General features: G+C 44.9%; 1 protein-coding gene and 1 long non-coding RNA gene across 2 annotated transcripts; one reads left to right on the forward strand and one right to left on the reverse strand.

Annotated features, from left to right (window-relative positions):
- Positions 1-50,143: 50,143 nt before the first annotated feature.
- Positions 50,144-50,923, forward strand: LOC123404709. Its single transcript, XR_006611899.1, has 2 exons — positions 50,144-50,464; positions 50,545-50,923. It is a non-coding gene; the product is annotated as an uncharacterized LOC123404709 (long non-coding RNA).
- LOC123404707 (DEAD-box ATP-dependent RNA helicase 10-like) lies at positions 50,815-56,692 on the reverse strand. The gene is made up of 14 exons (XM_045098654.1): positions 56,423-56,692; positions 55,787-55,997; positions 55,578-55,701; positions 55,395-55,464; positions 54,791-54,853; positions 53,959-54,033; positions 53,233-53,352; positions 52,657-52,698; positions 52,460-52,534; positions 51,936-52,082; positions 51,648-51,785; positions 51,439-51,550; positions 51,270-51,358; positions 50,815-51,164 (listed from the first exon to the last, which is right to left on the reverse strand). The coding sequence occupies exons 1-14, from the start codon at positions 56,675-56,677 to the stop codon at positions 51,039-51,041; spliced, it is 1,647 nt and encodes a 548-aa protein (XP_044954589.1). The 5' UTR covers positions 56,678-56,692; the 3' UTR covers positions 50,815-51,038.
- Positions 56,693-72,089: the final 15,397 nt, after the last annotated feature.

Raw genomic sequence — 72,089 nt, forward strand, 5'->3', positions numbered from 1 at the left:
GTATCTGTCTCTCTCACTTTAGTCGGATCGGATTCGATGAAGAGGGTCCTTACGAAGAGTAAATAGCAATTGGCATATCATCGTTGTGGCTGTAACCATTAGTAGAAAACAGGTCTTTCGTTTGACCCTTTAGTCCCGGTTTGGTTTTGAACCGGGACTAGTGTAACCATTAGTCCCGGTTCGAGTGGCTGGAGACCTGATACGTCCCAAATGTATCTATAATTTCTGTTTGTTACATGCTCTTTTAGGTGACATTATTATGTGTTTTGCTACATTTTCATACCTTTTTACTAACTCAGTGCACCTAGTGCCAGTTTCTGTCTGCTGATGTCTTTTAATTGCAAGGACTTTACCCTAATTTTCAGAGCCCGAAAAATTTCAAGAAAAATATATATAAATCAGCATGACGGAAGCTTCAAGAAGCACCAAGATGGGCCATAGGGGCGCCAGGCCTCGCCCAGGCGGCCACCTGGCGTGGGCCCCCTCCTGGCCGCGCCACCAGGTCGCCTGGGTGGCGGATCTGCCCCTGGCGCCCTCCTTTGGCCTATATTTACTTCCCGAAGCGAAAACCCTAAAGAGATACCCCGCATCGCGAATTTCACCACCGTTCCGCCGCCGTAACGCTTCCGAGATCGGGAGCGCCAGGAGACCTCTTCCCGGCACCCTGCCGGAGGGAGGATTGACTTCCGGGAGCTTCCCCACCATCATGGACGCTTCCCGGACGTGCCGTGAGTAGTCCTCCTTGGACCATGGGTCCATGACCAACAGCTATGTGATGTCTTCTCTCCAATCTTGTGCTTCAATGCTTAGCCCTTGTGAGCTGCCCTAAATGATCAAGGCATCTATGTAATTCGGCTGCTCTTATTATGCTGAGTTTGCTGGGATCTGATGGATTATGAGATTATGTTTAGATTGTGATGAGTTATATATTTGGTTCTCCTTTTATATTTTGTTCTTGAGTAATTCATGCATGTTCTCCGTTGCTTTATATTGCTTTGGCCAAGTAGTAGATTGTAACTCCAAGAGGGAGCGTTATGCATGATTGTGGGTTCATGCCCCCTGAGGTCTAGCTTGAGTGACAGAAACATGAGACTAGGGGATGTGATGTTGCCACCAGGGAGAAAACAACGGTGCTTGTAACCACGGTTGCAAGGATTGTTTACCTTACGCAAAGTTTGTTAATGTAGTTGTCCGTTGCTTTGAGTTTACACTTTGGGTGGGGCTCGCAACTTAATACCAGCGAGATGTTCTGGATAGATATCTCAACGTGGATAATTAGTGAGTAGATGCTGATGGATAAACGGTCTACTTGTCTTGGCGTACTGCCCATACTTATGAGCCTCTAACTTTCTTGTAGCATGATTAGCATTGCGGTGCGTTTAAAAATCTGTCAATTGTCTAGCTGTAATTTGTTTACCCAGCATAGTTGTTTATCGTCTTTTGGGAGAGGGACATCACTAGTGAACATCATGGGACTCTGGTCCATATTTCCATCATTGTTTACACCTACACCATTTACTGCTTTTATTTCCTTTTCCGTTGCAATCACCATCGCTATTCTCGCTTGTGTTTGATCCTTTGCAAACAACAAGGCCGGAGAGATTGACAACCTCTCCGAACTCGTTGGGAGCAAAGTTATTTGTTGTGTGTGCATGTCCACGTCTTTTGCTAGCGCCAGAGTAGCAGACACCTACTTGTTGATCCTTGGAGTCCTCCTGGTTCGAACCTTACAGTCCCCGTCTAAGCGAAATCTGCTGCTGACTACATCTCAACCTTCCAGTTGGGGTAACCAACGAGGGGCGAGGAGTATAGTTCCATCAACTCATCATCAAGGCCAAACGGCTTTAGTCCCGGTTCGTTAAGGGCCTTTAGTCCCGAGTGAGACACGAACTGGGACTAAAGGGTTGGTGGAAACCGTTCGCCTGGCGCGAGCCCCTTTAGTCCCGGTTGGTGTCTCAAACCGGGACTTAAGGTCCAAACCGTTCGCATCCCGCGTCATTTCGTGCGATGAAAAACGGGATAAGTGGTACAGACCGCGAGGGCTACAGTAACTGCGGCCATTCTCTATTCGTCTCCTCTTCTCTCTCCTCTCTTCCACCATGGATGATCCAATCACTCGCAACGGGGAGGTGCTCGCACATGGCACGACCAAACCCAATGTCGTCTACACAAACGACAACGCCATGATGCCGTGTTTTCTTTCCTATTTCGAGGAACGACTTGAAGTGGCGGAGGAGAAAGACAAGTTCATGGGGCTTGATCTCGATTACACGGCCAATCAAGAAGGTGTTGTCGTTATCCAACTTTGTTTCAAGAGAAATGCCATGGTGTTCCAATGGGCGAGGTAAGTTTTGAGGTTTTCTTTGATCAAAGATTATGGAAATTGCATAGCACAGCAATATGTTCCATTTGAATCCTAAAGATCAATTTCTCTTTAGTTGTAGTGAAACAATCTTCCTTGTTGCATATTGGCAAAACCGTGGGAGAATATATATGTGATAGTTAATTTACGGTTTCTTGATCAATTCATAGGATAGCAATATGCTCCATTAGAATCCTATGGGAAATATCTATTCCTCTTTAGTTGTAGTAAAAGAATTTTCCTTGTTGCATATATTTATTCTTTTGATTCATATATGAAAATTGCATAGGATAGCAACATCTAGGGATTCTTTTGATTCCTCTTTTGTTGAAGTGAACGAATTTTCCTTTATAGTTGCATATTATACTTGTGCCAATATATACTTGTTATGATTCTTAATTATTATACTTCTGCCGAAATATACTTGTTTTGCAGTAGCATGTAACATTTGTTTCATTTCAATTTGTTACTGTTGCAGTAGTGACAAGCAATGTCCAGTACTCATGGACTTCCTTCGTAGCGGCAAATGTTTTGCTAGCGTTGATATAAGGATTGACAAGCTCAAGATGAGGCACAACTTCGGTATTGAGATATCAGCTCACTACCACATTGATATCCAAGACATATTCAGGCTTGAACATATGAGGACTTCGATGGCTAATATGGCAGTCGCCATGATCGATGAGGAGTATGCCGATATGAACACCAAATTCCCCTCGGATCAGCACAAAGAGTGGGAGACGACCCCACTTGATGGTATCAACATTGAGTATGCAACAAAAAATGCATACGTTGCATACGAGTTGTACTGCAGGATTCAAATCATGAACTATGGCCAACGTCACCTCGTACATCAAGCACCACCATCACCAATTTGGGGATATTATGATTCAGACGAGTAGTGTTCACAACGGCGAACACTTCTATTTATAGATATTATATATTATGTACTGCTTGGGCATCACTAGCTTGGACGAGTATTTTTATTTATGTCCTTGTTTAAATATGATGTGAGCAAGATTTCTGGAGTATTGTGAAGTATGATACCATGTCAAGTTTTAACCTTTTTAGAGTTCATTTGTAGTGATTTTTAATTTAAGGGTCATTTACCTAAAAAATCAGTAAATGCATGAAAAATAGCAACTCAAGTTAGAAACTGTTGAAATTTGAGGATGTGGCTTGGAATTGTGCATATTAAATGCACAAAAATTCTGGAGTTGAAACAAGTTAACAAAAATGAAATGCCCGTGTAACATATGAGTTTTCATCTCAAACCCTCATACTTTGAAGTAGATGGCCAAGTATGTACACGAAGTGCATTCAATTTTTTGTCGTAATCCTCTCAACTTTTTAGCATGTGCTATATGTGTGAAATGATGATACCATGCCAAGTTTCAACCCATTTAGAATTCGTTTGTAGTGCTTTTTAATTTCAAGGTCATTTACATAAAAAACATTAAATGCATAAAATAGCAACTGAAGTTAGAAACTATTGAAATTTGAGGATGTGGCTTCGATGGGTATGGTGTGATTTATTTACCTAAATAAAAATCATTAAATGCATGATTTTTTTGAGCTAAATGATCGTGAAATTGAAAAGCACTACAAATCAACTCTAAAAAGGCTGAAACTTGGTATGGTTTCATCATTTCACCCACATGGCATGTGCTAAAAAGTTGGAAGGGTTACGACAAAAACAGGATGCACTTCGTGTACAAACTGGACTATCTCTTCCGAAATATCACGGTTTTGAACGAATACTCATCTCTTAGAAAACCATTTCATTTATAATCTTATTTCAACTCCACACTTTTTGTGCCCTCAATATGCATCATTCAAAGCCACCTCATACATTTTCAACACTTTCTCACCTCATTTGCTATTTTCCATGCATTAAATGATTTTTATTGAGCTAAATGACCCTGAAATTGAAAAGCGCTACAAATCAACTCAGAAAGGGTTGAAACTTGGCACGGTATAATTATTTCACCGACATGGCATATGCTAAAAAGTTGGAAGGGTTACGAAAAAAACAGGATGCACTTCGTGTACAAACTGGACTATCTCTTTCGAAGTATCCGGGTTCTGGACGAATACTCATCTCTTACAAAACCATTTCTTTTTTAATCTTATTTCAACACGAGACTTTTTGTGTCATCAATATGCATCATTCAAAGCCACCTTATAAATTTTCAACCCTTTCACATCTCATTTGCTATTTTCCATGCATTAAATGATTTTTTTGAGCTAAATGACTCTGAAATCGAAAAGTGCTACAAATCAACTCGGAAAAGGCTGAAACTTGGCATGGTATCATCATTTTACCCACATGCCATACGCTAAAAAATTGGAAGGGTTACGGCAAAAACAGGATGCACTTCATGTACAAAGTGGACTATCTCTTTCGAAGTATCACGGTTCTCGACGAATACTCATCTCTTACAAAGCCATTTCATTTCTTTAATGTTATTTCAACTCCAGACTTTTTGTTCCCTCAATATGCATCATTCAAAGCCACCTCATAAATTTTCGACCCTTTCTCACCTCATTTGCTATTTTTCATGCATTAAATGATTTTTTAGCTATATGACCCTGAAATTGAAAAACGCTACAAATCAACTCGGAAAAGTCTAAAACTTGGCATGGTATCATCATTTCACCCACATGGCATGTGCTAACAAGTTAGAAGGATTATGACAAAAACAAGATACACTTCGTGTACAAACTGGACTATCTCTTTCGAAGTATCAGGGTTCTCGACGAATACTCATCTCTTACAAAGCCATTTCATTTTTTTTATCTTATTTCAACTCCGGACTTTTTGTGTTCTCAATATGCATCATTCAAAGCCACCTCATAAATTTTCAACCCTTTCTCACCTCATTTTCTATTTTCCATGCATTAAATGATTTTATTTTGAGCTAAATGACCCTAAGAGTGAAAAACACTACAAATCAACTCGGAAAAGGCTGAAAGTTGGCATGGTATCATCATTTCGCCCACATGGCATGTGCTAAAAAATTGGAAGGGTTACGACAAAAACAGGATGCACTTAGTGTACAAACTGGACTATCTCTTTCGAAGTATCACGGTTGTGGACGAATACCCATCTCTTACAAAGCCATTTCATTTTTTTATATTATTTCAACTCCACACTTTTTGTGCCCTAATTATGCATCATTCAAAGCCAAGTCATAAATTTTTAACCCATTCTCACCTCATTTGCTATTTTCCATGCATTAAATGATTTTTTGAGCTAAATGACCCTGAAATTGAAAAGCCCTACAAATCAACTCGGAAAAGGCTGAAACTTGGCATGGTATCATCATTTCACACACATGGCACGTGCTAAAAAATTAGAGGGGTTACGGCAAAAACAGAATGCACTTCATGTACAAACTAGACTATCGTTTCACCCACATGAAAAAAATAAAAAATACAAAAATATTAAAAGGCCCACCTATTTGCCACAACAGCCTGCATACGACTAGAAATCCTAGAAATGGGCAGGATGCAGGCCCGCAGTGCAAGCAGGACCAACATGGCGACTAATAGGCATGTAGTGCCTGTAGTTGAGAGGAGCTCGAGTGGTTGGCGACAGTATTGCTTATATACCACTCTGAGCCTCTCTCAACTAGCGAGGTGGAACTAAACTTGTGGATGCGCGAGGAACAGGGCTTTAGTCCCGGTTGGTGACTCCAACCGGGACTAAAGCCATTTGCTTCTCGCCCTGTCGGTTGCCGAAAATGACCTTTAGTCCCGGTTGGTGGCTGATACCGGGACTATAGAGGGACCTTTAGTCCCGGTTGAAGCCACCAACCAGGACTGAAGGTGGGGCTATATAAGAGGCAGTTTGGAAATTTCGATCTCCACCCCTCTCTCCGTTCGATCCCGACGTCGCCGTCGCCCTGCCCCCGATGCCGCTACGCTGCCGGAGTCGCTGCCGCCCCCGAAGGCGTCCTCGTCGTCGCCGCCACCTATGTCGGCCGCCTGCGCTTCCTCCCTCTGCCCACCAACGAGCAGCTGTTGTGCCTCCGCCCTCCTCTACTTCCCACGATGAGCTCCGTCGCCGTTCCTCCCTCTCCTCCCGTAGCTCGGGCCTCCTCCCGTCGGGCTACGCTCCGGCGCCCCCTCCCCCCTCCCCACGCCGCGCTCAGGTGCCCCCGTTCTCTCCCCTCGCCGGCGCCGTGCACCCTCATGTCAACTGTTCTTCCCCTTTGCAACGGCACCAGAAGAATGCTGTTAGCACTCTTCGGTAATCGAAACTAGAAGAATGTTGTTGACGCCCACCGGCGCGTGGGATCATAGCAGTTTTCGAGGGTAGAGTATTCGACCCAAATTTGTTGATTCCTACGATGGTAGGTGAGAGAATACTCTCAAGTATTAGAAGCTGAATTTATCAGATTCAACCACACCTGAAAGATTAGTATCTCCAACCAAGGTAGTAACAACAAAGTAGTATGATAACAACGGTGTCAAAAACGATCTGTTGACACGGCAGACTATTTCTAACGATTGTATCAATGGCGCCAAGTTGCCTCGTTGACGGAAATTCTCAGTTCCCGTCAAACTATGAACACATGAACTTGGTGAACACATGAACTCCTCAAAACTATGGTCATCACCGGGAGTGGTTCCGGTTATTATCACTTTGGGGTTTCCGGATCATAACACATAGTAGGTAACTACAACTTGCAAGATCGGATCTAAAACACACATATATTGGTGACAACATAATAATTTCAGATCTGAAATCATGGCACTCAGGCCCTAGTGACAAGCATTAAGCATGGCAAAGTAGTAGCAACATCAATCTCAGAACATAGTGGATACTAGGGATCGATCTCCATAAAAACTAACTCGATTACATGATAGATCTCATCCTACTCATCACCGCCCAGCGAGCCTACGAATAGATTACTCACGAACGACGAAGAGCTTCATGGAATTGGAGAGGGAAGAAGGTTGATGATGATGATGGCGACGATTTCCCCTCTCCGGAGCCCAAGACGGACTCCAGATCTGCCCTCCAGATGAAGAACAGGTGGTGGCGGCGGCTTCGTATCGTAAACGCGGTGAAAACTTCTCTTTTTATTTTTTCTGGGACGAAAGTGAACTTATAGAGCTGGAATTGGGGGCGGCAGAGCCGTGTGGGCCCCACAAGCCCGCCCACCGCCACCAGGGGGTGGTGGCGGAGCCAGGGCTTGTGGCCCACTGGCCCACCCCCTCAGGTGGAACTGAGCACAGATATTTTTCTTATTTTCCAAAACTGTTCCCCGTAAATTTTTAGGACGTTTGGAGAACTTTGACTTCTGCACAAAAATAACACCAAGGCAATTCTGCTGAAAACAGCGTCAGTCCAGGTTAGTTCCATTCAAATCATGCAAATTTGAGTCCAAAACAAGGGCAAAAGAGTTTGGAAAAGTAGATACGATGGAGACGTATCAACTCCCCCAAGCTTAAAACCTTGCTTATCCTCAAGCAACTCAGTTGACAAACTGAGAGAGAAAGAAAACTTTGACAAACTCTGTTTGATCTTGTTGTTGCAACTATGTCTAACTCATAACCAGAATTTCAGCAAGATCACAAGTTAACCACATAAGCAAATGGCACAAAGGTCTCACGGTAAACGAATATCAATGGCATAATCAGCTAACGAGCAGATAATAATGAGTTTCAAATACCAACACTTCAATCAAAAGAAGCATGAAGCAATATGAATAGGTGGTATCTCGCTAGCTCTTTCTGAGACCGCAAAACATAAATGCAGAGCACTTTCAAAGATCAAGGGATGACTAAACATTGTAATTCATAGCAATGAAGATCCAGTCATAGTCATACTCAATATCAATCAAAAGCAAAGCATAAAAATGGCAAAGGTGCTCTCTAATTGGTGCTTATATAAGAGGAGGATGATTCAACAGGAAAATAAATAGACAGGCCCTTCGCAGAGGGAAGCATTGATTTGCAGAGGTGCCAGAGCTCAAGCTTTGAAAATAGAGATAATAATTTTGGGTGGCATGCTTTCATTGTCAACGCAATGACCAAGAGTTCTCAATATCTTCCATGCTACTCATGCTATAGGCGGTTCCCAAATAGAAAAGTAAAGTTTTAACTCCCCCACCACCAATCAATCACACTCCACGGCTAGCCGAATCCTCGGGTACCGTCCATAGTAAAATCAATCCGGGGGGAGTCTTCTTTTACACTTATGTTTTCGATTTAAGCGTGGAACTGGGCATTCCAATTGCCGGCCCCTTTCTCGTGAGTGACAGTGAATAAACACCCACATGAGCGGTTCGGGCATGCAAAATAGATTATTTCTTGAAGGTTTAGAGAGTGGCACATGCAAATTTACTTGGAACGGCAGGTAGATACCGCAAATAGGTAGGTATGGTGGACTCTCATGGAAAAACTTTTGGGTTTATGGAAGTGGATGCACAAGCAGTATTCCGCTCAGTACAAGTGAAGGCTAGCAAAAGACTAGGAAGCGACCAACTAGAGAGCGAAAATAGTCATCAAGATGCAATGAGTTTGACTAACATTGAATGCAAGCATGAACATGATATAGATCACCATGAACACGAACATCATAGAGGCTATGTTGATTTTGTTTCAACTACATGCATGAACATGCGCCAAGTCAAGCCACTTGAAACATTCAAAGGAGAATACCATCCTATCATACTACATCATAGTCATTTCAAAATCTATATTGGCATTCAAGACAAACCATTATACGCTCTCAGCTAAATAAGCATGGCATTAGAAACTATGATCTCTAAGTTGTCATTGGAAACATGGTTCTCTCACAACAAAGCTAAATCTGGGTCGACAAGCTAGTCATATTTACAAAAACAAAATAGATAGAGTTCATACCAGCTTTTCAGTCTCAATCACTTCATCATATATCATCATTATTGCCTTTCATTTGCACGATCGAATGATGTGAACAATAATAAGCGCATTGGACTAAGCTGAATCTGCACGCAAACACAAAGGAGAAGACAAAGTAATATGGCTCTTTGAAAGCTAAACAGGTAAGCATGTAAGAACCACTAAACATTGTAACCAATATCTTCTACCTTGACACAAAGAAAAATAAAGCTATTTACACGGGAGAGCTCCCAACAATCAAAAGAAGAAAGAAAAATCTTTTTGGGTTTTCTCAAAAGGACACAAAACAAGAAAACAAGAAAACGAAATAAATTAGCATGGAAAATACAGTGGCAAAGTGTAAACACCGGCTAACAAAGTGAAAGCATAAGCATAAATGTAAAGTCAGTGAGAACACGTACTCCGCCAAGCTTAGGCTTTTGGCCTAGCTTGGTCTACTCCCATGGATGATCCTGGCGAAACCCAAAATCATAATGGGTGTTATACGGGATCGCTGCAGCCACTGCCTGAATAGCCGCCTCACGAAGTCGAGCAGCAGTCGCCTCCCTATCATACTCCTCTGCCTCTCCTATGGTTATGTAGTATCTTCGTTTTACCTGAAAGTCAAAGAAAGCAGGAGCAGGAATAGTAATATGGAAAACACGCTGTCGGTTAAATATCAAGCGGTATAGGAGGGATCCATGATCTCTCTCAAGGAACTGGTAGCTTGTTAGAGCGACACGATCAAGGTAGGTTGTACAGAGAGGAGGGTCTTCTGGACGGATGGATACTCCAAGAAAATTTGCTAAGCGTGTAGCATAAACTCCACCAAAGAAATCCCCCTCACTCGCATTTTTATTCAGCCTCCTTGTTATTATAGCTCCCATATTGAAGCTCCTGTCACCTGTTACTGCGCTCTTAAGGTGTGACAGCCCGAGACCGACGTTCCAGAAGATTCCCCTTTATTTCCGTTTCCGTCGTGTGGTTACTTTATTTTGTGGCCTCTTCATTTAGTTTGCATCGTCGCATCATGCATGGCATCTTGCATCGTCTGTCACGTGTGGTGTATTGAGTGTTGTGCTTCGAGTGATCACCGAGTCGTAGAGCGATAGTAGTTCCCCCTCTCTCCCCTCTTATTTCCTTTTTGTGGTTTGGCCAAAGACTTTAGTTTTAACCCCTATTTAAAAAAATAAAGATTCATCTTCTTTTAAAGAAAGATCATTTTATTAAATGTGGGGCCAATCCCTCGGGTTTTATTTTATTTCTCCTTTTGTTTTATTTTAAAACTGTCTCATTTTCTTTTCTCTTTTAAAGAGCTTTTATTTTAATCTTTAAATAAAAGGGGTTTGGTTTTATTCTTTTGTAAGAAAAGGGGTTTATTTTTATTTTGTTCTTAAAAGGGTTTTATTTAATTCTTCAAAAGGTTTTATTTTATTTCTTTAAAAATGCCCAACTATTTCTTATAGTTGGGGTGTGGTTTTTAAAGGAGCCAAAAGTATTTTCCTATTTTGTTTAATCCTTTTCCTTTCTTGTGTGTGGATCTGTTTTAAAAAAACAGGAAAAAACAAACCAAGAGAGAGGGGGAGGAGCTACCCAGCCGGCCCAGGCCCATCTGCGCTTGCCCTGCCCTAGCGAAGGCCTGCGCGTCATCCTTTCTCGCTACGCCGACATCTCCCTTCCTCCCGATTCCCTCTCTGTTCCCGTGCGCCGTCTCTCCCCTGGGACTCGATCCCCTTCTCTCGCCGTTCTCCTGCACCATGGCCTTCCCCTCGCCCTCGGCCTCGCCGCACTGCGCCCTCTCGGCCTCGCCGCGGTTCGCCATGCCCTGCCCATGCTGCCGCCGTGCTCTCCGAGCTCTCCCGCGCTGCGCACGTTCCTGGCCTCGCCCCCTCGACATCGCGAGCCTCGCCGCCGTGCTCGCTGCTCTGCCCCGCCTCGCCGCCTCGCTGCTTGTCGAGTCGCCGCCGCCATGACCTCTCCAGCGCCGAGCTCCCTTCGCCGGTGTGCCCCTGCTGCAGCTCGCCATGGCCGGCCCGATGCCTCTGCGCGCCGCCGTCCTGCCGTGCTCACCGGTGCACCCCCCTGCTCGCTTGCTGCCGAGCCGCCATGGCCAGGGTCTCGACCTCCTGCTCTTGCTGTTTGATGTCGCTGCGGCATGCCTGCTACCGCCGTTCCCCCCCCCCTCGCCTATTGCTGCTTAGCTGTTGTTGTCGTGGCCTCCCGCGCTGTGCTGCCGCCTGATGTTGCTGATGTGTCGTTCCTGCCCGCCATGGGGATGCTATTGCCGCTTGTGTTGCTGCCAGCGAAGCTGCTGCTATTGCTTGCCCTCCTTGCTGTTGCGTAGGGCTGTTGCTTCTGCTTGGAGTTGCTCTAGCTGTTGCTGGCAGATGCGGTTGTAGTGTTGCTGCTGGCTGCCGCTAGTTGCTGGAGCCTGTTGTTGTCCTGCCGTTGCTCTTGCTGCTTTGCTAGCTGCTGCCCCTCTGCCTTGCTGTTACCAGTTATTTAGGTGCTTGCTTGCCGGTTTTTCCTGCCTGCTGTTGCTGTTGCCGCTGCTTAGCTATTGCTTAGTTGATGGCCGCGTCGCAGAAGAATGTTGTTAGCACTCTCCGATAATCGAAACTAGAAGAATGTTGTTGACTCCCACCAGCGCGTGGGATCGTAGCAGTTTTCGAGGGTAGAGTATTCGACCCAAATTTGTTGATTCGCACGACGGGAGGTGAGAGAATACTCTTAAGTATTAGCAGCTGAGTTTATCAGATTCAACCACACCTGAAAGATTAGTATCTGCAAGCAAGGTAGTAACAGCAAAGTAGTATGATAACAACGGTGTCAAAAACGATCTGTTGACACGGCAGACTATTTCTAACGATTGTATCAATGGCGCCAAGTTGCCTCGTTGACGGAAATTCTCAGTTCCCGTCAATGACCAGCGAACCAAAATTGTAGCAGGTAGCAGCAGTGTAACGAGCAATAGCAGCGGCAAGGAAAAGCAGTAGTGACAGCAGTAGCAAGTAGCAACAATAGCAAGCGACAGTAGTAGCAACAGTAGCAGCAGAGCAAGACAAGTAACAACAATAGCAACAATAGTAACAGCAGCAGTAGGACAAACTCGTAGGCAATGGGTCGGTGATTTGTTTGGATGATATTCATCATGCAACAGTTATAACACGGAGAGATATGTGGCTAGCTCCTGTTTGTCAACGTGATGTAGGCATGCATTCCATGTGTCATCATACGTGCTTAGGGAAAAGAACTTGCATGACATCTATTGTCAATCCCGCCCGTGGCAGCGGGGTCCAAAAGGAAACTACGGGATATTAAGGTTCTCCTTTTAATAAAGAACCGGACCAACGCATTAGCACTTGGTGAACACATGAACTCCTCAAACTATGGTCATCACCGGGAGTGGTTCCGGTTATTGTCACTCCGGGGTTGCCGGATCATAACACATAGTAGGTAACTACAACTTGCAAGATCGGATCTAAAACACACATATATTGGTGACAACATAATAATTTCAGATCTGAAATCATGGCACTCGGCCCCTAGTGACAAGCATTAAGCATGGCAAAGTAGTAGCAACATCAATCTCAGAACATAGTGGATACTAGGGATCAATCCCCATCAAAACTAACTCGATTACATGATAGATCTCATCCTACTCATCACCGCCTAGCGAGCCTACGAATAGATTACTCATGAACGACGAAGAGCTTTATGGAATTGGATAGGGAAGAAGTTTGATGATGACGATGGCGACGATTTCCCCTCTACGGATCCCAAGACGGACTCCGGATTTTCCCTCCAGATGAAGAACATGTGGTGGCGGCGGCTCCGTATCGTAAACACGGCGAAAACTTCTCTTTTTATTTTTTCTGGGACGAAAGTGAACTTATAGAGCTGGAATTGGGGGAGGCAGAGCCGTGTGGGCCCCACAAGCCTGCTCACCGCCACCAGGGGGTGGTGGTGGAGCCAGGGCTTGTGGCCCACTGGCCCACCCCCTCTGGTGGAACGTGGCGCACATATTTTTCTTATTTTCCAAAACTGCTCCCCGTAAATTTTCAGGGCGTTTGGAGAACTTTGATTTCTGCACAAAAATAACACCAAGGCGATTCTACTGAAAACAGCGTTAGACCAGGTTAGTTCCATTCAAATCATGCAAATTAGAGTCCAAAACAAGGGCAAAAGAGTTTGGAAAAGTAGATACGATGGAGACGTATCACACCCCCGCGCTCAGGTGCCCCCATCCTCTCCCCTCGCCGGCGCCGTGTACCCCCGCGCTCAGGCGCTCTATTGCAAAAATTAGTTATGCAAAAAATAGTTAGCAGTGCTCTATTGCATCATTGGGGATTATATAATATAGCAACTATTATCTATAAGCAATATTTTCCTTTTTGTTAAGTTTTTTTATGAACCTAATTAAATAGTTGCTACTGATATCTAATAGTAAAAGCTTAGAAAAGTTTATTAAATAGTAGGAATTGAAATAGTTGTAGAATTGGTTCTCGGCGTCGTCGACTCGGTGGCGACCACCTGCTTGAGAGGCGCCAACATGTGCGAGACTGGGATCCGTCTGGCTGGCACTTGGAGGAACTACCTTCCGGGGCACGCAACTTGATGAGGAACCAGGCTCCCGTCGTCCACCCAGAGCTTCTATGGTAGCTCTCACATGGGCCACTTTTTGTGCCGAGGCTGCCGGCCCCCGAGGAGGAGGTATGTCGCCATGTCAGGGAGGAGGACGAGCATGTCCGTCGCTACATGGAGGTGTTGGAATCCAAGTTTTCCAATACCTGGCAGGTTCTTCAGGGATCTCACCCAAGCTATGATCCGGTGATGGTTCCTCCTCTTTGGGTGTCCACCGCCCGTGCCTTGATAACCCACAAGTATAGGGGATCGCAACAATTTTCGAGGGTAGAGTATTCAACCCAAATTTATTGATTCGACTCAAGGGGAAGCCAAAGAATATTCTCAAGTATTAGCAGTTGAGTTGTCAATTCAACCACACCTGAAAGATTTAGTATCTGCAGCAAAGTATGAGTAGCAAGGTAGTATGATAGCAACAGTAACCAGTAGCAGCAAAGTGACAACAGTAGCAGCAAAGTAACAACACTAGCAACAGAGTAACAGTAGCAGCAGTGACAGCAGTAGCAGCAAAGTAACGTAGCAAGGACCAGTAGGAAAAGACTCGTAGGCATTGGATCGGTGATGGCTGATTATGCCAGATGCTATTCATCATGCAACAGTTATAACACGGAGAGATAAGTAACTAGCTCCAGTTCGTCAATCTAATGTAGGCATGTATTCTGTATGTAGTCATACAGCTTAGGGAGAAGAACTTGCATGACATCTATTGTCCATCCCTCCCGTGGCAGCGGGGTCCTAATGGAAACTACGGGATATTAAGGTTCTCCTGTTAATAAAGAACTGGACCAACGCATTAACACTTGGTGAATACATGAACTCCTCATACTATGGTCATCTCCAGGAGTGGTTCCGGCTATTGTCACTCCGGGGTTGTCAGGTCATAACACATAGTAGGTGACTACAACTTGCAGGATAGGATCAAGAACACACATATATTGGCGACAACATAATAGGTTCAGATCTGAAATCATGGCACTCGGGCCCTAGTGACAAGCATTAAGCATGGCAAAGTAGTAGCAACATCAATCTCAAAACATAGTGGATACTAGGGATCAATCCCCGTCAAAACTAACTCGATTACATGATAGATCTCATCCAACCCATCACCATCGAGCAAGCCTACGATGAGATTACTCACGAACGGTGAAGAGCATCATGGAATTGGCGATGAAGGAAGGTTGGTGATCACGATAGCGACGATCTCCCCTCTCCGGAGCCCAGAACGGACTCCAGATCTGCCCTCCAAAGGAAGAACAGGAGGTGGCGGCGCCTCCGTATCGTAAAACGTGATGAACTCTTCTCTTTGATTTTTTCCGGGCGAGACGGACTAAATAGAGCTGAGACTGGAGGCGGTGGAGTTTTGTGGGCCCCACAAGCCTGCCACGCGCGGCCGGGGGGGCGCGCCTGGTGGGCTTGTGGGCTCCACGCTCCACTTCCTCCGCTGATTCTTGCGCCAGTATTTTTTATATATTCCACAAAAATTCGGTGTAAATTTTCAGGTCATTCCGAGAACTTTCATTTCTGCGCAAAAACAACACCATGGCAATTCTGCTGAAAATAACGTTAGTCCGGGTTAGTTCCATTCAAATCATGCAAATTAGAGTCCAAAACAAGGGCAAAAGAGTTCGGCAAACTAGATACGACGGAGACGTATCAACTCCACCAAGCTTAAAGCCTTGCTTGTCCTCAAGCAATTTAGTTAACAAACTAAAAGAGACAAAATAAAAACTTTTACGAACTCTGTTTGATCTTGTTGTTGCAACTATGTCTAACTCATAACCAGAATTTCAGCAAGATCACAAGCTAACCACATAAGCAAATGACATCTAGGTCTCACGGTATACTCATATCAATGGAATAATCAACTAGCGAGCAAGTAATAATAAGTCTCAAACGTCAACACTTCAATCAAAACAATCATGAAGTAGTACGAACATATGGTATCTCGCTAGCTCTTTCTGAGACCGAAAAACATAAATGTAGAGCACCTTTAAAGATCAAGGGCTGACTAAACATTGTAATTCATGGCAAAGAAGATCCAGTCACAGTCATACTCAATCACAGTTAAAAGCAAAGCATAGAAATGACAGAGGTGCTCTCTAATTGGTGCTTTTGCAAGAAGAGGATGACTCAACAGAAACATAAATAGACAGGCCCTTCGCAGAGGGAAGCATTGATTTGCATAGGTGCCAGAGCTCAAGCTTTGAAAACAGAGATAATAATTTTGGGTGGCATGCTTTCATTGTCAACGCAATGACTAAGAGTTCTCACCATCTTCCACGCTACACATGCTAGAGGCGGTTCCCAAACAGAAAAGTAAAGTTTTGACTCCCCCACCACCGATCAATCACACTCCACGTCTAGCCGAATCCTCGGGTGTCGTCCATACCAACATCAATCCAGGGGGAGTTTTGTTTGCAATTATCTTTTCGATTTGAGCATGGAACTGGGAATTCCAATTACCGGTCCATTTCTCGTGAATGATAGTGAATAAACACATATTGAGGATAACACGCCTAGCATGGAAGATACTGATAGCCCCCTGTCACCACATGAGCGGTTCGGGCATGCAAAAAGATTATTTCTTGAAGGTTTAGAGAGTGGCACATGCAAATTTACTTGGAACGGCAGGTAGATACCGCATATAGGTAGGTATAGTGGACTCATATGGAACAACTTTGGGTTTATGGAAGTGGATGCACAAGCAGTATTCTCGCTTAGTACAAGTGAAGGCTAGCAAAAGACTGGGAAGCGACCAACTAGAGAGCGACAACAGTCATCAAAATGCATTGAGATTAACTAACATTGAGTGCAAGCATGAGGTAGGACATGAATCACCATGAACATGAATATCATAGAGGCTATGTTGATTTTGTTTCAACTACATGCATGAACATGCGCCAAGTCAAACCACTTGAATCATTCAAAGGAGGATACCATCCTATCATACTACATCATAGTCATCTCAAAATTCATGTTGGCATCCAAGGCAAACCATTATAAGCTCCTAGCTAATTAAGCATGGCATCAGAAACTATGATCTCTAAGTTGTCATTGCAAACATGTTTCTCTCACAACAAAGCTGAATCAGGATCGATGAGCTAGTCATATTTACAAAAACAAAATAGATCGAGTTCATACCAGATTTTCCAGGCTCATTCACTTCATCATATATCGTCATTATTGCCTTTCACTTGCACGACAGAATGATGTGAACAATAATAGGAGTGCTCGTGCATTGGACTAAGCTGGAATCTGCAAGCAAACACAAAGGAGAAGACAAAGTAATATGGCTCTTTAACAGATAAACAGGTATGCATGCGAGAGCCACTAAACATTGTAACCATGTTCTTCTACCTTGACCCAAAGAAAAAGAAAACTATTTACACGGGAAAGCTCCCTACAAGAAAAAGAAGAAAAAGAAGATATTTTTGGGTTTTCTCAAACTAGATAGACACACGAAAAGAAAACAAGGAAAAGAAAATAAACTAGCATGGATGATAGAGTGGCAAACTGTGAACACCGACGAACAAAGTGAAAGCATAAGCAAGAATGTAAAGTCGGTGAGGAACACGTACTCCCCCAAGCTTAGGCTTTTGGACTAAGTTGGTCTACTCCCAAGGAGGGAAATAACCAGCTCCAGGGTACTCCGGAGTGGACTGAGGATGCCACCGTTGTGTGAGCTCCTCTGGCTCCCACTGATAAATTGGCGTCCGGTATTCGACTGGTGGCTCGGGCACGGGCACGTGTGGTTGGGCTAAGCCTGCTACTACGACAACAGACCTTCCCTGGCAACGGCGCCAGGAATCCTGCTGCTACGGGCTACGCCTATAGGGACTTCCTTGGAAAATATGCAAAGGATTTCCCCGCGGCCTTGGAGCCTTGCGTTGGTGTTCCCTTGAAGAGGAAAGGGTGATGTAGCACAGCGGCAGTAAGTATTTCCCTCAGTTTGAGAACCAAGGTATCGATCCAGTGGGAGGATTGCGTCAAGTCACAAGTACCTGCACAAACACAAAGAGCTTGCACCCAACGCTATGAAGGGGTTGTCAATCCCTTATAGATTGTTTGCAAAGTGAGAACTGAAAGCAAACAGTAAACAAAGCAAAGTAAAAGTGAAAGTGGAGAAGATAGTTGTGAATAGACCCCGGGGCCGTAGTGTTCACTAGTGGCTTCTCTCATGAAAGAAAGTAGACGGTGGGTGAACGAATTACTGTCGAGCAATTGATAGAACTGCGCAAAGTCGTGACGTTATCTATGGCAATGATTATATCTATAGGCATCATGTCCAAAACAAGTAGACCAATACTTTCTGCATCTACTACTATTACTCCACACGTCGACCGCTATCCAGCATGCATCTAGTGTATTAAGTTCAAAGGAACAAAGTAACGCCTTAAGCAAGATGACATGATGTAGATGGACAATCTCAAATCTATGATGAAAGCCCATCTTGTTACCCTTGATGGCAACAACATGATGCGTGCCTTGCTGCCCCTTCTGTCACTGGGAAAGGTCACCACACGGTATGAACCCAAAACCAAGCACTTCTCCCATTGCAAGAATCATAGATCTAGTTCGCCAAACAAAACCCAAGACTCGGAGAGACTTACAAGGATATCAAGTCATGCAAATAATAAATCAGCAAAGACTCAAATATAATTCATAGATAATCTAATCACAAATCCACAATTCATTGGATCTCGACAAACACATCGCCAAAGAGGATTACATCGGATAGATCTCCATGAAGATCATGGAGAACTTTGTATTGAAGATCCAAGAGAGAGAAGAAGCCATCTAGCTACTAACTACGGACCCGTAGGTCTGAAGTGGACTACTCACGAGTCATTGGAGAGATGATGATGTTGATGTAGAAGCCCTCCAACTCCAAAGTCCCCTCCGGCACGGCACCGAGAAGGGTCTCCAGATGAGATCTCGCGGAAACGGAAGCTTGCGGCGGCGGAAAAGTGTTTTCGTGGATGCCCTGATTTATTCTGCGATTTTAGGGAATTTATAGGCCAAAGAGCTAGGGCAGGGGAGCGCCAGGGAGGCCACAAGCCTGGTTGCCGCGGGCCCCCTGGCCGCGGCAACAGGGCTTGTGGGCCCCCTGTCTTGGCCCTCAAGTCCCCCGATCTTCTTCTGTTCTGGAAAAAATTATTTCGGGGATTTTATTCCGTTTGGACTCCGTTCCAAAATCAGATCTGAAAAGAGTCAAAAACAGAGAAAAAACAGGAACTGGCACTTGGCACTGAATTAATAAGTTAGTCCCAAAAAAGATATAAAAGGTATATAAAACATCCAAAGTTGACAAGATAACAACGTGAAACCATCAAAAATTATAGATACATTTGAGACGTATCAGAAGACAACGAAGAAGAAGAGGATGATGACAACTATCCGCCCCCTGAATACAGTGATGCTGCAATGGGGGAAGCTGAAGATCAAGAGGAACCACACGATGTGCTCGATGATGATCTTTGCCAGGTCATTGTTGATGCACAGAGAGAATGCGAAAGTGAAAGGGAGAAGCTGAAGTTCGATCGCATGTTAGAGGATCACAAAAAGGGGTTGTGCCCAAATTGCGAAGATGACAACACAAAGCTCGGTATCTCACTCGAATTGTTGCAATCAAAGGCAGACAATGGTGTATCTGACAAGGGATTTAGTTCGCTACTAAAAATAATGAAGAAGAAACTTCCAAAGGATAACGAATTTCCCGGCAGTACGTACGAAGCAAAGAAGGTTCTATGCCCTCTAGATTGGAGGTGCAGAAGATACATGCATGCCCTAATGACTGCATCCTCTACCGCGGTGCGTATGAGGATTTGAACGCATGCCCGGTATGCGGTGCATTGCGGTATAAGATCAAAAGAGATGACCCTGGTGATGTTGAGGGCCAGCGCATTGGGAAGAGGGTTCCTGCCAAGGTGATGTGGTATGCTCCTATAATACCACGGTTGAAACGTCTGTTCAGAAACAAAAAAAGCATGCCGAGTTGATGCAATGGCACATAAAAGACCGTAATAAAGATGGGAAGTTGAGAGCACCCGCTGATGGGTCGCAGTGGAGAAAGATCGAGAGAAAGTGGAGCGACTTTGTAGGTGACCCAAGGAACGTATGGTTTGGTTTAAGTGTAGATGGTGTTAATCCTTTTGGGGAGCAGAGCAGCAAGCATAGCACATGGCCTATGACTCTATGTATGTATAACCTTCCTCCTTGGTTGTGCATGAAGCAGAAGTTCATTATGATGCCAGTGCTCATCCAAGGCCCTAAGCAACCTGGCAATGACATTGATCTGTACCTAAGGCCATTAGTTGATGAACTTTTATAGCTATGGAATGGAAGAGTTGTACGTGTGTGGGATGAGAACGAACATGAGGAATTTGAACTACATGTGTTGCTGTTTTCAACCATTAACGATTGGCCTGCTCTCGGTAACCTTTCAGGACAGACAAACAAGGGATACCACGCATGCACACACTGCTTAGATGACACCGACAATATATATTTTGACAAATGCAGGAAGAATGTGTACTTGGGGCATCGTCGATTTCTTCCGACCAACCATCAGTGTCGAAAGAAAGGAAAGCATTTCAAAGGTGAGGCAGATCACCGGAAGAAGCCCGCCCTCCGTACTGGTGATCACATACTTGATATGGTCAATGATCTACAAGTAATCTTTGGAAAGGGTCCTGGCGGACTATCTGTTTTGACTAACGATGCGGGACGCGCACCCATGTGGAAGAAAAAATCTATATTTTGGGACCTACCCTATTGGAAAGACCTAGAGGTCCGCTCTACAATTGACGTGATGCACGTGACGAAGAATCTTTGCGTGAACCTGCTAGGCTTCTTGGGAGTGTATGGGAAGACAAAAGATACACCGGAGGCACGGGAGGAACATCAACATGTGCATGAATAAGACGACATGCATCCAAAGCAGTATGAAGGTCCTGCTAGCTATGCTCTTACCAAAGAAGAGAAGGAAATCTTCTTTGAATGCTTCCTCCGTATGAAGGTCCCGTCTGGCTTCTCGTCTAATATAAAGGGAATAATAAATATGGCAGAGAAAAAGTTCCAGAACCTAAAGTCTCATGACTGCCACGTGATTATGACGCACCTGCTTCCGGTTGCATTGAGGGGGCTTCTACCAAAAAACGTTCGATTAGCATTTGTGAAGTTATATGCATTCCTCAATGCAATCTCTCAGAAGGTGATCGATCCAGAAATCCTGCCAAGGTTAAGGAGTGATTTGGTGCAATGTCTTGTTAGTTTCGAGTTGGTGTTTGATACATCTCCATCGTATCTACTTTTCCAAACTCGTTTGCCCTTGTTTTGGACTCTAATTTGCATGATTTGAATGGAACTAACCCGGACTAACGCTGTTTTCAGCAGAATTGCCATGGTGTTGTTTTTGCGTAGAAATAAAAGTTATCGGAATGACTTGGAAATTTACGAGGATTTTTTGTGGAATATATAAAAAATACTAGCGCAAAAATCAACCGGAGGAGTGGAGCGAGGAGCCCACAGGCCCATGAGGCGCGACCCCCCTTGGTCGCGCCTAGCAGGCTTGTGGGGCCCTCGGGGCTCCGCCGCCTCCAACGCCACCTCTATTTAGTCCCTTTCGTCCGGGAAAAAAATCAAGGAGGAGAGTTCATCGCGTTTTACGATACGGAGGCGCCGCCAACACCTTTTCTTCCTCTGGAGGGCAGATCTGGACTCTGTTCTGGGCTCCAGAGAGGGGAGATCGTCGCCATCGTGATAACCAACCTTCCTTCATCGCCAATTCCATGATGCTTTTCATCGTTCATGAGTAATCTCATCATAGGCTTGCTGGACGGTGATGGGTTGTATGAGATCTATCATGTAATCGAGTTAGTTTTGATGGGGATTGATCCCTAGTATCCACTATGTTCTGAGATTGATGTTGCTACTACTTTGCTATGCTTAATGCTTGTCACTAGGGCCCGAGTGTCATGATTTCAGATCTGAACCTATTATGTTCTCGTCAATATATGTGTGTTCTTGATCCTATCTTGCAAGTTGTAGTCACCTACTATGTGTTATGACCCGGCAACCCCGGAGTGACAATAGCCGGAACCACTCCCGGAGATGACCATAGTATGAGGAGTTCATGTATTCACTAAGTGCTAATGCGTTGTTCTGGTTCTCTATTAAAAGGAGAACCTTAATATCCCGTAGTTTCCATTAGGACCCCGCTGCCATGGGAGGGATGGACAATAGATGTCACGCAAGTTCTTTTCCCTAAGCACGCATGACTACATACGGAATGCATGCCTACATTACATTGATGAACTGGAGCTAGTTACATATCTCCCCATGTTATAACTATTGCATGATGAATGTCATCCGGCATAATCATCCATCACCGATCCAATGCCTACGAGTCTTTTCCTACTGGTCCTTGCTACGTTACTTTGCTGCTACTGTTGTCACTGCTGCTACTGTTACCACTACTGCTGCCACTGCTGCTATTGTTACCGCTACTGCTTTCACTGCTGCTACTGTTACCGCTTCTACTGTTGCTATCACACGACTTTGCTACTGATACTTTGCTGCAGATGCTAAGTCTTTCAGGTGTGGTTGAATTGACAACTCAACAGCTAATACTCGAGAATATTCTTTTGCTTCCCCTTGTGTCGAATCAACAAATTTGGGTTGAATACTCTACCCTCAAAAACTGTTGTGATCCCCTATACTTGTGGGTTATCAAGACAATTTTCTGGCGCCGTTGCCGGGGAGGCCTAGCTCTATTCTCTGAGTCACTTGAGATTTACGTCTGTTGATCACTATGAGGAATCCGAGAGATCCAAAAACTAAAGTCTTGCCCTCAACTACGAGGACAGGTAAGGAACTGCCATCTAGCTCTACACTTGATTCACCTTCAGTTATGAGTAAGTTTGCGACACCACCTCCTGCTAGAAATTTTGATGTGTCGCCTGTGCTTGATGATGCTACTTCTGATATCCATGATGCTTGTGATGATGCTTTGCTTGATACTGCTTTGCCACTAGGTGCATTCCTTGATGCACAAATTGCTAGAGTTGCTGTTGAATGTGATGATACTTCGGAGACTGCTGAAATTATTGAAGTAGAACTTGCTATTTCACCTGTTAGAACTAGCTCTCCTAGATATGAATTGCCTGATATAACCGAGGGTTATGTTATGGAGGGAGAGATAGCTGAGGACTTTCTTTTTGTAAGGATAGCTATGATCTTGAGAAATTACTGCGTAAGTGGAAAGAAAAATCTTTGAACGCTAGGATGAAATACGACCCGAAGTTTGCTACTTCGCCTATCTTTGTGACCGATAAGGATTATGAATTCTCTATCGACCCTGCGTTAATCACTTTGGTCGAATCTGGTCCTTTTCATGGTTATGAGTGTGAAACGGTTGTAGCACATCTTACTAAGTTGCATGATATAGCCACCCTATTCACGAGTGAGGAAAAGGTCTGCCACTACTATATCCTTAAGCTGTTTCCTTTCTCGCTAAAGGAAGATGCTAAGACTTGGTTCACTTCTCTTGATCCTGGTTGTGTGCGTAGTCCCCAGGATATGATCTACTATTTCTGTGAGAAATATTTTCCTGCCCATAAGAAGCAAGCTGCCTTGTAGGAAATATATAAATTTGTGCAAGTTGAAGAAGAGAGTCTCCCACAAGCTTGGGGGAGGCTTGTCCAGCTACTGAATGCTTTGCCTGATCACCCTCTTGAAAAGAATGAAATACTTGATATCTTCTATAATGGACTAACCGATACTTCTAGGGACAAGCATTCCCCAAGCTTGGGGGAGGTTTATCAAAAGGAATATGCTCAAAATGTCTCTGTATGCTAAGTACATGAAGGATATTGGTACTACTGAGAGGAGGATACCTGAGGTTGAGATTTCCACCATGCTCGCTAATTACACCTTCAAAGGTGGAACTCCTAAGAAACTAGGTGATCCCGGAGAGCCAACTATACCTTGCTCCATTAAAGGAAACTATGTTAGAACTGCGTTATGCGATCTTGGAGTCGGTGTTAGTGTTATGCCTCTTTCTCTTTATCGTAGACTTGAATTCGACAAGTTGACACCCACTGAAATCTCTCTGCAAATGGCCGACAAATCAAGTGCTTTCCCTATCGGCACTTGCGAGGATGTGCCTGTTGTGGTTGCGAACGTTACTATCTTAACAGACTTTGTTATTCTAGATATTCCCGAGGATGATGCCATGGCGGTCATCCTTGGAAGACCCTTTTTAAACACTTCAGGGGCTGTTATTGATTGCAACAAAGGCAATGTCACTTTCCATGTCAATGGTAATGAGCATACGCTGCACTTTCTGAAGAAACAATATCGAGTACATTGCATCAATGCTATTGAAAAAACTTCATCGATTCTTATTGGGAGCTTTGAATGCCCTATACCTACTTTTAAGATGAAGTATGATTTGCTCGTTGGGGATATGCACATCCCCATTGAGGTAACCTAGTGACTATTCGAAAAATCTCCGGTCTTATGCGATTCGAAAAAAGTTTGTCAAGGAGACTTGATCAACCTCATTGACAGATTTCTTTTGATGAACATGAGATGGATGAATCTGAGAGTCACAACCCTCTGTTCCAAACCTTTACCTTCGGTTGCTTAGAAGAAAAATGATAGATTTGGCTTCAGTTTTTCCTGTTTCCTGCTTCTTGCGCTCCGCAGAAAAGTGTCCCGAAATTAAAAGTTCTCCAAATGCCTTGAAAATCAAGTATAATTTTTTCTGGAATTTTTGAAAAATTCTGAGACGGAGAGCTGGTCAGGGGGATGCACCAGTGGGCCACAAGCCCAGGAGGCGCGGGCACCCCCCCTGCCCGCGCCTACCAGGCTTGTGGGGCCCACGTGTCCCCCCTCCACTTATTCCAGCTCCCATCTCCTTCTCCTACCTCCAGAAAAATTCATTCTATAGCTCAAACCCGTGTTCTTGCTCTTCTTGTTGCGATTTTCGATCTCCTTGTGCAAAGCCCCATTCACCAAACTGTTTTGGGGGAATTGTTCCTTGCTTTGTGGCTCCTCCATTGGTCCAATTAGTTTTTGCTCTAGTGCCTTATTCGTTGCGTATTTCTGCTGCCTTGGTGACCCTGTTCTTGAGCTTTGCATGCTAATTTTAGCTGGTCCCAAGTAGTTTTGATGCGTGATATGGCCTCTAGGCGCTTGTAGGAGTAGTTTCCATGAGTTTCATTGAGCCTTGTTCACTTTTCCTTTGAGTCACTAAAAATTTCAGAAAAGGAAGATGTTCAGGAGAAACTATCATGGTGGATCCTCAAACAAGAGGGGTCCCTGTCTTGCGATTAGGGAGCCCGATCCTTACCAATCGAGGAACGCACAGGTACAACCATGTGAATGGCCTTATGATGAATTCATGATTAATGCAGGTTTCAAAGACGAGTTTGATATATTTGTTCACAACGCCAGGCTCGAAGAATTCATCTCCGATAAATGTGAACAGTATACTGCTCTTGAAAGGACGTGGATGTCGCCTAGAGGGGGGTGAATAGGCGCTTTAAAATAATTAAGGTTTAGGCTTGAACAAATGCGGAATAAAACTAACGTCTAATATGTCAAGCACAAAACCTACAAACAACTAGGCTCAGCTATGTGCACCAACAACTTATGCTAAGCAAGATAAACAACTAAGTGATAGCAAGATATATTACAATAAACAATATGTCTATAACAAAGTAAAGTGCATAAGTAAAGGGTTCGGATAAGAGATAACCGAGGCACGGGGAGACGATGATGTATCCCGAAGTTCACACCCTTGCGGTTGCTAATCTCTGTTGGAGCGGTGTGGAGGCACAATGCTCCCCAAGATGCCACTAAGGCCACCGTAATCTCCTCACGCCCTCGCACAATGCAAGATGCCGTGATTCCACTAAGGGACCCTTGAGGGCGGTCACCGAACCCGTACAAATGGCAACCCTTGGGGGCGGTCATCGAACCCGTACATGTGGCAACCCTTGGGGGCGGTTACCGGTACCCGTACAAATTGCTCGGGGCAATCTCCACAACCTAATTGGAGACCCCGACGCTTGCCCGGAGCTTTACACCACAATGCTTGAGCTCCAAGACACCACCAAGCTTCTAGGACACCAAAGCATCCACGAAGAACAATATCTAGGGTACTAAGTACCAAAGGTAATAAGCTTCTCAAACTTCACTTCCACGTATCACCGTGGAGAACTCAAACCGATGCAACCAATGCAATTGCAAGAACACACGAAGTGGTCAAGTCCCTCACACTCAAATCCCTCCACAACAACGAAAGCTATGGAGAAATATGAGAGGAAGAACAAGGAGCTCACAAAGAAATCCAAGATCTAGATCCAAGGGGTTCCCCTCACATAGAGGAGAAAGTGATTGGTGGAGATGTCGATCTAGATCTCCTCTTTCTTTTCCCTCAAGAACAAGCAAGAATCATTGGAGGGACTGAGAGTAAGCAAGCTCTAAGAATGTCAACAATGGAGGTAGAACAAGAGCTCAACGGATGGATAAGACCAAGGGGGAAGAATACCCCCTTTATATAGTGGGGGAAGGAATCAGACCGTTACCCCCACTTACAGCCCGAGCCCAGCGGTACTACCGCTGACCCTCCAGCGGTACTACCGCTGGCTGTAGCGGTACTACCGCTGGCTGTAGCGGTACTACCGCTGACCCTCCAGCGGTACTACCGCTGGCTGCAGCGGTACTACCACTGAGCCCATGGTAGCGCAGAGATACTACCGGGCCAACCACCGCCAAGAAAGTCTTCGCAAAAATGTCCGACGCAGTACAACCGCAAAGATGACGGTACTAAAGTCTTCGAGAGGTACTACCGCTGACCAGGGGCGGTACTATCGCTGGGACAGCGGTACTATCGCCAGCTCTAGCGGTACTACCGCTAGGGCCAGCGGTACTACCGCCAACTCAAGTGGTACTACCGCTAGGTCCGGCGGTACTACCGCTCGCCACTGAAACAGCCATAACTTTCGCATACGACCTCCGAATCGAGCAAACCCAAGCTTGGGGGAGTTGATACATCTCCGTGGTATCTATTTTTCCAAACTCTTTGGCCCTTGTTTTGGACTCTAATTTGCATGATTTGAATGGAACTAACCCGGACTAATGTTGTTTTCAGCAGAATTGCCATGATGTTGTTTTTGCGCAGAAATAAAAGTTCTTGGAATGACCTGAAAATTTACGAGGATTTTTTGTGAAATATATAAAAAATACTGGCGCAAGAATCAACTGGAGGAGTGGAGCGAGGAGCCCACAAGCCCATGAGGCGAGGCCCCCCCGACCTCGCCTAGCAGGCTTGTGGGTCCGTCGGGGCTCCGCCGCCTCCAACTCCAGCTCTATTTAGTCCCTTTCGTCCGGAAAAAATCAAGGAGGAGAGTTCATCCTGTTTTATGATACGGAGGCGTCGCCACCACCTGTTCTTCCTCTGGAGGGCAAATCTGGAGTCCGTTCTGGGCTTCGGAGAGGGGAGATCGTCGCCATCGTCATCACCAACATTCCTTCATCGCCAATTCCATGATGCTCTTCATCGTTCGTGCGTAATCTCATCGTATGCTTGCTGGACGGTGATGGGTTGAATGAGATCTATCATGTAATCGAGTTAGTTTTCATGGGGATTGATCCTTAGTATCCACTATGTTCTGAGATTGATGTTGCTACTACTTTGCTATGCTTAATGCTTGTCACTAGGGCCCGAGTGCCATGATTTCAGATCTGAACCTATTATGTTCTCGTCAATATATGTGTGTTCTTGATCCTATCTTGCAAGTTGTAGTCACCTACTATGTGTTATGACCCGACAATCCTGGAGTGACAATAGCTGGAACCACTCCTAGAGATGACCATAGTATGAGGAGTTCATGTATTCACTAAGTGCCAATGCGTTGTTCCGGATCTCTATTAAAAGGAGAACCTTAATATCCCGTAGTTTACATTAAGACCCCGCTGCCACGGGAGGGATGGACAATAGATTTCATGCAAGTTCTTTTCCCTAAGCATGCATGACTATATACGGAATGCATGCCTACATTACATTGACGAACTGGAGCTAGTTACATATCTCCCCATGTTATAACTGTTGCATGATGAATGTCATCCAGCATAATCATCCATCGCTGATCCAATGCCTACGAGTCTTTTCCTACTGGTCCTTGCTACGTTACTTTGCTGCTACTGTTGTCACTGCTGCTACTGTTACCGCTACTGCTGCCACTGCTGCTATTGTTACCGCTATTGTTGTCACTGGTGCTACTGTTACCGCTGCTACTGTTGCTATCACACTACTTTGCTACTGATACTTTGCTGCAGATATTAAGTCTTTCAGGTGTGGTTGAATTGATAACTAAACTGCTAATACTCAAGAATATTCTTTTGCTTCCCCTTGTGTCGAATCAACAGATTTGGGTTGAATACTCTACCCACGAAAACTGTTGTGATCCCCTATACTTGTGGGTTATCAGTGTTCCCACCATCCTTCTTCAATATCATGACGCACGTCCTAGTTCATCTAGTCGATGAGATTGTCGTTCTGGGCTATGTATTTCCACACAATATGTTCCCCTTTGAGAGGTTCATGGGAGTCTTAAAGAAATATGTTCGTAACCGCGATAGGCCAGAAGGAAGCATCTCCATGGGCCATCAAACACATGATGTCATTGGTTTTGTGTTGACTTCATTCCTGACCTTAAAAAGATTGGTCTCCCTCAATCGCGGTATGAGGGGAGACTGACTTGAAAAGGCACGCTAGGAGCGGAGTCAATAATGTGTATGGACGGGCATTCTTGGTCTCAAGCACACTACACAGTTCTACATAATTCTATCTTGGTGACCCCGTATGTCGAAGAACACAACAATATTCTGCGCTCCAAACACCCGGAGCAGTGTGACAACTAGATTACATATGAACACATCAGGACTTTTGGCAGTTGGTTGCAAAAACATCTCATGGATGACAACATTGTTTCTGATGAGTTGTACTTATTGGCTAGGGACCATCTTGGACTGTATTGACTTACCAAGGGTACAAGATAAATGAGAATACATTTTACACGATTGCCCAAGATCAAATGAGCACCAACCAAAACAGCGGTGTCCGCTTTGATGCAGCATCCAAGAGGGGAAAGGACACATATTATGGTTACATAGTGAACATATGGGAACTTGACTATGGACATGATTTCAAGGTCCCTTTGTTTCAGTGCAAATGGGTCAATCTGCTAGGAGGCGGGGTACAGGTAAACCCACAGTACGGAATGACAACAGTGGATCTGAACAATCTTTGGTACACAGATGAACCATTCGTCCTAGCCAATGATGTGGCGCAGGTTTTCTATGTGAAGGACATGTCTACCAAACCAATAAAAAGGAAAGATAAGGAAGCGAATACATCATACGATGAGCCAAAGCGCCACATAGTTCTTTCAAGAAAAAGAGACATCTTGGGATTGGAGGGCAAGACAGACATGTTTGAAGATTATGAAAAGTTTCATGAAATTCCTCCCTTCAAAGTCAAGGCTGACCCAAGCACCCTGTTAAACGATGAAGATTATCCATGGTCAGCGCAATAAGTAAAGGACACAAGTGAAGAAAAAGTGAAGAAATGAAATCCCTTTGTAACAAATGGGTTTTCTTATGAAGCCCTGATACTTTGAAAGAGATTGTCCGATTTGTACACGAAGTGCATCCAGTTTTTGCCGTAACCCTCTCAACTTTTTATCACATGCTATGTTGGTGAAATGATGATACCATGCAAACTTTCAACCTTTTCAGAGTCCATTTGTAGTGTTTTTCAATTTTAGGGTCATTTAGCTCAAAGAATCAGTAAATGCATGAAAAATACCAAATGAAGTCAGAAAGGGTTGAAAATTGATGATGTGGCTTTGAATGGTGCATTTTGAACACACAAAAAGTCTGGAGTTCAAATAAGTTCAAGAAATGAAATCCCTTTGTAACAGATGAGTTTTCGTATAAAACCCTCATACTTCGAAAGAGATTGTCCGATTTGCACACGAAGTGCATCCAGTTTTTGCTATAACCCTCTAAAATTTTTAGCATACGCTATGTGGGTGAACAGATGATACCATGCCAACTTTCAACCTTTTGAGAGTTCATTTGTAGTGCTTTTCAATTTCAGGGCCGTTTAGCTCAAAGAATCAGTAAATGCATGAAAAATACCAAATGAAGTCAGAAAGGGTTGAAAATTGATGACGTGCTTTGAATGGTGCATTTTTAACACACAAAAATATGGAGTTCAAATAAGTTCAAGAAATGAAATCCCTTTGTAACAGATGAGTTTTCGTATGAAACCGTAATACTTCGAAAGAGATTGTCCGATTTGTACACGAAATGCATCCAGTTTTTGCTGTAACCCTCTCAACGTTTTAGCACATGCTATGTGGGTGAAATGATGATACCATGCCAACTTTCAACCTTTTCAGAGTTCATTTGTAGTGCTTTTCAATTTCAGGGTCATTTAGCTTAAAGAACCAGTAAAGACATGAAAAATACCAAATGAAGTCAGAAAGGGTTGAAAATTCATGATGTGGCTTTGAATGGTGCATTTTGAACACACAAAAAGTCTGGAGTTCAAATAAGTTCAAGAAATGAACTCCCTTTGTATCAGATGAGTTTTCGTATGAAACCGTGATATTTCAAAAGACATTGTCTGATTTGTACACGAAATGCATCCATTTTTTGCCATAACCCTCTGAACTTTATAGCACATGCTATGTCGGTGAAATGATGATACCATGCCAATTTTCAACCTTTTCAGAGTTCACTTGTAGTGCTTTTCAATTTCACGGTCATTTAGCTGAAAGAATGAACTAATAGAAAAAAGAATGAACTAGAAAACTTTTATGAAACTCTAATAGCAAAAGAATGAACTAAAAATAATCAATTAAATATTCTGTTATGATCAACTAAAACAAAACTATAAAATTCTTCAATAGCAAAAGGAATCAACTAAAAAGCTTTTATAAAACTCTAATAGCAAAAAGAATCAACTAAAAAGCTTTTATAGACCTCTACTATTTTTGACACTAAAATTATATAAAATTTAACCAATTAAAATTATCAAAGTATTTGTTGTTCAAAACATTAATAGCAAAAACAATTTTCATAAAGTATTTTTTGGTTAGAAACTTTAATAACAAACTAAAATAACAAAATCTGTTTTTGATTAAAACACCCATTTAAAATAACCTAAAAATTACCAAATTTAATATAATGATAAAACACACTAATATTAAATAGAAGGAAAAAAGAATCAGTAAAAAATCTATTTTTAAAGTAAAGTTATTCGCAAATAGTGATTCACACAAATTTCAAAGAATTCAAATTATCAAAGTATTTATTTGTTAAAAAAAATGGACTAAAAAGAATCAAATAAAACATTAATAAAAATAATGAACTAAAAATAATCAAAAAAATATCAACTACTTTTTTTTCTTCATAAAATAAAAAAAATTGCCCACCTACTAGGGAACCACGGCCTCCATACGACTAGAAACCCATTTATAAATGGGCCAGGATGAAGGCCCGCGGGCCAAGCAGGCCCAACAGGGCGTCAGATAGGCAAGTAGTGCCTGCAGTAGAGAGGATCTCGAAGTGGCAGTTGCAGCGAAACTTATAAACAACTCTGAGCCCCCCTCGACTAGCGAGGTGGGACTAAAAATTTGGTTGCGGGAGCACCACCCTTTAGACCCGGTTGGAGGCACCAACCGGGCCCAATACCCACCTTTAGTCCCGATTGGAGGGACCAACCGGGAGCAATACCCCTATTTAGTCACGGTTGGCCTCACCAACCGGGCCTAAAGGTCTTGGCTTCCCGCCCTTTCGCCTGGCAAAATTCACCTTTAGTCCCGGTTGGTGGCGTCCTTTAGTCCCGGTTGACGCCACCAACCGAAACAAATGCTCTATCTATATAAGCTTGTCTTTTAAGATTTTAGTTTCAGTTTCCCCCCGACGATGCTGCCAGGCTTCCCGAGCACGCCGTTGACACCCTCACCATCGCCCCATCGCATCGCCTCGCTCTCGCCGTCCCCCGTCGCACCGTCGCCTCGCCCTCATCGTCGCCTCGTCGCCCTGTTGCCTCGCCCCGTCGCCTCGCCGTCGCCCCGTCTCCCCGTCTCTTCACCCTCGCTGCCACCCCGTCACCCCGTCGCCACGTCGCCTCGCCTCTCCTTTGCCCCGTCGCCCCATCGCATCGGTGTGCCGTCGACCCCCCCCCCCCCGGTGAGTACGTACACACAGATACTTGAAATTGTGGTGTCTCAACTCACTAAGGTAGATGTGGAATTTTAGGAATTTTAGGAATTGTGGTGTCTCACGGAGGGAGTATATAGCTTTGTTTGTTTGTTTTAGGAATTTTTGAGAATTTTAGGAATTTTAGAAAAAAATAGAATTTTAGGAATTTTAGGAATTTTCACCTCTAAGTATAAAAGTATACTTAGGAACAGAGGTGATGTCTTGTCACCTCGAAGTGTAGAAACTATGGATCAAAGAGACTTGGAACAAATACAATTGTTGGGGGAGATAATCCTCATCAGAGGTGATATCTTGTCGTATCTCAACGACACCAATGGTTTGGAAGGAGAGGATGACGGCTCGGTGATCGCACAATGGAGGAGGAAGGACATGATTATGATGGCTCCGGTGACCGAATGTCGGAGGAAGAAGGAGACCATGATGACGGCTCCCGTGACCGAACGGAGGAGGGAGCTGGTGCAAAGTCCGGCGAGATACATATATTACTTAAGCCTGTGATGACTAGCTAATTGATGCATTAATTGTTTTGGTATGTACATATATTAACTCTTCTTTCTTCTTTTATAGCCCTCCGGATCAAGCTAAACTTTGGTAACGAGACAAGGCCCGAAGAGAAGGTTGCGCAAGGATGACAGGTTCACGATCACAGCACTCGCGGACGATGGCCTACCGATTCTACCCAAGCGGACCAAGGACACATTTTCTGCTCAGTGCGGAGCTATTGTTAGGGACAACATCCCGATCAGCATCAAGCAATGGAATAAGCCTAAGGGCGACGATGTCCCTGAAGGTGATTATGTCACCGATAGACATAAAATGATCTTTGGACCGCGCTGAAGGCAAATTTCACCCTACCGCCAGAGGAGGATCCGAATAAGCCAGTTATAGAGGCACTGGTCAACGCATGTGCTCTTAAGAAGATTTCATATAATCAGGAGGTGGAAGAAGGAGTTGAAATCAAATTTTGTCGACAAAGGGAAGGCTCCAGAATTCATCGGGCGATTTGAGAATATAAGAGATAGCTGGCCCTCATTTGTGGCCTACAAGACATCGGACAAGAGTAAGAAAATGCCAGAGATAAACAAGAACAATCCTGCAAAGAAGCAGTATCACCATCACACGGGGTCAGGTGGCTACCTCAAAGCCGTCCCGACCGTTCTGGGACAAAGCCGAGAATGACCTGATTGCTAACGGGGTCGAACCACACACATTGAACTGGTCAAACCGTTCAAGGACTTGGTTCTTCGTGGTTGGGGAACTTTGGACCCTGAAACAGGGAAGTGCGGTTGGACGGACGAGCAACTTGCAATACCCATCAACAAGCTTCAGAAGTATATCACCACAACGTAGGAAGGGATATTCATTCCTGACAGAGAGAAGGACGAGCTGACTGAGGCCCTAGGGAATGTTGAGCACCCTGGACGAGCACGAGGCACACCAGGATCCGTTCCGTGGAAGGTTAGGTTTCCCGACGGAGGCGGTTATAGAAGCCGGGAGAGAAAGAGGAAAGTGAAGCTGAGCGACATGCAGAAGATCCAAGCAAGACTACAAAAGCTAGAGGTACTTGAGAGCCAACGAGCTCCCGGCCAACCATCTCAGTGGCATGAAGCTACCCCAGAAGGTACCCCGCCATCTCAGCGGAGAAGCAGCGTGGCTTCCATGGACCCCGTTCAGCCTGACTTCATGGATCCTAGCTACCCCGTGGGTACTATCACGGAGGCTCAACATTGCGAGCTTATGATGAAATGCCGGAACCCCACTTTCAAGGCGGTTGTCGGCTGTGTTGCACCTCCTCAACCCAACGGAACTTTTCACTGCCTTCCGATTCCACATGGCTATGCTGTTGTGATGGTGGACGAAGTAACGGAGGGATTTGAGGAGCTCGAGGTTGACCACCCTACAGGTGAAGGGGAGAATCAGTTGGTTCGTGTTATGAGGAGTACATATCTATGGTAGAATGAGTACATCAAGCTTCCAAACTGGACGCCTCCGCCGCCTCCTCCTCCTCTGGCGAGTCAGGGCACCCGCCTCCTCATCCGGCGAGTCAGGACACCCCACCTCCTCCTCCTCCTCCTCCGGTGAGTGATCAAGGCACTCTGCCTCCTTCTCCGGCTCCTCCGACGCGCTAGGGAACTCCGCCTCCTCCTTCGCCTACTCCGGTGTGTCAGAGCAGTCCGCCTCCTCCTTCGCCTCGTCGATAGCGGTGGAAGACAGAAGCCGCTGCTTTGGCTCCTCCGGCACGTCAGAGCAGTCCGCCTCCTCCTCCGCCTCGTCAGCAACGACGGAAGAGAGACGCCGCTGCTCCTACGGCTAACATCACAAGTAGAGGTGAGAAATACACTCCATCTCTCAAGCCTCTGGAAAATTTACCATATGAGAGGACCGCGCAGGAAAATGAGGACATATGTCGTGCCCAATTGAGGGACCATTTTGCAAAGGAAACTCCACCTCCTAAGGAGAAGCTAGATCGGATGAAAGTGGAGCGCACTATCAATGCCCTGAAGTGACCACCACCACCTCCGCTGGATTCCAACTATGACCGCATAATTAAAAAGGCATATGCAGCAGCGCGGCGGTCGGGAAGTACTTCCACTCAAGCAAGTTTAGCAGAACGAAGAAGTGGGAAAACAATTCCCCAGCTCGAAGAACAGGAGAAGCAACAGTGCCCCCCACTCAAGGTGTCTAGCGATATCGTCGCTAATCCTCCGGGGATGGTGCCCGGTACAAATCCTGGTGATTACTTGGGAGATGATGTAATTTTTCAAACGGTTGAGGTAACAGAACAATATAAATACGTGCACGGGAGGCCTCTCGTCCCCCCTGATCATCCTCCTCTAACAACGATGATGCACAAATTGCATGAGTGGTACATGAAAACCTGCAGGGAGTCTGGAAGAGACACTATGTATGTGGCAGTGAAACCAGAGCACGAATTCATTGGATCTCCCGTGATGCCTATTGAATTTGTGGAGTTATTTCAGTTATACAATCAACTGGCCCTCGACAAACATCTCATGACTTCCTACCGTTTGTAAGTATTACTTCTATAGTTAAGTCTCTAGCTCAGCTCGTTCATTGCACCTATATATTATGCAGATTGAAGATCGTCGAATTCAAAAAAACAGGAATCTTCGACATTGAGTTCATTAGCCCAGATGTCATAAATGAATGGACGGTACGACACTCAACCAAAGAGACCAAGGAGAACTTGCGAAAGTCGTTACTTCTACATCAAAATAAAAAATAAATACTCCTTCCTTACAACTTCAAGTGAGTGTTGATGTCTTCTTTGTATACCCGGTTTCTCTTACTCGAGGTTAAGTAATGTAATTGATGAGTTATATATGCGTGCGCAATTTTTACTTTATTCTGCTATCCATTAAGCTTGATGCGGCATTAGTAAATGTCTTAGACTCGAGACGTAAAAATCCTAAGGATTATGCGGACATGACTGCAATGCTCAAGAAGTAAGTTTAGTCTATACCGGGACCATATCGGCATGCAACTTTCGTTAATTTCCTGATATCAAGTAATCATTTTCTTTGACTGATAGGGTTTGGAAGAAGTTCACCAAAAAGGCTCCCGGTCTCAACAAAGAGTTGCGATTTACGCACCCCAACGTAAGTAGTACTAGCTAGTTCCGCGCATCTCTAATTGATTCAAATTTTCATCAATATATCATTACCATGCTTGCTTACCAATTTGATTGAACTCTATTCTCGTAAAGTGCATGTACCAGAAAGAAGCGACTGTTTTATGTGCATAGTACATATGTGAGTTCATTCGCCTCTCGACCTCTGAGTGGGGCTTCTCCGAGAAACTATTTCAAGTACGTAAATAATATTCACAATTTTATTTTATATATTACCATCGATTGTGTTGAGTTTTATTCATATATATACATATATTAACCCCCTTCTTTAAATTAGATCTAGCAGATGTGGGATGAACTCCTACCACATGATCGCATACAAGCAATTCAAGAGGAATTGGCGGGATTCTTTCTTGACCACGTCATACCTAAAGACGGAGAATACCATGTGGATTTGTGATTGGATCTTAGGTAGATGATGTTAGGGATTGTAAAATATGTTATATTGTATATATGTAGTAGCGTCGGATAGATATATGAAAACTTGTTATTCGACCAAGCACGGAGAAAGGGATGTCACTTCTCTCTATATGTATAGTAGCTAGCGTCGACCAAGCACGGAAAAAGAGATGACACTTCTCTCTATTAGCTAGCTAACACAATATGGAACCCCTAAATTAACCCTCCAACCCCCCCCCCCCAACCCCCGCTTCAAAAAAACCACAACTCCTGCCAGATGCTGACGTGTGGATGCCTTTTGGTCCCGGTTGGTGTTACCAACCGGGACTAAAGGCCCTACTGCCTGGGCTCCCCGCAGAGGCCACGTGGAGACCCTTCTGTCTCGGTTGCTAAGCGAATTGGGACTAAAGGTTTTGGGCTTTAGTCCCGACCCTTTAGTCCCGGATCCTGAACCAGGGCTAGGGCCTCTAGAACTAGGACAAATAGGCAATTTTCTACTAGTGTTGGGACCCCTCTTGAAAACATGCGGTTGTGACCCACCTTGAAAAACATGAAGTTGCGACCCTGCCTTAAAATATACAGTTGTGGCCCACCTTGCAAAACATGCAGTTGCGGCCCCGCCTTAAGAACATGCAAGTGTGACCTGACTTTAAGAATATGTAGTTGCGATCCCTCTTGAAAACATGCAGTTGTGCTACTGCCTTAAAAATATGGAGGTTGCCATCCACCTTGAAAACATGGAGTTTCAGTCCAGTTACAACGCTTCGAGTTGCATGTCTAGTGGTGGATATGCAAGTGGCCTCCACAAATTCTCTACCCCATAATAGTTGCGGCCTTTTTTTCAATCTCAACTTCATTATTGCGTTCGCACGGTGCTTTCCTAAAATAATAATTATAATAGACAAAAATTATAAAACTAAAACCAAAAAAGCAATTTGGAATTTGCAATAACAAGTGAATATTAAGTTAAAACAAAATGAATGTATACTAAGGTCAAGAAAAGAGAAAATAATGAAATAGTGTTCTACTATATGTAGTGAAATAAGAAAGACAAAAACAAAAACAACAATTAAGCAACTAATCGTGAGAAAAAGGTAAAATTAAATCATTACAAAGATCATACCCCTCACCAGCGAAAAAAAGTAAAAAAAAGAGCTTATGCGTGGAAGCTTTTTTTTTGAATGTTGGCCATAGCCAAATTCGTTGATCAGAGGAGGGAACAATGTACATGGTCCGGTCCCAAGCAGGACTGGCACGGGTAGAAGAAAGGAGGGGAGACAGAAAACCAAAGATGAAGAACGAAGAATAAAGAAAGAAAGAAAAGCAACAGCAAAGGGGATCTAAGAGGAAGGAAACGCCTCAACCAGGATCAAAGGGAATCCCAGCTCCTGCGCAGTTCCAAAGCCTAATCTCTTCACTGATCCTGCACCGGAAGCCTTCCATCGACATTAGCTCTCGTTGAAAGACCCTCCTCTTCCTCTCCCGCCAAATTTCCCAAGTGATCAAGTGCACCAGGGAGATCAGTCCCTTTTTCTTCACTTTGGTAGTCTGAGCACATGTACCGTTAAACCATGTTGAGTATTTTAGGTCCATCTTCCAGCTAGCCGGACACAGGGCAGGCATATCCACTAGTGTTGCAAAGTAGTTCCAGGTGTTCCTTGACCAGGGGCATTCAACGAATAGGTGCGATGGTGTTTCTAGGTTCCTCTGACATAGAGGGCAGAAATAATCATTATCCCATCCCCTTCACAAAAGGGCATCTGCCGTCAGCATCTTATCCAGCATTATCATCCAGACTAGGAATCTACACTTGCCTGGTGCCGAGCCTCGCCAGATGAGCTTGTACCCGACCATTTGCACCGCACCCTCGAACTGCAGCCTGTATGCCGAGCGCGCAGTATATGCTCCGTCCTGCGAGAAACGCCAAATGATGGAGTCGTGCTGCCCCTCATGCAGCCGCACATGCTCCAGCCTAGAAGCCAGTGCATGTAGCTCGTCGAGCATGTCATCTCGTAGCCCCCTAGACAAGTCATGCAGCCACTTATCATCCTTAAACGCGTCCCAGACTGATCTATTTTTTCGCGCCGCGATCCTGAAGAGAGACGGCGCAATCCACTTTGGGCAGAAACCCTCTAGCCAGCGATGGTGCCAGAAATTGGTTGCCCTGCCGTCACCCACCGTAATCTCCGTGGCCATCGCGAACAATTCCTTCTCCTCGTTAGAGCATGGCAATGGATATTTCACCCAAGGGCGGTCCGGGTGTTTCCATGCCAACCACAGCCATCGCAGCCTGAGCGCCCTCCCAAACTTTGACAGGTCGAGTACCCCTAGCCCCCCTAGGTGCTTCGGTCTATAGATCAACTTCCATGCAACTCTGCAATTCCCACCATTGCACACCGCGTCTCCATTCCACAGCCATGAGCGACATATCTCAGTTAATCGCTTCAACACTGAGACTAGCAGTTTGTGGATCGTCATCATGTAGATCGCAAGCGAGGACAAACCCGATTTAAGCAACACCAGTCTACCGCTCTTGGCCATTAACCTACCCTTCCAGCCAGCCGCTTTGTTCCCGAACTTGGAGACCAGCGGATCCAGTTCTAACTTTGTGAGGTTGCGAGTAGACAAAGGCATTCCGAGGTAGGACATAGGGAAAGATTGTATAGGGAAGCCCAGATGCGCCAAGACATGCGTAAGATCCAATGCAGCACAACGAAGCGGTAGAGCCGAACTCTTAGCAGCATTAGTAAATAGGCCAGAGGCCGAGCCAAAGCATGTTAGGATCAGCTTGATCATCCTAGCATTGCGCTCGGATGGGTTCATGAATAGCGCCACGTCGTCCGCGTAGAAAGAGCATCGAGGTACCCTACTACGTCCCGACAGCTTTGGCAACACCCCTTGTTCTGTCGCAACTGACATCATCCTTTGCAGCGGGTCCATGGCCAGAATGAAAAGGAATGGCGACAACGGGTCTCCCTGCCTAAGACCACACTTGTGATGAATGATCTCCGACATTTGCCCATTAATCAGGGCCCGTGAGGCAGAAGTTCTCAGAAGCATGGAAATCCATTCCCTCCAACGCCGGCCAAAACCCCTGACTTGCAACATGTCCAGCAGGTATGCCCATGATACTGAATCAAAGGCCTTTGCAATGTCAAGCTTTAGCAGGACTGCCGGCTTCTTGGTTATGTGAAAAAATCTGACTGTGTTTTGAACTAGCAAGAAGTTTTCTTGAATACTAGGTGATTTGATGAAGGCGCTCTGGCATTGATCGATTAGCAAAGGAAGTTCTGGGGCCAGCCTGGAGGCTAGTATTTTTTAGAAGATTTTAATCATGCTATGGAGCAGTGAAATTGGCCTGAAATCTTGCAGTGCATTTGCTCCCATTCCCTTTGGGAGGAGAACGAGCAAAGCGTGGTTCACTCTGTCTAGCCCGCGACTGTCCATCCGGAATAACTGATTCAGCACTGCCAGTAGATCAAGTTTGACTGTGTCCCAACAAGCTTTATAGAAACCGCCTGAGAAACCATCTGGTCCTAGCGCCTTATCTGCCGGAATCGCATTAATGGCGCTCTTGATCTCTTCCATCGAAAGGTCTTGCTCTAGTCCTGTGAGATCCACCTGCTCAAGATCCAAAACATCGCAGTTTAGTGCTGTCGATCTGTGCTTAAGGCATCCAAATATCTGCGTGAAATGGCTGTGCGCCAGTTCGGCCATGCCGTCCGAAGAAGAGATCATTCCAGCAGGACCCTGTAGTGCATGAATAGTATTTTTATTGTGCCTCGCATTTGCTTTCCGTTGGAAGAACTTCGTGTTGGCGTCGCCCGCCTTAAGCCAAAGTATCCTACTTCTTTGTCGCAACTTGATCTTAAGAAGAACCGCAAGCCCTAGGGTGCGAGCTTTTAACCTTGATCGCAGCTCACTCTCCTCCTGGGAGAGAACTCGATAATCCTGCGCCTTGTCTAGCTGCAGTATGATTTCTGTGACAATATGAAATTGTCTTTGCAAATCGCCCACAATGTTTTTACTCCACGAGCGCAGATCCTTACTCAACCACCACAGCTTGCGGTTTAACATGGTGATGAGGCATGCATTGCCAGCATACGCTGCCCAGGACCGCTCCACCACCTCCTTGAATCCGTGCACAAATTGCCAGTAGGATTCGAAACGGAACCTCCTGTTGGTTTTGAAAATCTTATCGTTAAGGAGAAGCAAAGGGCAATGATCGGAAATCGTTGATGATTGCGGAAGCAGTTTGGCTGCAGTGAAGATCAACTCCCAATCCATATTGCAAAAAGCACGGTCCAGGCGAACCAGAGTTGGTACAGCCTGTTCATTACTCCATGTAAATTTGCGCCCTATAAGCGGTATCTCACGTAGATTAGAGGTGTTCAGTGTACGCCGGAATTTCAGCATCCATCGCCGGCACACCCTACTATTGCTTTTATCTCGCGGATCCGTTATTAGATTGAAATCACCGATGATAAGCCATGGACCGGTCATGGAGTTATGAATCTCAGCTAGCTCCGCCAGGAAGTCACTCTTACGCTGATCATCATGGGGGCCATATAGCATGGTCAAGGACCATTCCCGACCTCCTCCCACCGGCGAGAAGCACACCGTGACCGAGAAAGGTCGCGCCACGGCCGCACTGGCGGATAACTTGTCCGAGCACCAGCACATAAGGATACCCCCACACGAGCCAACGGCGTCCCTCGACGCGTGTTGATCAAACCTATGACCTACAATTTCTGCGCGATCAGCAGAGGAGCAAGTGGACAGCTTAGTCTCCTGCAGACAAATAATAGAGCAGGCAAGACTGTCAATGGTTGCCCTAGACGCGGCCCGTCTAGCTTTGTCATTCAGACCCCTCACATTCCAACTAAAAATAGCAAGGTTGTCATTCATTGGATAACAAGGTAGTACTGCCTGACGGAACTTTCGCATAGCGCCGGGCGCCCCTCCAGCAGGGGCCGCCGAAGTTTGGGTACATGGCGCGACAAGGATGCGCAGCCGACTTAACTAACCACGGACGGATACAAAGTATGGTACGAGCGGTGCAACAAAGACGTGCAACCAACATTACAAACCGATATTCAGAAAAGCAGCTAATCATGGAAACTGGAAATGCAACGGTGATCCAGCCCTATCAGGCGTGAGGCAGCTCTGACAGAGAGCTCCTCCAGAATTGCTTGGAGCTTTGATTCTGGGAGGCGAAGCTGGGCTGGAGAGGAAAGTCCTGCAATCTGTGTGAGTTTTGCCACGTTCTCCGGTGGCATGGGCTCGCGAAAGAAGTCGATGTAGGCACGGAGCGTGCTGTCATTGAAATCAGCTTCGCGCTTGATGAGCCCTAGCTGAACACAGATGGCCGCCTGAGACCTCCTTGAAGATGAAAAGCTTGACTGCATCCGAGAGAGGCGCGCACTCTGCCTTGGTGCTTTGATTGCGCCGAGCAACTTCTTCTTCATCTTTTGACGCGACGAGATGACCCGCAGCGGCGAGCTGAGAATGGATGCCGACAGCAGGGAAGAAATCTTTCCAATGAAAGCCCGCTGCTCGTCAATCTGCAGAGCGGCCACCCTCTGCGTGATAGCAGCCACGAGACCAGGGCCAGTCAGGCTTGCGTCCGCAAGGGCACGTATTGCACGCTTCTCTTCCTCTGATTGAACTGGAGGTTCGATGATGGGAACGTAGTTGATTACTGCCCCAGGCCCAAACAATCCTTCCGGGCTAGCCGACCAACAAGGCTCAGCCCGCGACACTTGCAGACTGGCTCCATCCCAACCTGGCAGCCAGTACGTGCCCTCCCCGAGAACCGGCGGCCATCCTCGTTGCACCAGCGACGGCTGCTGAAAAACCGGCCAGTCCCAGACCTGCGACTCCAGCGATGGAGGTAGCGGCGGCAGCTCGTAGCAGCGAGAGCCAGCGCTGGTTAGCTGGCACGTGCTCGCCCAGAAGTCCTGAGGCGCATCAGCGTTGAAGTGACCAGTGCCGTAGGCCTACGAGGTGAGGCGCGTCGCCGAGAAGAGTGGCAGTAGCTCGCCTGGAGGACCCCATTGAGCCGCATACCCCTCCCCTTGCACCACATCGCAACTCAGATCAGGGGGACGATCCACCAAAATTGGCGAGCCTGCAGGACCAGTCTGCTCAACTTGAACATCTGTCGTGCTAAGCGCATCGCTGATACTGTCTTCAGGCTTCTGCTCCTTGTCCTTGCCAACAGATTTCTTCCCCTGTATAGTATGCAATTCAGGGGTAACGGAAGTACTTGTCTTCTCCCGCCATTGCTGCATAGCGGGTCGGACAGCCTTGCCAGTCTCCGTGCCCGACCCGAGAAGCTGCCCTGCCAGGGCCATGTCAGGAGTAGGTGCCGATGTAGCCACTGTGTCAGCATGCCTCCTGTATCTCCTAGGTGCCGGCGCACTAGCCGCAGCATCCCGGCAATGGGCCTTGTCCCGCATACCCTGCCAGAACCCGTCGCGCGCCCCGCCACGCTTACCCCGACGCCTATTGCCACCATTGTAGTTGTCATCAGCATCATCATCATCATTGCGGCGAGCAGCTGGCGAATAGCGAGCGGAGGCAGCAGTACGAGCCCTGCGCTCACCATCCTTGCACCCCATCCTCCAGTCTTTGTGCTCAAAAATTCTTGGCCACTCCAAGTCCTTATCCTCCACTGGCGAGTAGTCCTTTACCATATCCAAGTGAACAAGCACCGAGAAATGGGGGCCTTCCTTTCCTTGCTCCGCGGGGGTACCCTCCGGCAGCGATCTCCGCGACCTTGCAATATCTGGCCGGCTAATGACATTAAAGTCAGACGCACGGGGGATCATATCCGGGTCCCATGCCCACACCCAAGCAAAGAGGGCAGACACATTGGCCTTGGTGGTGGACTGCCGCTTGATGAGATCAAGCCTGCATTTCTTGCCAACTACCTTTTGGACGTTGTCCCAGGACCATGCATTCAGAGGCAGCCCTTTGATAGAGACTCTGCAGTAGAATCTCCACACCCTGTTCCTGCCCGGCGGGGGGAACCAAGGCCTTAGCAGAAACTTGACTCCGGCCACCACCAGCTGGCGCCGCTCGAAGACGAGGTCACGCTGGTGGCCTTCAGACAACACCAGCAGGAAGTCTTCTGGGAAACAAGGCGCATCGCAGATATCCCGACGGGGGAATCCCTGGTCGTGCTCCACCGCTTCAGCCACCATGTCCGCGGTGATGCCAGAGCAAGGACCCGCGGCAGTGAGCAGGAGTGCCGTGGTGCGCAGGCGGTAGGAGTCGTCCTCCATCTCCGGGGTGCTTACCACCGAGCAGGTTGAAGTTGCCGGACTACGGTGCGTCGTGCTCGGAATGAGCCCCGCAACCATCTTAGGCGCCGGGGCAGACAGGTAGCCTGGCGCTGCGACGACCTGGGCGTAGGAGGGGGAGCCCAGATCAGCAGCAGCAGGCAGGAGCGGCGTAGCGGACCCTCCAGCGGCCGCAGGCGGAGCAGGAAGGTGGGGAGGCAGCACCCGGCGTTGGACTGAAACTCTTTGGTGGCGATTGGGACATGCGCGCTCGAGATGGCCCGTCCGCTTGCAAGTGTAGCAGATTGGGGGGTCACGGCAGTGGGAGAATTTGTGTCTGGATCCTAGGCAGCGAAAGCAGCGATTCCCGAAACGCCTCTTGAATGCCTCCGCGGGAGAGAGAGTAGAGCGCTCTGAACCTCTTGGCAACTCGGGATGCAGATCCTTTTGCTGCCGTGCCAGGAGACGAGCGCGCCGAGAGGAGACGAGCGTCCAATCCTCTCCAACAGCTTGGTCTTGAGAGACTGGCACACCGCAGGGCTCGCGCCTTGAAGGCGCATCCACGCATACTATCCCACCAGCCTGCTCCCTTACCAAAGGCGCAACAATAATGGAGCGAAGTCTCGACCTGGGCACGCCGGTCAGGTCCGTTTCGGGGCGGAGAGGGGTGGCGCGCCTTGAAGGGGCTCCGGCGCTTGCCAGCCCACGGGCAGGCTCCCCTTCCCGCGACGCCATCAAGGAGGGGCGAGGATCCGGCATTGAAGAGCCTACCAGATCTGCCCCAGAACGAAGCGGCAGCCCTGCCGCTGCCGGCTGCAAGGGGGAAGAAGACCTGGAAGAGGAAGGCAACGGGGTGGTGGAGAGACTTACATCGCCTCCCAGCGGCTCCTCTATCGCCTTCAAAGCTACGCATGGGAGGACACGCCCTGAGCTCCGGTCCACGAATCCCATCATCGGATCCTCCAGCTCCTCCCGAAGCGCGATGCAGGGCAGCACCCTCCCCGAGGTCTCATCAACGATGCGCTGCGGGGAGGCAGCCGAGGCGCGAGGGCCGCTCTCCAGAGATCTGGCCTCCGCAACTGACCGGATCTGAAACCGGCACTACGGGCCATCTCGGGCCGAGGAGCGCAGGGAGGGACCCGGCAGGAGCTAGGGCAATGCAGGGGATGAGAGCCCCGACGGGCTAGGGACGACGGACCCCGCAGCCAAGCTGAGCTGGCCGGCGAGAGCAGCGGCACTGGTGGATGCGGGCGCTGGGGCGGCGCGTCGCAGGAGCGCGGGTGCCATGGTCCTCTCTCTATTGACTTTCAACTGACTAAGGCTTAGGTATGCGTGGAAGCTATAGTAAACAAATGACAAAAAAAGCAAAAAGCTAGCAGCGTTGCATCCTTCGGTCCCCATCATTCCTGTTTGGTCGGGTAAAAAGAAAGAAGAAGAAAGTCCATATAGCTCAGCTCGTGCAAATAAGCAAAAAGCCTGAGTACACGCACATGGGCTACCCCCTACGAGTCCCGTACCTGTGGCTTCCATGATAGCAAAAGCCATAAAAGTCTTAGCATGACGATCGGAGGTCTAGAAAAATGATTGAGACCATGGTTAAGAGAGTTTTCAGTAAGCTGAGTTTTAACTAATCCGATAAAAACCAAAAAATAACAAACAAACAAACAAGTAAAAATAAAAATATTGAAAATAGAAAACAAAAGATTATTAAAAGCCATGAATGAGACCATAACTGAAACTCAGTTTGAGCAAAACCTATTATTAAAAGTTGACCTATCCTAAACAAAAAAATGATCAACAAATAAAATTCTTAAGTATCATTTTGCATATGTCCCAAATCGTCAAAGCTAGAACAATGGATATGTCATGAATTAGTCTTACCATGTTCATACCTATCTGCTATTCAGTTCTTGCATATGTGGAAGAAATGTATCCATTCACAAAGCAACTTGTATATTTTGGCAACAAACTAGTGGTTTCTAAAATCAATTCGCTAAATCTAAAAAATCCAGCCCAATTTGTTGTTTTGAGCTGAGATATAACACTCTGCATGACAATCACACCTTAGAGAAACTCTAGCATAATCGTCATGTTGACGATCGTCATAACTTCATAATGCACATGGATTGTGCTTTATATGTGTTGAGTATATGTGTTATGTGCATATTGTATATTTGGCCCACCTCCTAGTTTTGTATAGTTAAGGTCGTGACCCATCTTGTACACCATTTATACGTGCGATTGCACCTGATCAAATATATCGTGCAATTCCATCATGATACATGGCCGGTATCCGTTTTTAGGTTTCAACCCTAGCTTCCACTCAGCCGTCGTCGTCGTCGTGCCTCGCCCGATCACGCCGCCCTCATCACCGCCCCACCCGATGCTGCCGTGGTTCCACTCTCTTGTCGCGCCGCCGCCGCCGCATCTCCACCGCTGCCAGCACCGTGCCTCTTTCCCAAGGAGGGAGGAAGGTGTCGAGGTGTGGAGGTGTGGCTATGTTTTGGAGGAGAGGGGTACAAGTGGAGATGCGCAATTTCTCTAGGTTTCACATCAATCTAGAGATCCAGGAGGAGGACAGATTCAAGTGGAGGTTCACTCGTATGTACGGGGAGCCGAGGGCGGAGAAGAAATATTTGACCTGGAAGCTAATGAGGATTCTTCATAGCCAAGCCTCACTACCATGGTTGTACGCGGGAGATTTTAACGAGGTGCTCCTTGCTGAAGAGAAGGAGGGAGGAAGAGAGAAATACCATGCATGCATGGATAAGTTCAAAGAGGCTCTAGATTTCTGTGGCCTGGAGGATCTTGGCTTTGAGGGGGACAAGCTTACTTGGCAGAACAACAATCACAGATGGGAAAACTACATCCAGGAGCGGTTGGATAGAGTTGAAGTGAATGAGGGATGGAGGAATCGTTTTGAAGATTTTAGGGTGGTGAATGGGGACCAGAGACACTCTGACCATAGGACAATAATTATATATATGGAGGAGGGTGAGAAAAGGAGACCTGGAGAGGGAGAGCGGAAAGGGAAGGGTGTGAGTCATGCCTTCAAATTCGAGGCCCGATGGCTGGAGGAGGAGAATTGTGATAAGCTGGTAAAGGAAGCATGGAGAGAGGCCTCGGGTGGTGGTGCATGTTGCGTCAAGGATGGCCTGAAGCATGTGGCCAGGAAACTTCATCATTGGAGCGAAAACAGTCTCGGTAGTCTGGAGAAAAGATTAAAGAACGCAAAGAAAGAGGTGGAGATGTGGAGACGTATGCTAGTGAGCAAGGAGAAGGTGGTCGGTGAGGAAGTGGCTAGATTTCGAGTGGAGAGATTGGAGGAGCAGGTGAAATTTTTTTGGAAGCAGCGAGCGCACACTAGCTGGTTGATGAAGGGAGATAGAAATACCTCTTTTTATCATGCATGGGTAAAGGAAAGGAGGAGAATAAACAAAACTGGAAAGCTAAAGAAGGAGGATGGGAGCTGGGCGGTGAAGGAGGAAGAGAAGAAGGAGGTTATCACTAACTATTTCTCCCAGCTTTTCAGGTCGACGGGTGAAACTGATCACAGTGTTGTGTTGCAAACCATTGAGAGGAGGGTGACTCGGGAGATGAATCCTGAATTGATGGCAGAGTTTATTGCAGATGAGGTGAAGGCAGCTCTTAAGGATATTGGGGACCTAAAGGCTCCAGGAGAGGATGGCATGCCCGCCTTATTTTACAAGCACTATTGGGAGTACATTGGGGAGGAAATCACAAGAGAAGTCTTGGCTTTCTTGAATGGTGGGCCAATGCCAGCTGACTGGAACAATACCTCCATGACCTTAATCCCGAAGGTGAAGAATCCAGACACCATAAAAAACATGACACCGATAAGCATGTGCAATGTGGTCTATAAGATCATTGCAAAGATTCTCTCTAAAAGGCTAAAAGGTATCCTGTCTGAGGTAATCTCTCCGACTCAAAGTGCGTTTGTGCCAGGAAGACTTTTAACGGATAATGTGTTACTCGCATATGAAGTCATCCACTACATGCGTAACAAAAGGCATGGAAAGGAGATCTATGCGGCGGTGAAATTAGATATGAGCAAGGCCTATGACCAAGTGGAGTGGCAATTTTTAGAGGCTATGATGGTTAAGTTGGGTTTCCATCGAAGATTTGTGGAGCTGATTATGAAGTGTGTAAGGACGGTAAAGTTCAGAATCAAGATAAATGGGGATTTGATGGATGAGGTTCTCCTTGAAAGAGGTCTAAGGCAAGGGGATCCCCTGTCCTCTTACTTATTTTTGTTGTGTGTCAAGGTTTTCTCAAGTTTGTTGACTAAAGATGAAGAAAACAACCTAATCCAGGGGGTTAAGGTGTGCCACAATGCTCCTAGCATTTCCCACCTGTTCTTCGGAGATGATTCTCTCATCTTGTTCAAGGCGAATAAAGAAAGCATGGAGCAGATCCAACACATCCTACGGGTGTACGAAGCAAGCTCAGGCCAAACCATAAACAAGGACAAATCTGCAGTTTTCTTTAGCAACAATGTGAAAGCCAAGGATAAACATGATGTGATGCGAACCTTGGGTTATCTCTAAAAAGGCTCTTAATGAGAGATACCTAGGTATGCCAATTCATGTGGGAAAGTCAAGATCGAAGACATGTAGGCACATCATTGAGAGAATTCTACAGAGGATTCAGGAATGGCAGGAGAAGCTGTTGTCTCGGGCTGGGAAATAGCTACTGATCAAAGCCGTTGCCCAGGCTATCCCCACATTCACTATGTCTTTCTTTGACTTAACCAAAACCATGTGTGAAAAGATCAACACCGCTGTGTGCAAGTGCTGGTGGAGTCAGCAGGATAAAATAAATAAAATTCATTGACTTAGTTGGGAAAAGTTGACAGAACAAAAGGCCGAGGGAGGGTTAGGTTTCCGGGATATCCATAGTTTCAACATGGCGATGCTTGCTCGGCAAGGATGGAGGATACTTCAAAACCCGGAGTCTTTGTGTGCACAGGTCCTTGGGGGCAAATACTTCCCGGATGGAAATTGTTTGAATGCGGCGACCACAAGTAATATGTCCTATACTTGGAGAAGCATCTTAAAAGGTATTGACCTTCTGAAAAATGGGCTGATTTGGAGGGTGGGTGATGGATCCTCGGTCAACATGTGGCATGACCCATGGATACCCAGGGGAAATACCCGTCTACCGGCTACCCCGAAAGGCACGAACCTGCTATCAAAAGTCAGTGAGCTAATCAACCCAGCGACTGGCATGTGGGACGAGGTTCTTGTGAGAGATGTGTTTAATGAAGATGATGCAACGTGGATACTTGCTATCCCAATCAACGGGGAGCTCGAGGATCTTCCTGCATGGCATTTTGACAATAAGGGCAAATTCTCGGTCAAGTCTGCGTATTAGGTCCATATAAATAACGGAAACCTTCAGGGACCAAGGGGAGTCGCATCCACGACTGAAGCCTCAAACATGCTATCCCCATGGAAGAAAATATGGAAAATTAAAGTACCAGGCAAGATAAAACAATTTTTGTGGAGATTGGCCCACAACTCTACAACCTTTTGTGTAAACTTGGCTCGAAGAGGCATGGACGTTTCCTTGCGGTGCCCTGTCTGTCAAATGAAAGGGGAAGATGGGGGCCACCTTCTGTTCAAATGCAAACAAGTCAAAGTGATCTGGATAGAATGTGGACTGGAGGAGGAGAGAGCACTGCTCAAGGACCAGAGAACGGCTTTGGCGATGATGGACAAATTAACGGCTCTCACGACTGAGAAGCAAGCTCTTATTGCCACTTTTATGTGGAATTGGTGGTGCAAGCGCAATAAGGAAAAGGGAGACAAAGTGAGGAGCTGGCGTGGATTATAGAACACCAAACCTCTGAATTCTGCAAGATGCAGGAGGAAATGAAAAACAAGCCGTGATACCTTTGAAGCATTGGACACCACCAGTGAAGGAATGGATCAAAATAAATGTTGGTGGCTCTTTCAAACATTCAAAGTGCTTTGCACTCTGAGGTGCTTGCTACTGAAGCCGGGCTTTGGCTTCGGAGTTGGGAGTTCAAAATGTTGTGTTCGAAAATGATGCACTACTACTGAAAGAAGCACTTGAAGAGGGTGTTGTATTTGAATGGCTCGGAACTTTTATTCGTAGTCAGTTCATGGGGTATAAGATTGAGCACTGCCCCAAAATATGTAATCAAGTAGCGCATGCTTTGGCTACGAAGGGAACACTTATGGTCGATGTGCCTGACTCTGTATCTAACGGATGATACGAATGTGATCCATGTGTATCTGCTCTAGTGACGAACGACTCCGCTTTGCACACTGTTTAATGCAATGCATTGAGTTTCAAAAAAGAAAAAGTATAGATATAGAGGTATAGATAAAGGACCGTAATATCTGGAACATTCGCTAGAAAGGATGACATTTACAAACGTTTTCCCTGGCAACTTTAGTTGTAGAGGGATAACATTTTTTTTGGAAGAAGATGGCAGTTTTTGGCATAGAAGGCATTTTTTAAAATTTCAGATTATTCTCACTTTCTACGCCTATGGGTTGGATTTTTCTTTTAGGGTCTTATCATGCAGATATTTCGGATTGCTTTCCAGACCCGTGGGTTGGAATTTCTGGTAGGAGATGGCTCTAAGATATTTCCCCTGACTAAGCATCTCGGACACTTGCGAGGCCGCTCCCCAACGACTGGTTGGTGGATGCCCTGAGCGGCCGCCGAGCTTTCTCGTTGGCAGTGTACAGCGCTAGAGCTTGATATTTGTATAGCATAAAAATCGAGAGATATTTGTTGCCACGGATTGAAAGGTGAAAGGGATCCATCTTCCATCAAACTATTTCTTCTCGTCTACCTGCACAGGGTCCCAACACCAATTCCTTCAGCTTCAATCATTTCTTCATCAGGGCAACAGGGAGAGGCTTCGATCTGCATCATAAGGTAAGCTTACTTTCTTCAATTGTTCTTTTTCTTCACCTTGTTGGGAGTTCTGGGCCTTTATTTAAAGCCGATGTTTGCAGAAGGGAGGTGCCTCTCATCTCAGTTGTGTTGTGCTTGGATGCGATGGTGCCATGGAGGATGGAGGCGCGCCTGGCGGAGACGGTGTGGGTGGCGCTCCTCGGCTGGGTCTCCTCCTGCCTCACCGTCGCCGGCGACGTCGCACGCGCACTCAGAAGCAGCGATCTCTCCGTCTAGGCCACTTTCAACATCGCCGGCAACCAAGAACCGACGACTCTGCGTGGCGCGCTCCTCCATAAACAGAGTTCGTCCATAGAAGGACGACTGTGATGTAGAAGTGAAATCCTCATGTAGCATAGATGTTAAAATCTTGTGTCAAGCAGAGAGATAGCTATTTGCTCAGAGTGTCCTGACTTTCTAACACAGATAGCATTGAAGGAACTAATATGGCTGGCGCATCGGATGAACTACAGATAAAACTTTGATGAATAGCCTTCACAAGGTGGAGTGGTGTCTCATATATACGGATTCTAACTCTGTTCAAGGCACCAAGATGTTATCGCCGCCTTGTGGATTTCTTGAACGGCCTCGGTTTTCGGCGTCCTCTTGGAGCATCCTCCTCTTCTTCATCCTCGTCATCCGCTCTCCTCCTCTTCTTGTGACCACCGTCCTCCTTCAGCTTCTGGCATGTAACGACAATGGTAACTTTAGTATCGCTGCAGCTGTTATAGCACTCATGGAAGACGATTATGGACACTTTCAATTGATTGCTCCGTGGAGTACATACCGTCAATGCGATCCTCTTTGAATCAGATATACGCTCGCGAAGTATCAGGATCTCATCAGCGTCTGCCTTCCGGACAGGAATTTTCTTTCCTGCGAAAGTAGGTGATGACTTCAGAAAGAAATCTCCAGTTACGTGTGCAAGGGAGACAAGCAACAAGGGAAACTGTTACCAAGGAGCGCCTCGATCATCTTAAACCACAGAGCCTCAAACTGATTCACCAGAGAAACAGCATATCCCGATTGGCCTGCACGCGCGGTCCTGCCGACCCGATGTACATAGTCCTGCATTTGGTGCGGCATAAGATTCAGAACCAATGACAACACAAATGCATGGTCTTCTCGACAATAAAGGCAATATGCGTTGAATAAGGCAGGAAACCTTTGAATTCATTGGAATATCGTAATTGATAACCACATCAACCCCTTGAATGTCAAGACCACGGCTCGCCACGTCGGTGCAAATAAGGATGTTGAATTCCTTTGCTTTGAACTTGTTTAAAGCGCCTAGTCTTTTGTCCTGGTAAAGGGAAGAAAAATATAATTATTTGTGGTGGTAAAACCAACATGTCCAAGATGGAGCTCGCTTGTATCTCCTCAAAAGGCTGCCTGATTTGAATAGTGGAATCAAATACTTTTGTTTGTCTGAAGAAAAGTTAAGAAAGAAAACCTGACTCATCTGGCCACTGATAGAGAGAGCTTTAAAACCAAGATTCCTTAAAGTGAGAGCAAGTAGTCTTGTTGACTCGCAGGTCCGCACGAAGATCATGGTCATGCTCCCTAGAAACTCATTCAGAACATGAACAAGATAACAATCCTGAAATCAAAAATGACAAACGAACAATAAAGGGAAATTAGTTCTCCAACCACTGATGGTGAATAGAGAAACATAATCTCAAAACAGAACATGTCCGTAATTGAACTAATCTCCTGAAGTTCAAGGGTATAAGCATGGGCATTCTTTATCATGATTGTTTATTAAATGTAGGAGAATCTCAGTCCAAGGGTTTCAACATAGGCTTAATCAATACTGCTAATATCAAATGTATAGAAGTCCAATTTTTCTGTTAAAAGAAGTTCAAATAGATAAAGCAGGCCTGCAATTTATCACACATGTCCTGGTACAGAGAAAAAGAAACGAAACTTCGCACTTCTTAAAATTACATTATTATATCAAGAAGTGCGAGAATCAACCTTGTAATCTGCAGGAACGAGATACCACTCATGTTTAAGTGTGTCCACTATAGAATATTTTGAGCATACTTCCACCTGGTCCACAAAAAAAACTCCTATTCTATTAGTAAAGAGTAAGAAGGCTCCCTAAAAGGTCCTCTTCTGTTAAACTTTTGCGGCTTATTGAATGCCTAAAATACGAAGAAGAATGGCTTTACCTTAACAGGGTTTCTGAGACAAGCACGTTGCAGTTTGCTTACCTGCAAAGAAAACCCGTAAGCTATTCTGCATTCAGTCAAGCAAAAACACATACTCCCTCCGTTCCTAAATATAAATCTTTTTAGGGTTTTTACTACGGACTACATACGGAACAAAGTGAGGGAATCTACACTCTAAAGTATGTCCACATACATCCATATGTAGTCCGTAGTGGAATCTCTTAAAAGACTTATATTTAGGAACGGAGGGAGTAGGTAGCAAAGCCGTGAAGCACCAATTAGAAAAATAAGGATATTCATGACTAGAATCATCATTGCTGCAACTTGGAAAAGCATGTTCAAGTAGTAGTCCTTGAAATACAAAGAGATGCTCAGTTCAGCAGAATCAGTGCGATTATATGACAAACTGTCAACTTTTGCAGTATATCTCAAGACTTCAGTGTAATCACCAAACAAAGCAGTAAACAAGGCCACATCAATCTGATAAATATAACAATGGCAGATTATTGATGTTTTAGTTCGTGTGGTTCACTGAATCAGAAAACATTATAAAAAAAACTGCCTGAGTCCACCAACCTTTTTGGTCATTGTGGCTGAAAAAAGGTAAGTTATCCTTTCTTTGGGAACGACATTCAGAATCTCATCAAGTGATTCCTTGAACTCCAAATTAAGTAATTTATCTGCTTCATCAAGTACCTAGAAAACCAGCAGATTGAGCACACGTCAAAATAAAAGCATCCAGGATTAAACTAGTTGGTATGGTTGATCCAAATTGTGGAGGTATGCGCTAGTTTTGTCAAGAAATAGTTGACAATGAAGGTTCCAAAGAGTTTAATCACCACACATATTATGATCAGTAACTAGAGCACATTGCTTCTACTTACAACTAAGAAACTATTACAACAACCATTCAAGCATATGAAAAATAACTACTGATTCATTTATGTATTGCTAGTTCATAACACATACGTTTGGGATGGTTCAGTTTGACAAAACAGGCTTTAAGTAATTAAAATGAAAAAATAGCTGATTATATTGGATGGTTAGCATAACACTTCAGGATAGCACTGCCTGGAAAATTAAGTTTCCACTTTAACAGGTGAGGAAGGTTTTGTGAGAGGCCACCTTTCTATATTTTGCACATTACTCTGTTCTATAATGCAGGTTCTATCTGTAACAACTAGATATGATTTTTCAACTGTCAAAAGTGAAAACTCAACTTACCAAAATCATGATCTAGGTATAAATTCAACAGGAGGATAATGTAAATTAAAAGAAGGGTACAATGCAAAGAATGTATACCAGGTATTTCACTTTAGTTAGGCTAAAACCTTTTGTATCTTTCAAATGGTCCAAAAGACGGCCAGGAGTTCCAACCTGCATTTTGGAGGAGATGATACATAAAACAAGCTAAGTCCTGATAAAGACAGTTTTCCAATGTCATGGAAGAGAAAAAAAGCTCTTACAACTTTGTACTAGAGCTAGTACAAAGTTGAGACACTTATTTTGGGACCGAGGGAGTACTTGTGACTGGTGTATGCAATGTAAGGTCTTGGCCAGTTGGCCTTATCTTAGGTCTAGAGGGCACATGTACAAAATTCAGTGAAATGACTCATCTTGGGTTATAAGTAGCACTTGTCATCACAGTGGCTTTCAAAACTAAAACTGCTTATAATAATCCCACTATTCCAAAATATAGTGCATATAGATATGGTATCTATTATTTATTTTCTTCTAAAAACTTGGTCAAACTTGACAGAATTTTGCGCAATGGAAGGAGTATATTAATTTCAGGTATATTATCGATCAATAAATCCCTGAAGTGCATTCACAAACATAATTACTAGAGATGGTAACCTAAGTTAAAAGGCCCAATAAGCTGCCTAATTGGAGAAGATTCAGGTTGGCCAAAAGGGCCTTTCTAAAGCCCAGAGTTAATACATGCTAATACTGATGTCAGAGCTTTAATGCTCCGGGATTAAAAGGAGATGTGTTGATGGTTGAGTGTGGATTTTTGCCCGAGCGAATCAATATGTATGTCCTACATATTCAACCTCACATGCAGTTTCAAAGCACAAAGCATCCTGAGCCTATATTGTCTTAGGTTAGGATATATTGGGTAGAGAATACTCACCACAATATGTGGACGTTTTGCAATGGATAACACTTGCTGCATCCGGTCAACTCCTCCAACAAGCTGGAAAACGGAAAATATCTCAACTGAAAATGATTCATGTAACTCAATATATAGTCTCGTGCATGATGCGGATACTTGATTTGAGTAAGTCATAGCATGATCGCCAAGAAACATCTTAATGAAATAGAAGACAGCAAATATCATCAAATTATATTAAGCAGAAGTAAGCAATATCAAAGAGAATAGTGAAGCAGTCTTGTCGTAGTGGAGGGGAAAGATCATGCATCAACAAACATTAAAATTGTCGGTATGGGCTCGTATAGCAACAAGCTTATGCAATGAAGTTATGATCTTTAAAACTATAGATACAACCATGTTTCACTATGCTTTGGCTTGGCCACACTGAAGAACCTTCAAACTAACCAAACCAAAGGGAGTAGCCAACAATTCACAGCAAGCAATTACAACAGTTAGTCAAATGAGAAGTATGATCCGCGGAAGGACATGAAGCATATTCCAGTATATGTGCATCCAATTACTTGTGGGGAAATAATTCACATTAGAACAAATAATGAGCCACAGTTGTATCAAGATCACTTACCACTGAGCAAACCAAGCCGATCGCTGAACCCAACGCCTCGAACTGCTCTGCAATCTGAATCGCTAGCTCCCTGAACCACCATGGCACACGGTAAGCTTCCACACAGATGGGTACCCCACACAGACACAAGCTACCGAGAAGAAAATGTGCCACAAGAAGGAGTAAGGAAAATAAGAAGTTGACCTTGTGGGCAACATCACACAGGCAAAGAAGGGCTTGCGGTGCTCGATCAGCGCCTGGATAATCGGCAGCGCAAAGGCACCTGTCTTCCCTGACCCCGTCTGTCCCAGACCAATCAGGTCCCTGCCTGCACCCAAGACCGAACCCGAATATATGAACAATCCTCGACCATCAAAGTTGCACATATACATAGCTGAAGATGATGCGGGTACCTTTGAGAGCATGGGGGATGACCCCCTCCTGGATCTTCGTGGGCTTCTTCCACCCCATGGCGTCGCACGCCTCCACCAGCTCGGGGAAGATGCCCAGCTCCGCAAATGTTGACGCCTCGGAAGCCGGTTCTGGCTCCGGCTCCGACCGCTGCACCTCGCCACCACTGTCGAGCACCTTATCCACCGCCATGGCTACAAGCGTAGTTTTGCTCTGCGAGGCATGGCGCGGTAGATTTTATCATTTATGAAGTGGACATAACATGCAGCAAGTGCTCTTGTATACATAACAAAAATGTGGACATGGCAAACCTAAATAAACGATCGCATGATAGAAGTGCTGCCATATAGTACACACATAGCCAAATAAGTGGACATGGCACAAAATTGGTCATGCTTTATGTTGTCGCTGTCATATAGATAGCAGTTTAGTTTTATGTTGTTGATATCGTAGACATAGAGGTGTGCTAGTTCTTGTTGTCATCAGCACATGTTAGGCTAGCAGGAACATCACACGCATCTCCAGAGCCCACAGCAGACAGCACACACAGCCACAGCCGAATTGCACACACATGACACATCCACATCCAGCACATGTTCACCTTGTGTTCTCTCTCTCTCAAAAAAGCACATGCTCACCTTGGGCGGGCAGAGAACGAGGTGGTCGGGGAGGAGCTCCGGGAGGGAGAGGTCGAGGGCGGCGGCGGGGAGGTGAGGGCCGTGGACGAGAGCGGCGATGCGGGCGCGTCGCGGAATTCTGGTGCGCGCCGGCGGCGGAGATCGAGTCGCGGCGGCGGTCGGGTGGGGAATTGGAGGAGAAGTGCTGCCGCTCGCGGACGCACTGGTTATGCGACGGGAGAAAGAACTTGGCGCACACGGCGGCGGCGGCGGCATAAACCCCAGCGGAATAAGCGGAAGGGGTAGCTTCGTGGACCGGCTTGATCGGCCCGGTCACCTGGGCAGCCTGGCCCTGTAATACGAGCAGACTCGATCGTACTCCCTCCGTTTCTAAATACGAATACTGTATAAGACTTTTTATAGATTGCATTATAGACTATATACAAAATAAAATGGATAAATCTATATTTTAAAAAATGTCCATATACATTCGTATGTACTTCCTCCGTCCGAAAAAGACTGCACATCTAGTATTTACAAATTGTCCAAGAAAGAGTGTCAATCTATAACCCCAATGCATATTGCCTTTAATCCAGTCGTCTTTAAATGACTCATGCATCAACTTGTAGCCTAGTTATTGGTCGCATGCTCATTTTAGTCCCTTTGGTTTCTGCCTTAATTACTGCATGCAAGCAATATTCATTTAATGGCCTTCTTTCATTCGTTGCATGCACGCATGTGTCTTCCAATGTTCTGTATTAATTAGGCCATGAAGCAAAGTCAGCTCTTTCCTTGATTTATATGTAAATCACTAAACGGATGGTCTTTAACGGACGGAAGGAGTAGTTTATAGTGTAATATCTAAAAGGTCTTGTATTTAGAAACAGAGGGAATAGTAGGGTAGCGTACGCATGATGGGCCGGTTTCCGTTCATTTTTCCTTTTATGTTTTTTAGTTTTCTATCTATATCTATTTCCCTTTCAGAATTAAACAATCCTTTTATTTTTGTAATTAGTTACATAATTATACCAGTAAACTGGAAAATGGTTCACCAAGATCCAAAAAAAATCATGACATTTTATAAGTTGTTCTTGCATGTTATAAAAACAATGCGTAATTAACATAATCTTCATAGAATTTTAAAAACCTCCATGTGATTTAAAAATTATATTAGAATTTTTAAATGTTCTCATTTATTTAAAACAATATAACAACTTCAAAACATAGTCCTCGATTTTTTTAAATGTTTGTATTTTCAAGAATGACTGTCGTGTATTGAAAAAAAAATGAAAGTTGTTTATGTAAAAAAATAAAATGTTTTGAATGGTTGTGCACTTTTGAAAAGTGCATCGAGAATTTTTAGAAACTTACAATATGCTCTAGAATTACATTACACTAATTTTAATAAAACATTCACCATGATTGAAAATATGCATATTATTTCAAAAATGTTCATTGTGTATTGGAAAATAGTTTGTGTATATAAAATTAAGTTGAAAATTATAAAGTAAAATCAAATAATGAATAAGTAGAAAAAAAAAGAAGGGCAATAAAACAAGAGAATAGCTATGAAAAAAAACGACGAGAAACCGGAAACCTAAGAAAAATGAAAGCAAAAAACCGAAAGGAAAAAAAATCTGGAAGCATGCGTGCTACCACCCACTCCAAAATCACAGGCAGCCCATAGTGCCCCTCCACCGCGCGACGCGATCCTATTTGGCTCTTGTATAAAGTTTGCCTTCGGTTAGGGAAGAGTCTGCTTCAAATTTACAGTTCGGATGGGCGTGATGATGCTACACTTGCGGCTACAGGTGGGCAAAAATCTTGAATTTCAGTGGGCTTAATGATCGCTCTTTTTATCTCGCACTCATTTCGTATAATGACCCAGGATGATACTTATTTATAGCTTCTTAAGCTAACAGTTTTGATGATCCCGACAATTTTGTTTCACGAGTAGTTTGTTAAGCTTGTTAATATTTTTGTTTTAACTTACACTCAGTCATATAAAGCCCTTGAATTCTAGGTATGGTTGAAAGATATCTAAGGATACTTTGTGGAACCGTGAGTTGTGTCCTCTGACCTTCAGCATCTTGTACCTCCATATACCTAGAGGCTTTGTACTTCAAACATCGCTTATTATCTCCATTTCCTCTCCTAGGAGCATCTCCATCCGTTTAGCCCCCAGCGCACCCCGGCAAAAGCTTTTTTTGGCGTTGCGCCGGCGCTATTTTTGTCCTGGGGGTGTGTGAGTTTTCAGCCGAGCCCCAGGTTTCGCCCCCCAGACGCCAACCTTTTCAAATTTTTCTTTCCCGCTGCCGAAAAGACGCGAGGAGTTCGGCGATCATCATGCCACAAGTCGGTGGTCAGCATGCCATAGTTCAGCGATCAAACACATCCAATATTTCGGCGATCAAACACACCCAATATGTAACGCCCAAGATGCGATCCTATCCTTATTTTGGCACGAGGGCCTCGACAGGCATAGAAGCGCATCTCGTCGTTTCGCAAGAATGGATATCGTTACAAGTACATGTACTGAAAAGATGAGATATATAGAATTGGCTTACACTCGCCACAAGCTACATCAGAGTCACGTCAGTACAATACATAAACATCACGAAGAAGAGCAGGGTCCGACTACGGACGAAAACAAACGAGAAAAGAAAAACGACGTTCATCCTTGCTATCCCAGGCTGCCGGCCTGGAACCCATCCTAGATCGATGATGAAGAAGAAGAAACTCCAAATGAACAATCATCGCGCTCGCGTCAAGTAACCTTTACCTGTACCTGCAACTGGTGTTGTAGTAATCTGTGAGCCACAGGGGACTCAGCAATCTCATTTCCAAAGGTATCAAGACTAGCAAAGCTTAATAGGTGAGGTATGGTTAAGTGGTGAGGTTGTGGCAAGCGACTAAGCATTTAATTTAGTGGCTAACTTACGAGTACAAGAATAAAGAGGGGAAAGATCTACGCATAGCGGTCGTGAACTACTGATGATAAAATGAATGATCCTGAACACCTACTTACGTCAAACATAACCCCACCGTGTCCTCGATCGGAGAAGGAACTCACGAAAGAGACAGTCACGGTTACGTACTCAGTTGGCATATTTTAATTTAATTAACTTAAAGTTGTCTAGAACCAGTGTTAAACAAAGTTTCCACGTTGCCACATAACCGCGGGCACGGCTTTCCGAAAGATTTAACCCTACAGGGGTGCTCCAACTAGTCCATCACAAATTACCACAAGCCGCATAGAAATCCTCGATCACGAAGCTTGCGATCTCGTCGGACTCCTTAGTGGAAAACCTCAACTCTGAGATTACTCAAAGCATCACCAGAATCCCGATGCACAAGATATTTCGTAAAAGGTAAAACTAATCCAGCAAGGCCGCCCGACGTGTCGACGAACCCGATAGGAGCCGCGTATCTCGTTCTCAGGACACGACGGATGGGTCACACTAGGAGAAACCAAACCTCGGTTGCCCCGCGGTGGCCCCGTAGTCTGCCAGTTTGGACCAACCCTCATGCGGAGCACTAGCCGGGGGGGTTGGTTAGTTATCCGCGGGTGCCGGTGGGTCCCTATGCATTATTATTAGGTTATTAGGCAAATGTAAAACCAAAGTTGGGCCTTGCTAGACCAGTCTTAATCTAAAACGAATTATCGAGGGGGTCCCCATAACAACCCCGATCGTGTTAGGAGCGCTCAATTATGGAATATAACACCGGTAGCCGAAACTAAGGGGGCAAAGGTGAAACAAAACACCAGGCTAGAAAGGCCGAGCCTTTCACCTTTTACCAAGTATATAGGTGCATTAAATTAAATAGCATTAATATGGTGATATAACAAGGAACCCATGTTATCACATGGAAGCAACTGCACCTGCAACTAGCAACACTAACACATGGTTAAGCAAGCGGTAACATAGCCAATCAGTGGTTTTCTAGGTTGTGAGCAGGTTGAAGGTTTCATGGCAATGTTGAGAGGCTGATATTTAACACGTGATAGGCAGCGAGACATAGCGACAGAAACGATAAAACTAGCATGGAAATGATAGTAATGGTATCTGGGGAAATGGTCATCTTGCTTGAGATCCCGCTTGAAAGAAGAATGACTCCGTGAAGCAGAGGAACCGATGTAGTCGAACGGGTCCTCACTTTCCGACACGCTTGCGGAACTCTATCGAGACGAAGCAAACCGGAAACAAGCATCAACACATATATTCACCACGACAAGATGCAATCCACATATGATGCATGATCATATGAATATATACAAGACATGGCATGTCAATTCACAATAATCAAAGACTACACATGAAGTGAAGTTCAATATGCAACAAGTTGCATATTGATGAAACTCCACATACGGTTTATTTAGTTCACTCTCTATTAGGTACACGACAATATTAAATGTTGTTAAACATGGCAAGAGGTGAAGCGCAATTAAACTACATATCTAGGCATTTTAAATGAGGTCGGAAACGACATATAGCATCTCCGAGATGACCTCATATGTTAATTTATAATTCTGTTCAGATCTGAACTAACACATTTAAATATTTTTTAAGCAGCAAAATGATTAGGTTCACGTGATTCTACGCGTCGTTCCAATCAATTTACACATAGAGAACATCTCCAACGGCGCTACAGATCAAAAGATACAAACACCGCAAGATATGATGGCATGAATGCAATATGTGTGCAACGACAGTCACAAATATTTCAGAACATACAACCAGCAACATAATATGAAACTACACGATATTCTAAGCAAGTTTCATGTAGGACACGATTAAAACGGAGCAACGGTTCAACAACTACAAGCTTTACAAGAAATAGTCATAATCTGCCAAAAACAGCCACATAGCATTTTCTACACCCTCGAACAACAAGCTACACAAATCCAAAATGTTCAAACAAGGCATGGAACAGTAGAGGTCAAGATGCACTACAACATACAACTAATAACACCTAGCATGAAAGCATGGATCACTAGGAAAAGAACTCACAAAATGGCATCTCACACACAGTTTCAGACTTAGTGAAAATATCAGTTTTGACAGCGCAGTTTTTGATCTGAAGGCATATTGACAGCAGCAAAACTATATGTTACAGGACTTCAAATGGCATGAAAATCCACAGCATGCTAGAGAATCTTAAGGACTACAACTAACACTACAAGAAAATCTACCTGTAGAGACGTCATATTCCATAGCTAGAGACGTGATATTTCATCTCTAGGCAATTATAGAGTCGACTTAGCAAAGTGTCTTTGGAGCGTCTCCACACGGGCCGTCTCAAAACATGTAGACACACCCGCTAAGCGTCTATACATGGCATGAGACGCTATATTGGGACGTCCAAAGGCATCTGTAGATATGACATGCTATGTTTGGACGTTCAAAAGCGTCCCTAAATATGTAGAGTCGTTCTGTTAGGTGCGTTCGTATCACGTCTCTACTAACAGGGCCATTTCATTCGTCATAGGCCCTAGGCCCATTCCTATACATGCTATGTATAGACGTTATTTTCGTGTCTAAATACATAAAAGCTTGTATGTAATCAATCATATTTTTCTTTATATAATATTTGATTTATTCTAAATTGTACTTCGCCATTTCAAATCCAGTAACTTTATCGTACCATATGTTTGAGCAGAATGATAAACAAATATTTTATATAAAAGCTTCATTCATATCACCAATCACATTCATAAGCAACAAATATTATTATATGACACTCATATCATCAATTGTATCCACAATCATCACATTCGCACAATTTCATTTAGTAGGGCCAAAGACCTTAGGTTCACAACTGAGTCAAAGCAGATCTTCATATGAAATATACAAATAACTAAGAAGAGATCGTACAAACTAGAACTAAGTTTCCCTATGAAACTAAAATCTGTATATATACATAAATAATATTTGTCCATGTAAAGATTAATTCTTCTATAGTTGCTCTTGGCTCCTCCAATGCACTCCTTTTTCTAAATCTTGAGCTACCCACAAAAAGAAAGAAAACAGAGAAATTTTAGAACATAGCTTTAAGGCTAGTGTGAGAAGAAATGTACTTTGATGATGTACCATACCAGTCTTTGGTGGCTTGTTTCGAGGTTGTGCAGAAGTGGTTAATTTTGGTTTTTTTACCTAAAAACCACAAAGATCCTTCATAAATAAAAAGCCTTAAGTACGCACATTTGAGCATACAATAATTGCATGGAAGTGTACTTACATGAGATAGAGGCCATGCAATAACATGCCCAATAGCATCCCTTATTGTTTGCAATTTTCCATGTGGTCTAACCAGTGTCTCATCTGCAAGTCTTGATACAGCGCAAATAGAAACTGCTACATATTGTTCTCCAAGCATGTTTCCTCCAACCACGTATGTTTTATCTCTGCTCACTAAAGTTTCTTTGGCCACAAATCTATTTTTGCTTCTCGGGTTCAACGAAACCAACAAGACTTTCATTTTTTCCTATTTTTCATGAAATGAAACATTCGTTATCACAAACCATGGAAGATTTCACTTTACACAAAACATGATCAATTGCACATGGAATTAGACAAACTAACTATTATAACCATTGTTATTCAGATATAAATACAATATACCTGTTTAGTGAAGCGAAGAACCTGTTCACTTGGTTCAGGACCACCTTGCTTGGTCGCATTGCTATTTTCAGCATGACCATTCTTTGATAGAGGACCATCATGTGCTTTCTATAGTTGAGGTTCGGTATAGTTGTAAGTAAATTTATAGAAAACATAGACATTGTTTGATAACTCAACATATATTTATAGAAAACATACACCCACCTTAGCAATCATGTGTTCATGTGGTGAAGATAAACTGGTGCAGCCCTCTTTGGTTATTGCACAATTTCTAGGATGCAATTCCTGGCCAGTCTTGTCCGGTAAAATTGATTTTGCACAGCCTTGATTGAACGTATCAATTTTTTTAATGTGCGCTTTCTACAATTGAGGTTTCAGTTATAAGTAAATATACACAAAACATAGACATTGTTTGACAATGAAGCAAAAATGTATGCACACGCACACCTTAGCAACCATGTGTGGTAAAGATGAAGGAGTATAATCCTCTTTGTTTCTCGAAGAGAAGCTAGTATGCAATTCTTGGACAGTGATATGTTTATCGGGCATAGTTGATTCTACACTTCCTTGATTGGTATAACCCTCTTTGGTCGATTCTACACGGCCTTGATTAGCCTTATCAAAGTTTTCAATGCATGCCTTCTACATTTCAGGTTCAGTACAGTGCGATATAAGCATACCCAATAATAGGCATTGTTTGATAATGAAGCAAAAAAGTTTATGCGCACACACCTTAGCAACCATGTGTGGTAAAGATAAACAAGTGAAGTCTTCTTTGGTTCTCACAGAAAAACTAGGATGCAATTCCTGGTTAGTGATCCGCTCGTCGGGTAAAATAGATTCTGCACTTCCTTGATTGGCCGTATCAAACTTTTCAATTTCTGCTCTCTACAATTGAGGTCCAGTTCAGTTGTAAGTAGACTTATACAAAACATAGGCATTTGTAATAATGAAACAGAAATTTATGCACACACACACACACCTTAGCAACCATTTTTTCTTGTGGTACTGATAAACCGATGTAACACTCTTTGGCTCTCGCACAATTGCTAGGATGCAGTTCCTGCAACTTATGATGAACAATTGATTAAGCATAAGAATGAACTAGAATACTTATTAGGAAAGAAACTATTACATCACCTGCATAGCACTCAATGGAGCATGTTCTTCAGCTTTTTTATATAATTCATTTGGGAGATCACTGCCAGCAACTCCTTTGTTGAGATCAACCTAAAACAAAAACAAGATAATAGTATATAAATGCTTCCATATTTCTCTTGCTAGAAAGAGATGTGTTTTAGATACTAACTTCATCACTTCCCGTGGTTACATGTTAATTTCTGAAATCCTCTGTGGGGAATTTTCGCTTCAGGAAAGAACGGATCATAGCCAAGTCCTATGTCACGTTTTCTACATTATCTCCTAGTGTCCGCAGTACAGATTGAACATTTCCTTCTTCCTCACGATGTTGAACAAAACTCAGTCCCTGAGAAACTTTTATTTCGCTCCAATACTTATCACCATAATACCCTCGAAGGTTTTTCACCTCTTCCCCATGAACACTTTTAAATACTTCTGTATAATCACTGAATGAAAGGCACCCATTTTTATCTTTCTTTCTTTCTTCCAGTTTCTCCTAATGAAATAAATACAAACATCTCATTATACTAACTAGTATTGAATTAAAGCCTTTACTTTAATCACAAATAGAAGTATATATACCATCACTATCTTTGTTTTGACAATTTTGTATTCACCGTCCTTCTGCTTATGAGCTTCATCCCATAGTTCAATCTTGCTAACCTTTCGACCACTTTTGATTTCCTATTCAACAAAGTAAATTAGAATGTTTGTTAGTCTTTCTGTTAGAACATATTCAAGTTTATTCACTAAAAAACAATTATGAGCCATCTTTAGAAATAAAAGGTTTCACCATCTCTTTTCTGAGCCTAGCATGGCTTTTTCTCCCAGTTGTATGTGGATTATTCTGCTTCTTTGCAAACTCGGTGTTCTTTTCACATAATTTCTGGTGAAAGAACAAATCTAGTCAATATTAATGTCAGCAAGCTAGTTATGTACAATAGATTAAGTATGAGAAAAGAACACATAACCATGTGTGAATCCTGGCACCAAAACCCAACAAGAGTATCCCATTGATGTTCATTAACACCTTTGGGAACACCTGCTATAATTTCAGCTAAAGACTTCTTGTCACGCCTCAAATATTTACTCTTCAAACGAGACTTATATGCTCTCCATTTTTTTTGTTAATAGTCAATAGGATCCAGTCTCTTGTAAGTTGTCTAGTCTCATTGGGGTAGATAAATTTCTCCTTCAAAAGTTAAAATTGGCAATCAACAATGTGAAATTAACAGTCTTGAACAGTGTTATCAAAAGAACAGTACTATGAAAATCTTACCTCCACATATGTGATGATCTACCCATGTTTTTGTAGAAACAATTCATTATCCCATCTCGGAATATGCAATAGTGCAAATGTTGAGTTTTCTGCAAGCCAGGTAAGATGTTGACTGAGAATGGCAGCCGACCTTTCATTTGGAATTCCATTTCCATCAGTCTCCACAATCAGCTTACCCCCATGTAATTCCGACAAATTTTTACCGTGAAATTCACCTATAATCTGTCGCACATCTCCATTTGGCCCTGCATGCAAGATTATCACAGTTTTATATAACTAGACCCTATACAACACACTAGATCTGTGTTTGGAAAAGAAACTTGAGCTTACAAATTATTTTAATTTGCCTAGTAGAATCAGGAGGTTTTTTTGCTATTAGATCATCAATCTCTCGAGGGCTTTCTAAATTTTCTTCATCTTGCAGTACACTTTCAGAATCTTCCTCTGGAATGTTTAGGCTTCGAAGCCGTCGAGGTATCCTCGACATGATATCTGTACCAAATAATGTTAAATCACATGTTAAGGTCAAGCATAGAAGCATATGTCAAGGTCATGCATATGATTTCACATATTTCTTGGAACCAAACAGCCTTCCACACAAACCAAAGACTAAAAATTACTGCATTATGTGTATTGTTCATTGGTTACTGTAATTTGGTTTCAGGCAAAACAAAAGCAGAGGACCACACAAGGGTGAAGGGAACTACAGATGCTGCATCCTTTTTCTTCTAGACTGGATTCAACACCAGATTATGATATGTGCTGGGAGAGTTTGAGAACAAAATAATATGAACAACATAACCAAGACTAAGATTCAGGAACCTGTGTCTACAATATTACCAGAGTCTGGACTAGTATATATCATGAAAACAATTATGTTCTTCTACACCCCTTAAGAGAACAAAGTTATCTTCCCCTTCCACACAAATTCTGCTTGTTGTTTTGAGGCAAGCAAGCAATTCAACAAACACTTACAGTGCATTGCCTACATGAAGGAAGGAAGAACACGAAGGAGAAAAGGATCAGGATTTCAGATGCATATAAATGAAGGATCCCACTTCGGCTGATCTAATGGTAACCTGTAGGGCCTATGGGATTCAAGGAATTACCTGCTTGGTAGAGGCTGAAGATTGGATGGAGGCGATAGCTGCTTGCGGGCTGTGTACAAACCTGCGTGGATCCGGCTTTGTGATGGTGAGGACGACGTCGGGAGGAGGAGCACGGCTTCAAGATGATGAGGCGACGTACACTGCGTAGCTCCAATTACCGATCTCGTCGATGGTGGAAAAAGGAAATCGGCCGACGCACGAGGTGGCGATCTTGCGCCAGATGCAGGAACGGACGACGCTTGTGGTTGAGGCTCCGCGCCAGATGCAAGAACGGGCAGCGCTTGAGGGTGATGCTCCACGCCAGATCGATGCAGGAACGGGCGGCGCAAGGGATGGCGATCACGGCACGGTTGGATAAATGAGGAGGTGCGGCGAGGGAAAAATGAGGAACGCGGGAAGTATATGCGCGCTAAAGAACTGTAGCGCCAAAAAAATTGGGAGCCCTAAATAATTATTTTTTGAGGTGTATTTTTATTAGATAAATAAATCCTTATTATTTTTTTAAGATCAAACTTTATTGAGTAATATTTTTTATTAGATAAATAAATCCTTATTATTTTTTATTAGATAAATAAATCCTTATTAGATAAATAAATCCTTATTATTTTTTATTAGATAAATAAATCCTTATTATTTTTTTAAGATCTAGTGGTTGGGGCGCTTCGGCTGTTGGGCGTGCTAGGTGCCTGGGGTCCCCTACCTTCGCGGGGGGAGCTGCGTCATGGAGTGTCAGTTCTGGTCGCGTGGGCGGTAGAGTCGTCGGCTCGGATGGAGTGTGGACTCGGGGCCAGTGGGTAAGTCGGAGCGAGGGACTCCGAGGAACACCCGGTGTTGTGGAGTGTCCGATCTGGCCGCGTGGCAGAGTCGTCGACTCGTGTGGAGTGCGTCCTCTGGGCCGACGTGTGTGTGTTGTTGAGGTTTGTATGTCGGAGTCGCGGCTCCAGGTCTTGTGGTACGGTGGCCACTCTAGCCGTTTGGGCGGCAGGGTAGTCGGCTCGTTAGGTGCGCAGCCTCGGGTCAATTCTCTTCTTCTTCAAGCAATGGTAGAGCTCTTGCCGGTTTCTCAAAAAAAAGATCAAAATTGGCCTTCCCCCTCTACCACGCTCTGCCCGTGTTGACCGTGAGCGCCGCCCGACATGCCCTACGTGCTTGGGGTCCCCTACCTCGGCGGGGGGAGCTGCGTCATGGAGTGTCGGTTCTGGTCGTGTGGGCGGCAGAGTCGTCGGCTCGGATGGAGTGTGGACTCGGGGCCAGTGGGTAAGTCGGAGCGAGGGACTCCGAGGAACACCCGGTGTTGTGGAGTGTCGGATCTGGCCGCGTGGCAGAGTCGTTAGCTCGTGTGGAGTGCGGCCTCGGGGCTGACGTGTGTGTGTTGTTGAGGTTTGTATGTCAGAGTCGCGGCTCCAGGTCTTGTGGTACGGTGGCCACTCTAGCCGTTTGGGCTGCAAGGTAGTCGACTCGTTAGGTGCGCAGCCTCGGGTCAATTCTCTTCTTCTTAAAGCAATGGTAGAGCTCTTGCCGGTTTCTCAAAAAAAAGATCAAAATTGGCCTTCCCCCTCTACCACGCTCTGCCCGTGTCGACCGTGAACGCCGCCCGACATGCCCTACGTGCCTGGGGTCCCCTACCTCGGCGGGGGGAGCTGCATCATGGAGTGCCAGTTCTCGTCGCGTGGGCGGGAGAGTCGTCGGCTCGGATGGAGTGTGGACTCGGGGGCAGTGGGTAAGTCGGAGCGAGGGACTCCGAGGAACACCCGGTGTTGTGGAGTGTCAGATCTGGCCGCGTGGCAGAGTCGTCGGCTCGTGTGGAGTGCGGCCTCGGGGCCGACGTGTGTGTGTTGTTGAGGTTTGTATGTCGGAGTCGCGGCTCCAGGTCTTGTGGTACGGTGGCCACTCTAGCCGTTTGGGCAGCAGGGTAGTCGGCTCGTTAGGTGCGCAGCCTGGGGTCAATTCTCTTCTTCTTAAAGCAATGGTAGAGCTCTTGCCAGTTTCTCAAAAAAAGAGATCAAAATTGGCATTCCCCCTCTACCACGCTCTGCCCGTGTCGACCGTGAACGCCACCCGACATGCCCTATGTGCCTGGGGTCTCTTACCTCGGCGGGGGGAGCTGTGTGATGGAGTGTCGGTTCTCGTCGCGTGGGCGGCAGAGTCGTCGGCTCGGATGGAGTGTGGACTCGGGGCCAGTGGGTAAGTCGGAGCGAGGGACTCCGAGGAACACCCGGTGTTGTGTAGTGTCGGATCTGGCCGCGTGGCAGAGTCGTCGGCTCATGTGGAGTGCGGCCTCGGGGCCGACGTGTGTGTGTTGTTGAGGTTTGTATGTCGAAGTCGCGGCTCCAGGTCTTGTGGTACGGTGGCCACTCTAGCCGTTTGGGCGGCAGGGTAGTCGGCTCGTTAGGTGCGCAGCCTCGGGTCAATTCTCTACTTCTTAAAGCAATGGCAGAGCTCTTGCCGGTTTCTCAAAAAAAGATCAAAATTGGCCTTCCCCCTCTACCACGCTCTGCCCGCGTCGACCGTGAACGCCGCCCGACATGCCATCTCTTCACATAGCCCATGTCGGCGATGGGGCGGCGGCGCGCAACGATTCCTTCAAACCGATCTTAACCATCTGGTCACTAATTCGGTGTCAACGTCTCCACGTGGTCGATGTCCGATGTAGCGAACGTGGCACGACATTGCATCGATCCTAATTTGTGAACTATTTAAATTCCCTATCTTTTTAAATCCATGAATATTTTCTTCAAACTGTGAACTTTTTAAAAATTCACAATAAATTCAAGCTCGCAATCATTTCTTGAATTTGCAAATTGTTTCCTAATTCATGAATTTTTACAATTTGTTGCAAAAAGTTTTGAGCATTTTTAAATTCATTTTGCTGAGTTTGTGAATATATTTCTTTGAATTGGTGAGATTTTTTGAAAATTCATTAACAATTTTAGAAGCCATGAACTTTTTTCAAATTCATGTTTTTTTTCAAGATCGCAAACATTTTTTGTTTCCCCCCAAAATTGTGAACTTTTTGTAAAAGTCAACGGCCATATGTGCTTCATACTAAAAAACAATCTGCGTACATAGTGGGAAATAGGGAATATCAACTGTGTATTTATCTTCTAGTATGTGAAAACATATGCTGTATGAAAATTTAATTTGTTTATTTGCAAAAATTCCAGGTGCCGGATTTGGATCACCTACTCCTTGCAGGCAAACTATGAGGAAATCTCTGAAAGTTCTTAACTCTGCTGCACAACTACTGGAACCAGCGTCGCCTCTTAGAGTAACACATTACACACTAATCTCTGGGAGTATATATTAAAACTGACTGAAAAATAATCTGCATAGGATCATTCAGTACATAGTAACACATTACAGAGTAACACAGGGAACAATAATCTTGGAACAAAAGGCAACATACGCATCAAAAAAATACCATAGGATCATTCATTATAGAGTAACACAGCGAACAATACATTCTGAAGATAACAACCTATATCTTAGTTGCCGATAACAAGCTGAAAGCCCAAAGACTAATCTGTTTCTTCTGAAGATGGTTCTTCACCCATGTCAAATATATCACGAGGTTTGAATTTTACCATGGTATTCCAATTCTCACTTCTCGGATGCTGGATATAAAAGACCTGATCAACTTGGGAAGAAAATACAAAAGGATCATCCTCTAAATTCTCCCCTGTATGTATTTTTCGGGAGAAGTTCACATGAGTGAATCCAAACTCATCTTTTATAACACCAGATTTGTGATGAACATCATAACAATCACATTTGAAGAACACCACCTTGTAATATCTGTACGACAATTCGAAGATGTCAGATAACCGGCCATAATACGACACACCATTTTCAGCAAGGTTCACAACACCACTATTTTGTGTCACGCGTCCTGTCTCGCGACTGATAGTATGAAACCTGAAACTATTAATTATATAGCCACTGTAGCGCACCCCGCATTTGGTTGGTTTTGCGACTAATGCACCCTGTCCATCGTTTTAGTATAACCTGTATGTAAGAGTGGTTACATTGAGTTCATATGGAACTACAATGAAGGAATATGCTAAAGGTGAACTATACCTTTTGTTCCAACCAGTCAGCAAAGTGTCCACTAATCAATCCCTCATTGTCATCATCCGTCAAATTTAAGTTACCCGGTTTCCTCTTCTCTTGATCGAGAAATTCTCTATAATAATAAGACAAATAACATCATTATTCTTTCCCACTTATGAAAAACAAAAGAAATACAAGATAGCACTGAACCACACCTACGGAGACCATCAAGCTCATCAGAGTGTCGCAAGACATATCGATGTGCTTGAACAAGAAGTTGATCGTCCAACTGACCACTGACAGCCTTTCCAATTGGCTCACCAACACTATCGAACATGTATACACCCTTTGTATTATCTGAAGGATCGGGGTTCCTAGAAGTTCTTGTGAAATGTGTGGTTCCTTCTAGAAATCTTGAACAAAAGGTCAAGCATTCTGTTGGGGAACGTCGCATGGGAAACAAAAATTTTCCTACGCGCATGAAGACCTATCATGGTGATGTCCATCTACGAGAGGGGATGAGTGATCTACGTACCCTTGTAGATCGTACAGCAGAAGCGATGTGAGATCGCGGTTGATGTAGTGGAACGTCCTCACGTCCCTCGATCTGCCCCGCGAACAATCCCGCGATCAGTCCCACGATCTAGTACCGAACGGACGGCACCTCCGCGTTCAGCACACGTACAGCTCGACGATGATCTCGGCCTTCTTGATCCAGCAAGAGAGACGGAGAGGTAGAAGAGTTCTCCGGCAGCGTGACGGCGCTCCGGAGGTTGGTGATGATCTTGTCTCAGCAGGGCTCCGCCCGAGCTCCGCAGAAACACGATCTAGAGGAAAAACTATGGAGGTATGTGGTCGGGCAGCCGTGAGAAAGTCGTCTCAAATCTGCCCTAAAAGCCCCATATATATAGGAGGAGGGAGGGGGACCTTGCCTTGGGGTCCAAGAGAACCCCAAGGGGTCGTCCGAGCCAGGGGGGAGGACTCTCCCCCCCCAAACCGAGTCCTACTTGGTTTGGTGGGAGGGAGTCCTTCCCCCTTCCCACTTCCCCTCCTCTTTTTTTTTTTCCTTTCTTTGATTTTTTCTTCTTTGGCGCATAGGATTTGGTGGGCTGTCCCACCAGCCCACTAAGGGCTGGTGTGACCCCCCCAAATACCTATGGGCTTCCCCGGAGTGGGTTGCCCCCCTCCGGTGAACCCCCGGAACCCATTCGTCATTCCCGGTACATTCCCGGTAACTCCGAAAACCTTCCGGTAATCAAATGAGGTCATCCTATATATCAATCTTCGTTTCCGGACCATTCCGGAAACCCTCGTGACGTCCCTGATCTCATCCGGGACTCCGAACAACATTCGGTAACCAACCATATAACTCAAATACGCATAAAACAACGTCGAACCTTAAGTGTGCAGACCCTGCGGGTTCGAGAACTATGTAGACATGACCCGAGAGACTCCTCGGTCAATATCCAATAGCGGGACCTGGATGC

The sequence above is a fragment of the Hordeum vulgare genome, chromosome 6H, assembly GCF_904849725.1.
Source record: "Hordeum vulgare subsp. vulgare chromosome 6H, MorexV3_pseudomolecules_assembly, whole genome shotgun sequence".
Classification (NCBI taxonomy): Eukaryota; Viridiplantae; Streptophyta; class Magnoliopsida; order Poales; family Poaceae; genus Hordeum; species Hordeum vulgare.

What these genes read in the sequence shown, in the direction of transcription:
- LOC123404707 (XM_045098654.1), bottom strand. Translation starts at nt 56,677, where the DNA reads ATGCCGCCGCCGCCGCCGTGTGCGCCAAGTTCTTTCTCCCGTCGCATA. An exon ending in TCGTTCTCTGCCCGCCCAAG is followed by an intron (nt 55,998 to 56,422) that starts GTGAGCATGTGC and finishes CATGCCTCGCAG; the next exon opens with AGCAAAACTACGCTTGTAGC. An exon ending in TAACTAAAGTGAAATACCTG is followed by an intron (nt 53,353 to 53,958) that starts GTATACATTCTT and finishes CTGGTTTTCTAG; the next exon opens with GTACTTGATGAAGCAGATAA.